At 42.0% G+C, this 71,412-nt stretch overlaps 5 protein-coding genes across 5 annotated transcripts; 1 reads left to right on the top strand and 4 right to left on the bottom strand.

Annotated features, from left to right (window-relative positions):
• Nucleotides 1-13,984: 13,984 nt before the first annotated feature.
• Nucleotides 13,985-15,464, bottom strand: lnc.lemp (lncRNA encoded micropeptide). Its single transcript, XM_079180482.1, has 2 exons — nt 15,226-15,464; nt 13,985-14,906 (listed from the first exon to the last, which is right to left on the bottom strand). The coding sequence occupies exon 1, from the start codon at nt 15,397-15,399 to the stop codon at nt 15,229-15,231; it is 171 nt and encodes a 56-aa protein (XP_079036608.1). The 5' UTR covers nt 15,400-15,464; the 3' UTR covers nt 13,985-14,906; nt 15,226-15,228.
• A 218-nt stretch (nt 15,465-15,682) lies between these two features.
• Nucleotides 15,683-26,425, bottom strand: scml4 (Scm polycomb group protein like 4). Its single transcript, XM_079180551.1, has 6 exons — nt 26,302-26,425; nt 21,997-22,199; nt 21,281-21,410; nt 19,220-19,432; nt 17,565-17,710; nt 15,683-17,449 (listed from the first exon to the last, which is right to left on the bottom strand). The coding sequence occupies exons 2-6, from the start codon at nt 22,192-22,194 to the stop codon at nt 17,324-17,326; spliced, it is 813 nt and encodes a 270-aa protein (XP_079036677.1). The 5' UTR covers nt 22,195-22,199; nt 26,302-26,425; the 3' UTR covers nt 15,683-17,323.
• Nucleotides 26,426-33,596: 7,171 nt separating this feature from the next.
• Nucleotides 33,597-43,384, bottom strand: sec63 (SEC63 homolog, protein translocation regulator). The gene is made up of 20 exons (XM_079179801.1): nt 43,164-43,384; nt 42,221-42,320; nt 41,022-41,136; nt 40,655-40,767; nt 40,261-40,322; nt 40,090-40,148; nt 39,913-39,963; nt 39,696-39,804; nt 39,453-39,547; nt 39,155-39,287; nt 38,602-38,694; nt 38,289-38,434; nt 38,053-38,200; nt 37,571-37,653; nt 37,302-37,370; nt 37,069-37,221; nt 36,671-36,973; nt 36,355-36,555; nt 34,950-35,054; nt 33,597-34,190 (listed from the first exon to the last, which is right to left on the bottom strand). The coding sequence occupies exons 1-20, from the start codon at nt 43,285-43,287 to the stop codon at nt 34,053-34,055; spliced, it is 2,400 nt and encodes a 799-aa protein (XP_079035927.1). The 5' UTR covers nt 43,288-43,384; the 3' UTR covers nt 33,597-34,052.
• A 716-nt stretch (nt 43,385-44,100) lies between these two features.
• iyd (iodotyrosine deiodinase) lies at nt 44,101-47,069 on the bottom strand. The gene is made up of 5 exons (XM_079179837.1): nt 46,729-47,069; nt 45,520-45,717; nt 45,209-45,368; nt 44,788-44,944; nt 44,101-44,632 (listed from the first exon to the last, which is right to left on the bottom strand). Exons 1-5 carry the CDS (start codon nt 46,928-46,930, stop codon nt 44,450-44,452), a joined length of 900 nt encoding a protein of 299 aa, XP_079035963.1. The 5' UTR covers nt 46,931-47,069; the 3' UTR covers nt 44,101-44,449.
• A 1,185-nt stretch (nt 47,070-48,254) lies between these two features.
• On the top strand, nt 48,255-69,329 carry ppp1r14c (protein phosphatase 1, regulatory (inhibitor) subunit 14C). Its single transcript, XM_079180474.1, has 4 exons — nt 48,255-48,575; nt 64,301-64,384; nt 65,011-65,043; nt 66,907-69,329. Exons 1-4 carry the CDS (start codon nt 48,339-48,341, stop codon nt 66,979-66,981), a joined length of 429 nt encoding a protein of 142 aa, XP_079036600.1. The 5' UTR covers nt 48,255-48,338; the 3' UTR covers nt 66,982-69,329.
• The last annotated feature ends 2,083 nt before the right edge of the window (nt 69,330-71,412 follow it).

Raw genomic sequence — 71,412 nt, 5'->3', positions numbered from 1 at the left:
CGGATCCTGAACCTGTTTCACTCAAACAGAAACAATTGGCACATTGTCAGAAAGAATAAAACAGTATAAACCCATCAGGAGCACTCCCTTATTAAAAGAAATTAAAACCTGGACCAACGTTTGCTCAACTATTTATCCATGATTTATTATTGTGAGTGAATTATTGGACCAGAAAGAAAACGCAATAGAGTCGCCAAACACAGTCACACCCAGACAGACACACATGCTTGAATATTCAAAAACAAGAATTTCTCTCTCGCTCTCTCGCTCTCTCTCCCCCTCCCCCCGCTGTCTATCTAACGCATTTGAGCAAAGTGCCTGATCCAAAGCAAATTAATTAGGCAAACAAAATGCATGCTGGGAAAATTAGACCTTCATTTCTGTGGTGCATTCGTCATTTTTGATTTTGGGTGCAGCTCCGCTGCTTGATGTTGCAGACGCCCCCCCTCCCACCTCCAGGGAGAAGAACAGTCAGCTGCGTGTTGGTGAATATTTTGTTCTGCTTCATCAGTACAGATTGTTTGTGGAAAGTTGAAAAGAGTCTGCTGAAATATTGGGTATTTTAGGAACAAAATAGTCTAAAAAGTGAAATGATTGTTTGGAACTGTCTGGCCTTTAACAGCTCCAGTCATTTCTGCATTTAAACATATTAAACTGCAAAACGGTTATTTTCAAATGGTTTTCATTCCCTGGCCCATCATTATTTCCTCCATCCTCAACGCACAAGAGCCCAGAAGGCCATAACATATGAATGTTTGTTGCTTGTCAGTGTTGATCAAATATGAAAGTGGCATGGTCAGATAAAGCTGTCGGGGCCCCAGGGCAAACATTTGTCCACCACCCTCTGTGGATTGTGAATGTATCCTGTCACTGCACGTTTCCATCAAATACCGAACACTACACTCAGTGGACTACTCGTGGCAGCTTCGTTGTACGCCCACTACTCCTGTGAAAGAAAAAAACAACCTGACCCCATGTTTCTATGTTTAGTTTGTGATAATCTGATTAAACACAACTTCATTAAGGAAGAGGCACCATTATGATAATGAAATATGATCCCATACGTGGATTATTGAACGGGCCTACCGGGCACAGGCCCAGGGGCCCAACGTGTCAGGGCCCCCCCCCCACTGGCCTTCACCTACAAGATGTCATTCAAAGAGACACAAAAAGACTACAACTAATTCACTAAGCTAAGCAATCAAGCTGCTTGCACTGTACAGAAATGACTGTTTTCATCAAACTATTGGCAAGAAGTAGTAAAAATTAATAAATGCATCTGATGTGACAGAACAAACAGCCTGCATGTGACCGCTGATAGAAGGCTATATTACAAGGGACGTACTGAGCCACGTAATTACAATGCATAACTCCACACAGCGAAATCCCGGTGGGCACTGGTATCGCATTTCAGCTCTGTGTGTGATATCCAAAACGGTGTCTCTTCATTCACTGAGCAGTTAGACCAGCTTTCTCAATAAGCCATCCACTATCTCAGAGCACAAATCAATACAAACAAACAACGTGAGGAAAGGCAAAAACAAGCCCTTCTTGGATTAAATAGATTACGTTGCAAATACCACAATTATATCATCATTGAAAAAAAAATAGATAAGAGATAAGGTAAGTAAAATGAACAGATCCTTGTCTTAGAAACTTACTGAACAGTTAGTTTATGAATTAGATGATAGATCCACTCCACTGTCCAGTAAATATGAAACTAACTCCGGCAGCTAGTTATCTTAAGTTAATTAAGGAGAACAGCTAGCTGGCTCAGTCTTAATACCTCGAAATTTACGAATTTAACAAACAAGATTCAAATAGTGAGCTTTGGAGAGGCTGGTCGACTTATTTTTCTTAACCTTTCGATAATCCCAAACTATCTATTGCCCCTTACTTTCATTCGTTCTGCTCAGTCGCCTGCTCTGGTTTTATAACAGAAACTCTAATGCACCATCACTTCTTAAGTAAGCCCATAATAAAGGCTTGAATCACACCCAAGATGTTTTCAAACTGTCTTGTTGTGACAGAAATGTCACCTCATGCAGTTTCACTAAAACTTTTATGGGAGCCCTTAAACCTAAAAAAAATAAGTCAACTGGCTTTCATATTGATTGCATCTCGTAAATTAATCCGCATGACTATTCTAAATGTACATGGAAATATATGATGGAGATCAGGAGTGTGTGAATTAGAGGCTCTCGAGTGTGTCCCATTAAAGTTATAGCACACTTACCAAAATTAGGGACATTAAAACAGAGTTCAATCATGGAAATATCCTAAGATATTTGAGTTGCTTCAAGTGTGTTTTTAAATGGATTCAGCTATTCCCTTTCCCCAGACACGAAAAAACTGAACTGAAAATAAATGCGCCACAGATGCAAACAAACTCTGTCTGTATAATATCCATGAGGATAGAAATTATGAAAGACTCATTGCAATCCAAAGGGCCCATGCTGCCATTCAGAATGATGAAAGTGGTGTCAGTTTCTAATTTCATATAAAATATAAAACCACCTAATTAATTTAGATAATGGCGACTGTGTGAGAACGGCAACAGATTACTGATGTGCTCAACATGAAGAGACATGATGCAATATTCCTTGAAGTGAAGAAAAAAAAAAAATCCAGCTGCGCTTATCTCACACTAACACCTTTAAGCTGCTCGAGTGAGGAGACAAACAAAATGTCTGTTGCTCAGTATTGATAAGCGTGCCTAAACCCAACTACTCCCTTCCGAAAGTCAGGACTGTAATAGCCGGCAGTATTAAACACGGTGATACAGCGTTGACTTTAGGGAGTTTTCCTGAAAGAATACGTTTGCAGAAGTTCTGGCGTATCATCTGTCTTCATTTGATTATCCAGGCAGCCAGAAAGACGCTCGTATTGTTGGGACATGAAAGGGCCAAGGCTTGCGGACTTTCAGGCAGTGTAACAGGAGGATGTGCCATTCACTTAAGTAATGCTGTGCCATATCAAAGCTGAAACATCAGGATGCTAATGCAATCCAAGTAACAAGCGGCCTTTGATTCCACAATTTGATGGCAGGCAAATGTTCTGCAGATGATATAGACTGCGCGTGTACAGTACTCGCGTGTCTACAATTTTTGACTAAAAGCCTTGCAGTTTCTTCCGTCTTTGTCTTCAGGTGTAAGTGCTGCAGCAGAGCAGGATCGGAAGAAATGAGTCAGAGATGTAAGATCAAGGGTAAGAGTAAAGAGGGACAGAAGATGAAAGAGGGCAATAAGGCCGGCTACAGTTGAAATGAGTGGGTTTCAGCATTGCCAACTTTTGGCTTTAGTGTCCCTCATCCGGCAGCAGAGCGGTGATGGCAATTATCAGACTTTTTGCAAAACACCGTTAAGTGTTCTGCTTTGTGCATCTATTACAAAGGCCAATGTGGGTGCAAAGTGTGTTCATCCCCCTGTCAAACACAGTACTGTCTGAGTGCGATTACACATTTGGTTAAACTGCAACTCTGAGGATAAATATGCTCGGGCTGATTATGTTCAACCTTTTATCTCCCCAAAATGGTTGCCCTCAAGGTCCAAGTTGAGATTGTTTTGCTTTAACAATTGCCTGAATTAAGGAAACCCTGTCAATGTCTGAACGTCGGCCAGGTAACCACACAAGGGATACAAAATGCTTTTGTAAGGATTTTAAAAGAATGACTGTTGTTCATCATTCGCTCAAATATTTTGTAGCTCAAAGTCATTTTTGTCTATAGCAGAGCTGAGATTGCTTCATTTTATTCTGATCTGGACAATCGGAAGGCTTAGTGAAGCTGTTTGGGAAGGAAAAATACCTTTTTTGAAGGTTGATTAAATCATTAAATGAAGAACTGATTAAACTGTCAGTACTGTGGTGAAAGAAAAAGAGGCAGCGAAATGCCAAAATCCATTTATTTAACTAGCAACTAATTCATTCTATTTTCCTCTTCCATATGGACCACCAACTCAACTAAACAGTGTTAAATAGTGGCAAAACAAAACAAGACCAGAGGACATAGAGGATAAATATATGCACTAAAATTAAAGGAGCAGAGAGCTGTGGTAAATTCCCAAGTTTATTATATCTATTTAGTTTGATGTACGGTGACTAACGGCATGTATCGGATTAACAAAAATTGCAGCATGGTGTAACAGACTTTATAAAAGGCATGATGGAGGTGCCGTTCGCTTTGCAAAAGATACGTGCTGGGCTTTTAAAAGACAGCAATCCCAAAGGTGTACGATGACAAGACCAGAACACAAAACATCTCATAACATTTGCTCTGTGGGAGGCGGACCGTGGGGGATGTACATGGGAGACATGTGTTCGTTCGGGGCCACATCTGGTGATTGCCAGTCCACAATACAATAGTTAACACTGTAATTCAATTATTGGACAACCAGTGTTGGATCACACAATGTATTGCACTCAGCCCTGTATAGGGGACAACAGCAGTAGGTCACATAGTGTAGCCATAGCTCACCATTGTGACGGTCCAGTTGGAAGTGGGATTACATCTACAGTTCCCAAAGATTCCAAAGAATGAATTTCAGTGCTGAAAACATTGATCATTCGTTGTTACTACTGTACGGACTGATAAGGACATGCAATTGCTGACACTGATATTAATCTAGGATCATTCATTAATCTGAAATATCGATGGAAATTGGTGCCTAATTAAAAAATCACAACCAAAGATCAAAAATGTAATATTCTCCAATGGAAATTCATCATTTAATTTAAAGCAAAGAATGTGTGTGTGTGTGCGTGTGTGTGTGTGTGTCATTGGCCTATCTAGAGAACCTTTCATCAGATCTACTTCACACTTGGCGGGTGTATTGACGGGGACCAAAGGACGGTCGATGTCAAAGTTGGTGCCACATTTGATAATATTAAACTTTGAATTAACAAGCGATAGCGCTCTGGGCTGAGTCGAGCATGCTGTCCACAGAGGGCCTTTACAGGCTGCGGCTCATTGGCTGTGATTCATTTTTCTTTTGGTGCTTGATATACTAACATGACATCCAAACTCTTCTTCACTTCCTTGGAGTCGACGTGCGATGAGCAGTTCTCAAGAACACTTCAAGCAGATCTTCCAGGAGCTCCCGTTTCAGTTACTGAGCCATGTTTTACTCTTGCTGTAAGCCTATAATATTTGTCAATGCCCATTACATTTGCATCTTATAAATGTCACCTTTTCAAGAACAATACGTGAGTCCAAGCTTGAAGTCACTGAGCTAATTTGTAGTAGCATGCTTCTGCTGTAGCATTTGCATGCCGTATCAAACAACGTCCATACGTCTACCTAAGCATTTGTCAGGATATTTACTGGCACCCTTTGCTAATAATAGTAAAATACGTCATTCTCCTAACATTGTCACCAATATATGACAGCAGCCAACAAGTTCTTCAAGCTAAACAGCAAAATACGTTGTTTTCTTTGCCTTGCGAAACGAGAAATATGAGACCCATGTCGGCAGAACACCATTTGTCAGTGTCGTCCAAAACCTTTACATACTATGACCATTTCAAAAATAGCTAACATGACTATTTTCCGATATGCCACCCGTAAGGTAAAAATCTAGTTATATCTCTCAGACAGTACCATACTTACAGCGAAATGACCCTCCTGTAGCAACAGCTACCCGCTGAATTGGTCTTTTGGGTTTATGAGAGTTTCATCTTATACATGGATGATTCTCCAACATCAATAGAGAACATACAACTCTTCGGTTATGAAAAGTTTGAGGTTATAAAGTTTAAGGCAGCAGTAATATGTGGCCCAGAGCTCTTCGCTGTTATATGTGGCTTGAGATTGGTTTCATGGTTAATAAATACTTAAACCACATGAAGGCTTTCTGTCCCTGTAAGGCTGAGATCACATATTGACAGGAACATTTTCTTCTAGGTCTCCTTCCCTCTTCTTACAGAATGAAAATAAAATGGCAACGGGGTCCCTTAAGTAATGATAATAATAACACAATACTTTATTGATCCGCGTTGGGAAATTCTCTTTTAGCTAACCCCTCGCCACGGGCCGTCCCCCAGCCTCGAGTGAAAGACGAGTTAAAGAGAAGAAGGAACATCTTCATCTCCTTTAAGGCCTTAGATGACACTAAGATGCTCAGCATTCATTCAAAGACATTTGACAGCTCTCAGTGCAGGGGAGAAAGGGAAATGTGGCTCTTTGATTAGCTGTTTGGGCGCTTGTGTGAAGCAAAGCGAGAAGTGACATAGATTATCTTTTGCAGCAAACGGAGCACAATTAGGGCACTCCGTGAAGTGGCATTATGAGGAATACTGCCTAGAAATGCTGTTTGTTCTTGCTGTAATTGCCGGGGTGTTTAATGTGATTGTAGCCATTTACTTTCAGGTTGCATACCAACAGGGTGGCCTCTGCGTGTCTGCATGTACATAAATTTGAGTGTGTTTGCACGTGTGTGTTAGTTTTATTTTGGGATATAATTAAGACGCACTTTAGATTCACTTCAGACACACAAATTGCTGCAAGGTGAGACTTGTGGGTCGCTTCAGTAAGTCAGACATGTAAACTCGTCCCATCTCTCAATTCACTTTGCTTTCACGAAGAGAATGGTGCAGAACTCAATAATGACAATATGCAAAAAGCCCCGGAATCTAATTTCTACTCTCTCCATCTGAATTACAATGACATCATTATTATTCCAATGTTGGAATTATACACTCGATCAGCTTGAATAAGCCGTCTCCACCAGCACACTGGCTTTGTGTGTGCATATTGCCCTTGTAGAAACTGTGTGTGTGTGTGAGTGTGTGTGTGTGTGTGTGTATGTGTGTGGCATGTTTATGAGGACAAAATACAAGCACGAGCTGTCGCACATACATGCGCACTTTATTAAATAAAAAGGTAAATTTTTCAGGCCTGCAGCAATTATAGTGAGGTTATTGGCTGTGTCAAAAATGCAACTTTCTCAAAAAGGGAGTAGCTGCCAAATTTGCAAAAATGTGTGATGTACAACGATTGCTGAATGGACTAAATGTGATGGATTTTCCTTTGGGAGAGACTGTGTGTGTGTCTAGATCCGACCACATTAATTTGCATTAAACCAAAGTTGGACACTCACTCAGATCGTTTCTGTTCTGGCCAGCTGTGCTTAAATAAGGACAGTCACTGCAACTGTCAGCCTTTCCTCATATCAGATTTGCATGCATAGTTACAAAGAAGACCGTGTCACAATTTCACAGAATCTATTCCATAAATTCATGAAACAGGAGGTGGCCTGACATTGCTAAAACAGGGACTAGCTCTGCAGCAAAACATGATGTTATAAAGTATCTATGTTGCTCATATTTTATTAAAGACAAATCTGTTTTTTGCAGACCACTTATGGTTTAATGTGTCATCTTGCTGCAGTGATGTACTGGTTCTTCAACAGGGATCGAAAGAGTACTAGAATATTGAACTTGAGCCAAAGTAGTTGTGTACGAATGTACTTACATAGTAGGTCATTTTATAATGTACTCTGAGTTACGGTTACATTTATTTTTATTTTTAAGGGTGGCCGCGTGATGTTGATATATGATACTACTGCATCGCAGAATCCTCCTCAATCTGCTGCTGATTCAACTTCTCTGCTCGTTCATTCTCAAGGCATAATATAACCAGTCCACTCATCCTCTCCGTCCCACTTCAACCGGTCCACTCGGTAATATAATTAGTCCACTCTGCCTCTCCATCCCACTGTGCGTTTCAAACTTTTCAAACGCTTTCTGCTGTCAAAAGCGGCAGAAAGTCCTCGAAACCCCTCACTGAAGGTAAAAGTTGCTCAGCGAACGCGGAAGTCACCTGGAGGATATTATAATATTATAATATAATATTCTGAGGTACAATAATGCTCATCATAACCACACCCCTCCATAAGGAAGAGATCCTTATATTTGTTGCATTGTTTTATCATTAATTGTACGTTTTTTGTACGGCCAGCCCAGTTCCAACCGTACCCCCGACACTCTGCCAGTGAACACAAATATTTACAGGCTGTTTGCTGTCGGTACCACCTCTCTGGACATGGAGGTTTCTGGAGCTCTGCCCTCCTGTGGCCGCAGACACACTGCACTATGTATTACCATGTTACTGTTCCTGTATCACTACTAACCTTTCAATCGCTGTGATTCAAAACACCTTGCTGCTCACTGTAGAATATGGATAATAACATAATCTCTTTTGTGGCGCCACTTTCAGGCCAATTGTTACATTTTTGCCCCTAGTGGTGTGGATTTAAGCAAAGAAAATGTGTCTCTGAGTTTTATCCATCCAGCAGTTTTATTGTCTGGTGTGAAACGAGCATTGGAGCCCCACGGGGCCAGCAGCTTGGCTACAGACCTTTTGGTCCATGTTTTTATTGATGTGCTTTCAAAAGCAGTTCCCAAATGAACAAAACTTGTTCTAGTTGTCAGTTTAAATTTACATGGCTCTTCTGAAGTTAACTTCAAAACTCTGAGATCGTCAAGCGAATCTTCAATCTTTCTCCAGAATGCATGGTTGTCAGATTTTTGTGAAACATCTAATATGTTTACCACAGTCTGTGTTTGCCTCGTGGCTTTCATATATGAAGATTTTTGTGCTCACAGTAAAATACTGTACAGCCTAAATCCAAGTTGTTAGACGTTAAAGAAAGAGTGTGTAACATTTAGTGTGATCAATTGGCAGAAATGGAATATAAAATACAAAACTATGTTTTCATTAGTGTCTAATGACCTGAAACTAAGACTCGTTATCTATTATTTAGCTTAGAAAAGGCCTTTTCTATCTATGTAGGGAGCAGGTCCTCTTCAACGGAGTCTGCCATGTTGCGACGTTATGTTTCTACAGCAGCTCAGAACGGACAAACACTAAAGAACACTGGCTCTAGCGAGATCCGTTCATGTGGGGTTTTTTGCATTAACTAGGGATGGCTAATGAAACTCTGGTGAAACTGGTGCTTTTATATTATTTTAATGTTTTGGTGGAATTTAATTTCACGCTGAAGTGAGCATTTCCACTGCCCTCTCTCTGTCTCAGAGAGGCTCCTCTTGTGAAGTGAACAAGGTGAAGGCAAGATTACTCGAGTTGACGGCAACTACGCTTGTTACTTTTACTGCAATAAAACATATGCGATTAAGAAGCCAATACTTTAGCAATACCTCTGTTCAACAAGCAGGAACATGTAAAAGAAAGTGAAACCTAAATCAATCGGCCTCTCTCGTCCACCGCCGCCATGTTTACACAAGCACAGCCCGCACGATTGGCTAAAAGCATTTTCTGTCTGAAGCTGTCTGTTTGTATTTGAACTGTTTTGCTGATTTTGTTCTTGTAAACTTCTCTGCGGGCTGAGACAAAGCAGGCAGGAGGACAGAAAGAATGACTAATACTACATGTATCTTTATTATCATTTGTTAACTTCAGTAATGAATGTTCATTTCTTTTTTGACATTTAAGATTTGTTTCCAGTGAAATATTAATTATTTTGTATAGTGTCTTTGGTGTTGTAGAAACAAAGATGAGTTATATCTAAATTATAAAAAAATTATTATCTTGTCCTGAATGAATTTGTTTGTTTTTTTAATTCTATACTACCATACTGTACTATGTTTTTAAAAGCAATCATTTAGTCATGAGGACCTGAGGTCCACCGTAGTTCCCCAACAGCTTGAAGAGGTGAGCGGAGGGTCATACTGTTGCTTGCAATCTGCAACCTCGCCACTAGATGCCACTAAACCTCGCACACTGTTCCTTTAAAGAGAGCTTGGCCTGAAATTCAGCTGAGGTTTGCATGTTAAAAGTCTTGGACATTAGGTCATCAATTAAGACAGTAATACAAATGTTTTTTCCAGGCAATGTTTAAGAATACAACACACATTTTATGTTTAACATAATGTAGTGGTTTGGCTTAGGAGCAATGTGTGTGATACTTTCACAGGTGGTGATGTTGGTGATGCGTTAAATTCTTTGAAGAACAGTGAAAGCATCTGGCCCTCAAAGTGTTTTTACCCCATGACTGAAGAGCATGGACAACAAACACTCCCTTGAGTCCGTCCAGATTGTTCATGTGTACTCAAAACTAAAAAGAGAGATGAAAGGATATAAGCGGGGCAGACAGCCTGTACCAGTGCTGTATATAGCTTAATGCCACATCTGTCATTCATTCGGTGCTTTTATCCAGAGCATCTTGAGCTCATCCATTTAGTTCCCAGTAGGAAATGAAACTTTAAACCTGCAGCGTTAGCCATGCCACACTCTGCCCATTATGCCACTAAACACACTCTCAAAACAGCAGGTTTGCAGGAAAGCAAAAAACCCACTCATTTTAGTAAAGTAAGTTTGGTGTGAATCATCCTGTAGGCGGAAAACCAGCTGAACCAAACAATTTATTGATCAGATTAATCACACCTCTGCATGAAATGTCTACAATCAAAAAGAGATTCAAATCAAATTTGGAACAAGAATAGAAATTTACATTAATACTTAAGTACATTTTACTCAATTGCACCCCCGTGGATTATTATGGAGGGATCCACGATTCTCTATTTTTAAAAGGGGGCCTGAGCAACAAAGTTTGAGAACCGCTTTACCTTTAATTTCTGTCTACTTTTTACATCAATTATTATATCATCCTTTCTATCTGACCACACCTTTCAAAGTTATAAGAGAAAAGGGACCAATACTAATGTAGCTTATTTGAGGTGTAACGAGTCCTCTTATTACTAGTTACTTCAACATTTCTTTGAGGCTTTATGCATCAATAATAAACTATTAAGAACCGAGGTAGGTTAAAAAAGACAAAACAAGGGCTGGTAGGATATACAGTACATAAGTTGGATTTTTGACAAACCAGATGTTATTAATGGCTTATTACTGATCTATAAAGCATGTCAAAGTGTCTTTAAGCAAGACATTGGCCTCAAAATTGTATCTTTGGACAAAAACATCTGCCAGATGTAAATAAATATTTACAGCTGATAAAGCCTCTGTAAAGAAAGCCTTAGATACAATACATTAGATTGATTAGCTAGTATATGACACTTCTTTCAGGGGTTGGAAGACTGACATGTTGATGAACTATCTGCATACTGGGATGTTTCTACTGTCAAACTGCACTCTCCTCTTCCCTAAAAAGACTGCTGGAAATGAAGTTACAAAAGAAGCCTCAATCAAATAAATAGAGACATGCTCACACCACCATTTAAATGGAACTCTTCACAGTCTCAGTATTTATCTGACACATGGTGTTAGTCATCTAGAAACATATATTTATATAAGTATAAAAAGCATTAGAAAAGGATATGTTTTGTAACCCGTGGGCCACCGGTGGAGCAGGCCTGCTGTTGACTCTTAGTCTTGTAATTTCTAGTATATTAATTATCAGCTCCCCCTATCTTCTACACTCTGTAAATGTAGACTTCTTTTCTCCTTTGTGCTCTTTTCTCTTCTTGCTTCCTCCTCCTCTCCCTGTTTTGCAGACACTCTCGCCAGAGGGCACAACCAGAAAGCCAATCAGGAAGCTTATTAAACGTGACACTCGGTGAGCACACTCAATGCAGGCGAAGGACATAGGCTCTGAGGTCTACGTGCCAATTAGGAAAATCAGATCAATCATTGCAGTCAATGTGAACTCTCCCTCACTCCTTCTCTGTTGTTCCTCCTCTCTTTTGCTGTCTCTTCTTTCGCCTCTGTCACACATTATCTCCTCTAGTCAACATCTCTCTTTCAAAATACTCCTCAGCTTTACGCACCACTGCGGTTGCACACGATCGCACACAGCGTTGTACAAAATAAACAGGGAACATTTGCCGTCTACGCATGCACACGCACAAACACACACCACACTCCAGCAAGCTATTCATCACAATTTAGCCACAGCATTAGACATTGAGGGACAATAACACCCTCTCTCGAATTTCCATCCAAAACACAAACAGCTACACACTTTGCCTTTCATGACACTCATTTTCCCCTGCATTTGTCAACACACTCCCACACTTTTTAATTCCCGCTAAGCTGTCTGTCATCTCTCTGTTTTTGCCTTAAAAACTAGGCTATGCCATTCAAGTGAGTTTAAAAAGACAGTCACTGAAACTGAAAAATGCCCAAGAACATTGTTTTCTAACTATAATCCTTGTATTATGTGACTAGATTATCAAATGTAGCTATATTCATTTGAGTATTTGATCTATCTATAAATTGAATGTGCTTTTTTGTATTTTTTCTGAAGTTATACATTGCTGATTAGCTTTGTTTATTGGTCTTTTTAAAGATACTTTTGATTTACACTGCTACTGCTTGGTAGCATAGAGCGACGTGTACACATACTGTTGTATATTTTCCACTGTTGCACTGATATCATGTTACATGCACTTTAGTGACTTGTGTGAGAGGTTACTGAGGTCAATTTTGTGGTGACAGTAATATTAGGGAAGGGAAATAATTATGTCTTATGCAGGTAAATACACTACTGAAGGAATTCTCTACAAAAAGAATCATTCCCTGTTGTTGTACTTTGTTTATTGCTTTATTGGACAAAAGTTCTCGCTGAGGAAACATCACTATGACACTTTTCTCCCCATTTACCTAACCTATGCACTGCGCGTGGTGAGTTTGCTATGTTACACAAACTCTCTTAGCCTTTTTTTGTCTAATAAATAAACAAAATAAACGCAAAAAATGTCAAGAAAGGAAGTAATCTTACACCTAAACAGAAAAATGCAACCGAACACCTTCTGAATTCATGTTTCTCTCTTTCATCGTATTAAGACTAATTAAATTGTCTTTTTAACTCCTCGTATGACACACTTCATTTTGGTTAGTTCACTGTTCCACCAATGAGCGACTCTAGTTTGGTCAAAATAAATACTTTATCCACAGGGTGAGATGTAAACATATGCTAGCTCTACACACTGTTTTTTCCACTGACCCGAGCTTATTAAGTAACATGAAATCAAATTTTAGTTTAATGAAATGACCATTAAGTTACTAATATTTGTTTTCCTCTTATTGTAGTATAAAGTAGGGGATCATCTCTTAAAATGTCTACAAATAAATATAATTTTTGTAGATTATGAGCACTGACCACCATCTGGCTGTTTTCTACTCCTCTATGAGACATGCAAATGAAATGTTCTTGGGCGAGATGGAGCTCAGTAAAGATGTTTTTTTTTGTATTTGTCTGTCATCTTAACTTCACATAATCCGTCTCCAGTACCTTCCCCAACTTCTTTCTCATCAAGCCCACTGATGGAGTGCTACAGCTAAAAGGACTTCTTAAGGTCTTTTCAAAAGCCCGTTGAGGTGGTAAAAGGCCGACTGGTGAGGATGAAAAAGAGAGATCTGCTCACAAGATTTAATTTCAAAGCCAGTGACTAGAATGCTGAAGGCAAATACTTGTTTTGTGTGCATAAAGAATTAAAGTGCACTAGCACCACCCATCGACAGGCTGAAGCCATTAATAATGTGAATAAACATCTACAGTATAACTATGTACGCATAACCTATAATTAAACCACTGGGATAAAATCACTTCCAATATTGGAAATGGAAGTTCAATATAGAATGCTATAAACATGTGAAAAGATTCATAGTTAAATATGCCAAAAACATACTAGTATAGTATGAAGGCAAAATGTAATGAAAAAGTAATATACATATACTATATATATGTATAGTAAGGCATTCACAAATTTGATTGAAAGGTCATTAGTATACTATTAAAAAAGATGAGACAAATTGTCTCATAAATGTGATTTGAAGTGAGATCATTGAGATCCACCTCTTCCCAAGTTCCTAGACACTCGGGAGCCCACTAAAACCCATATTAAGCCATAAATACATGTACAAAAATGCCAGTGTCAAAATCATCAAAAGTCATAGTATGCCTTAATGAGGTGTAGCAGCAATCCTCTCTGTCAGGTAATCCACATCACCACTACTGTTACATTCTGTGTAAAGACAAGAGACCCGGTGCAAAAATGAATCTTCAGAGGCATTCACTTTATTGAAAAAGTTACAATATTCACTCTTAAGTTGACAAACCAGTCGAAAAACTGCCTTGCTCCACACACGGATGTACCTTAATTAACTGAGGGCTGTTGGCTATGACGCAGTCAGGAGCATTTCAAGAAGTTTACTGCAAAGTTAGCAAACGCATGTTATGGCTCTTACAAAAGTACTAAAATGTCATAGTATAGTATGCAATAAAAATATCAGTCATAGTATAGTATGTCATTAGTAACTGGTTTGTTGCAAACCTTGTTTATGCGATCTTTGTTATCGCTCTAACTGGTGTCACCTCTAAGTTGTGATTCTCGCTTTCATTCAGCAGATGGAGCCACAACTCCAACGGTGGTGGAGCACAAATGCATGTTTGAGGCTGAAGTCATTTAGGTCATTTGAACTACCACCCAGACAGGTTCTGAATGAATATTACTTACATGATTTCATACATTAGAATTTATTATAATGTACGTGGAGAATCCAATAATTAAAAAAAGCCCCCACCCCAAAAAAAACAAATTTGAAAACCCATAACCTACAAAGCTGTAACCTAAATGTAAAATATCGGCTTTCAAGTTGAACAAAACCAACAGTTAGAGAAACATGAAAAACACCATAATTTATTTGAACAGGTATGACCCAAACACACCGGAACGGAGAACCACTGAAGCCAGATCACCTTCTTCCAGGTTAGTGGTGTGCAGGTAATTATAGTATTCCCATCAATAAACCATAGAATAGATCAAGTCCAGTCTTGATTTCTTTTTTAAAGTGTTGTAAAACATGTAGGCAGTGCAGAACACAAGTAGTTCATCTTGACATCACTTCTTCTCCACAGTGATAGAAGTGTAGCACATCCAGCAGCTTCACAGAGAAGACCAGCATTCAATTAGACCAGACAGCCCCACACCTGGAAAATACAGAATAATACAATAATGAATCACTGCTCTCGATGGAAATGATGTGAAGTACATACTGGTATTATATTTAAAGCAATGCAAAGACAAGACACAGGTTGTAACCTTTATGAGTTAGATTGTCTTGCATAACAGGGCCTCCTTATGGGGGTGAGAAACAGCTGTTAAACTCGGGTTAAAGTCTACTTTTTAAGTGGTTTTCTGGCCAATATGTGTTTGTTACCCTACCAATTTAGAAGCCGACTAGTCAAGTAACCACACGCCACAATTACACTCAAATGCACAATGTAGCAAAGACAAATGTCCCTTTACCATTCAAGCCAAATCGAGCTTCTTCTGAGTTTCTGACAGTTTGTCTTGCAGCCGCTTCTTCCTCCAGTCCAGAAACTTCCTCCTCATTCTGTTCGCCTGCCAGCCCGCCACAAAGCCGGCGGCGAAGGAGACCACGACGGCAACCTGCAGCGTCCTCTCCGAGATTTCAGCCATGTTCACCTCTGGCTGGCAAGCGCACACATTTGTGGAAGACGGAGCGGCGTGAAAATCGTGTTACACTCATACAGGAAGTGATTCGATGCAACTCTCGCGATAAAACAGCAACGTTAATCTCGCACGCTTCAAAATAAAGGTCTCGAGTTCTTGTCCTTCTTGTCCGGTATACAGTTAAAAATCAGGTTAAAATAAATACAATTTAATTGTTTTATATATTTTAACACTGAATGAAACGTATATACTACTACTAATAATAATAATAACAATAAGTTACACTTCATTGAACAAGAATGTTTATTTTTTCTGGAAAAGGTGTTTTTTTAAAAACATTATACTGAAGAGAAAAGAAAGGTCATTAGGGAGTCGAAATTGATATAATATGGGTTACAAGTCTGATCAAAGAAATTTGGAAAACATTTGTAAATTTCTAGTTTTGGGAAACGGCTCTTGTGCAACACATTACCCTCATTTCCAGCAAATCACTTAAATCAAGTTTACAGATTGGAAAATAAAATGTGAAGGTTTAATGCTTATAAAGCTCCCTCTGGCTCGAGAAAGTTATGAAGTACATAATTCATCCGTAGACATACATGCTGTATTCACAGAAGTGTTGCAGACGGATATTAAAAAATGTAAGCAAAACACACAGAACACAGACGATTAAAGTGAGTAACAAGTAGGCCACTGTACAGTTAGAAAAAAAACATATTTAACCAAAAGTTGTACAAGTTTGTCATATACGTGACTGATCATTCATGTGTATACAAGTTGTTTAATTCAATATGACAAAACTGTATTTGGTGGCTGCTGAAAATGTTGATATTAATGCTCAAGATATTTTACTTAATGGTTCGTCACTTTGTACAGTTTAGAGATGAAATACTGCATTATCAGTTGACGGCGCTAAACATGACTCGGATGCATTTATATTCAAAATGACTGAAGAGCTATTGCATGAGAAGAATGTAAACTATCTGCCTGGAAGTCACACAGCCATAGTGGTGAAGTGTAGGAGGAGAGTGATTCGATTGTTACGTGTTTTGTTTGGTTTGTAGTGGTTTCAGTGAGCACCAAGTTGTACTGTATGAGTTTGCTACAAGTTGCTTTCTCTCACAGCACTTCAATGTAACAGGATGTACAAATCATGAGAACATGGTAAACAACAATGTATATCTCTGTCTCCTTTCCATCCTGTCCTTATCAGCGCTGCATGATTATACGCACCTCCGATTGGTGCGACACTGTTGTACTGTGCTGTGGTTTGTGGCAAAAGAAATCATGTTTAGCAAATCTCTTTGTTACACTTGTTTCATACATCACTTGTCTGTAATGCAGTTTTTCATGTATCAGTATTTCAACATCACTCAAATGTTTCAATACTTGCTGAAGAGTTTAAGAGATTGGTAATAAGTTAAAGCTTGTGTCTAGGAGTGATACCTGGGTCAACATTATCAATTTACAACAAAACTAACTGACACAACTATTATTTCAAAAACGGCAGCAGCATTGTGCCTTGACACAAAGACTTCTTTAAGTTTAAGTATGATATCAAGGTAAAGCACCCTACATGTTTGTTAAGCTCCCCGTCTCTGTAGGTCTTCAGAAGTGTTGGTGCAGTGTCCATGATTAAGATTGAAGGAGGACAGGTCACGTTTCAATAGACAGTAGCTGCCATCTTCGTGGAGTTGAACTATTTACAATCTAAAGCCATTTAGATACCCAGTAAACAATGATGAAAATGAAAGAAATGTTTCAGCTGCAAATAGCCCTAATATGTACAGTCAACATGTCCATTTTGTCAACAAAATCAGCATCCAAAGGCATTCATGATGTATTGCTGATGGCTGAAAATGTTTCAGAGAATCAGCAGGGACGCAGTTTCAGTGAGAGGTGACCAAGGGTTTGGCTCCTCTGCGGCAAATCACAACCGGTTCTGTTTCAGCCTGTCGATGTGGTAACAGAGTTTCAGTGCAGGTCCCAGCTTCAGTCCCAGATACTTCATCATCATCTCACTTTTCAGCAAGAGCAGAGCGTCTCCGTCTATCTCCTGAAACAAATCACAGAGCCGTGTGACTGCAGCGCTCAGGCTGTTTGAGATCAAGATCAAGCTCTGTTACAATAGATTTAGCCAATGGCTACAATATATAGCAGTCTGGACTCACATGCTTCCTGAATGCATCAGCGTGGGGTCCCAGGGCTTGGGGGTCAGCGTCTTTGATGAACCAAACAACCTCCTCAACATTCCAGCTGGACGGGTCCTTACCAGCAGGACGCTTGCACTCTCCAGAGTCTGACATTGGACTGTAAGCTGGGGATCCAATTAAGCAAACAAACAAATAAAGAAAACACTGACATTCCAACATGACAAAACATTAAGTCTGCAGCATTGCATTTCAACTTAAAAAAGTGTGAAACATTTTGGAAAAATATATTTGTTCACTTTCTTGCTGAGAGTTAGATTAGAAGATCAATTCTCTCATAGTTAAGTTGCTCTCACCATTTAAATATGAAGCTACAGCCTGGAGACAGTTAGCTTAGCTTAGCATGAGGAGACAGCTAGCCTGTCTTTGTCTAAAGGGAACAAAATGCACCTACCAGCATCTCTAACACTAATTGGCACATTGTATCTTCCATGTTACATTTGTACAAAAACTCAAGTGTAAAAAGGACAATTTTTGTGGTATGTCCAAAAAAAAAGGTCAGAGTATGTTATGGATTTATTTTTGTATATGGTATAGCCCAGACAATTTATCCCTGTATTCCATGACATAGTATGCCATAAAAAATGTTATATTATAGTATGCCATGATTTATTTTTTTACAATAAAGTGTGTCCCAAAAGATGTCAAAGTATATTATGCCATAAAAGTTTCTTATTAAAATATAATTTAAAAGTCATAGTATAGTACGTCAAAGAAAAGGTATTAAAAAACCATAGTATGGTAAACCATAAAAATGTCACACTATTGTACGTCCCAAAAGAACAAGAAGGTCAAAGTATAGTATGCCATAAAAATATTATAATATAGTATGTGCTAAAATTGAGGTAGCATAGTACATCATCAAAAAAGTAATGTAAAGTCATAATATAGTATGCCATAAAACATCATTAAAATGTAGTATGTCATAGAAGATGTCATAGTATTCTATAAAATGTCTTAAAACAGTCATGAAAATAGTCTTAGTGTAGTGTGTCATGAACACATTTATACACATATCATGGTGTAGTATGTTTAGATAAATGTCCCAGTAGAGTATGTCATATTAAAAGTCATAGTGTAGTATGCTCTTCACAAGTCATCATATAGTACGTCATAAAAATATTAAGAACATCTTAATAGGCGATACTATGTCATAACAAGTTTCATAAAAGAACTCGTCGTAGGCTGGCATCCTGTTTCACAGCTCTTAGATCTACCTAACGTTTTATGTTGCATAATTACATTTTTGTTCATGGTGAATACAGAAGTCAAGAGTGCAGGTAATTATTAGGGGTTTCCCGGATTAAAGGTTCTGCACACCCACACAGGTGTTTTTAATTAACCTGACTGATTGGCTCCAGCTTTAGTCGGAAGAGGCTCTGTTGGATATGTAAGTTATCCCGCTTTAACAGGTGCAGCTAGAGAGAGAGAGAGATGTCAATCAAGCACTTTAGCTCATTAAATTGAAAGGAGGACCAATCAGGAAAATAAGTGAAAACACCTGTGCAGTTTGACAATGAGGGTGCAGGACCTTTAAGGAACGTTGTAAAAAGCTGTATAAAAGATGGTAAAAAGAGAAATACACTTCTAAGCAAAATGCCACAGCAAAGCCTCACCAGTCCTGTTTGCATCCTGGAAGCCTCCTGGGCTCGATGCTTGTCTGCACAGGCCCATTGGGGTAGAGCAACTGCTGCCACGGTAGCCATAGGAGCGCTTTGGTGGGTACTGGGATGTCATGACATTGAAGGCAGAGTCGCTGGGGTCAACGGCGTAGCGCTTGGAGTCCACTGGCGGGTCGCATAAGAAGTCATCAGGCATTGACGTCTCCGCTGGAAGAGGAAGGACAGGAAGTGGCATCATTCAAGCCAAGCCCATTTGGGAAATGTTGTCTTTTTTAGCGTGGCAACGTCGGTCTGTTTATATCGACGTCAAGGGTTTTAATATTTCTATCGCACCAATATAGCATCTGCAGCCCTATGTACATTAAACAGCAGTCACATTTTTCACGTCCTTTAAATACTGAGTAAAATAAACACAGTGTCAAAGCCCCCTTCAGCCTGTAACTGTACGGATGTGAAACTGCTGAAAGGTCAGTAATTCCTCTGATTGTGGTCCCCTTTGAGCCAAACGTTTTTTCAGCTCGTCAATAATGTAGATGCCTGCTGGTTATGCCAGGGCTGGGCGGTTATGGATTCGCCTGATGACAGATTTAGAAGATGGAAATAGTCCACTGAGATGATTCCGAATGGCCTCTACTTTGTGCTCACACAAAAGGTCAAACGTATTCTATTGTATTCTGAAAAATCAATTATGTGATAAGATCTGCGCATGTGAGTTTGGAGGCAAATACTTTGGCACACACACACACACACATTGCAGAACTGCCCTCATATCCTACAGTGCAAGCTTAAATGTGTCAACACTTGAGATACAGATGTATTCAATTGTCTTTTTTTTTATATAAACACTATTTCTATCCTTCAGGTTAAACATCAGGTTTTTTATATCTTTACAACCTCAGATATTCTTAAATAAACCATGTAAAAATGATAAAAGACAAAATAATGTATTTTTTTACATTAACTAACAAAGAAGACATAATGTGACAAAATGATCAGTATTTGAAAGGAAGTTTGCACGGCATAGATGGTATTCTACAACATATTCCTACAACACGGACTATTTTTGAAATGCTTCTCCATTTCACTAGAGAAATGATTTACATATCTGTGTGGATGGCACCACGGGGAGCACACTGGTTTGTAATGTGTGTGTGTGTGTGTGGGTGTATGTGTGTGCACTTCACTTTTGAATGTCTACAGTCTGACACCAAGCGCTTTTCACGATTTGCAAGAACAAAGAGCAAACCGCTGGTCCTTGACACATGAGATTCCCATTCCCACCTCAAATACACTAAAGGCAATCTTTCAATATTTGCTTATTCAGAGCAGGACAGACGGAGGGGAGAAAAGGAGAGAGAAAAAAATGAAAGAGAGAGAGAGAAAGATTGGCTGTATGAAACATATTCTTTTGTGGAAGAATGAAAAATAAAAGGATGATTTTCTCCAGAGCCAAAGAGAGAAAAGGAAAGCTAGACGAGAAGATTGAAAAGGAATGAGAAATAACATGTTTGGGTTAAGCGTGAAGGCGTGTATTTCTCATTTTAGGGCATGTAAACACACTCATTAAACCCATAGACACTTGGGCTGTTTCTGATTCAACATGCAGACATGCACAACAAAGTCATGTTTTACATCTGAAAGCATATCTCGACACAGAGAACAAGTCATCTGTGTATTTTAGAGAGCAAAGAACAAAAAGGCACCACGCTGACACGTGTGTATTTTAGAACTGAATTGAAGTCACAGTCAGAGCGGGGTAGCCAACCCATGGAAAAGATAAGAAACTAAAATAAAAAAAGAGGAAGGAAGGGTGCATTTCAAACCACAAAGTCACACACAAAGTGTAAAAATGTTAGGATCCGCTTCCTCATACTGAATGGCTCCAGGTCTCAAGGCTTTAAAAAATAATCATTGTAATAATCAACAAAAACCTTGCTTCTCTAATTCATATCCTGACTTGGATTTCACTCTGTACAGACCCATTATCATTGAACAGCACGCTACTGGATAGACAAGCTTGTAAAGGTTAAGATAGGAGTCTGTGTGTGCCGTCACCTGTTAGGACCTGTGGTGTGGCAGAGTGGGGGACAATAGCAGCATCCTGTGGGATGGAGCCCATCTCGGGTCCTGGTGTGCTGCTGGGAGGAGAGTTAGCTAGTGGAGACATCACCATCCTGGGCTTCAGCTACACACACACACACACACACACACACACACAAACACACACAGGCACACATTGGTAAACAAATCAATGAGATCTCTATATTGTATTCTCATTACACATGACTCATGTCATGCCCTTTCCCTCCCCATGATTAATGCCTATTTCAACACTGTAGGATAAGTGAAGGCAAAATGTCAAAAAAAGAATCTAGAGAAATACTGCTAAAACTACCATTAACAATACCAGTACCATTATCAATACCAATATTAATGACAAAAGGATATACTAAACTTTATACAGGTGACAGTGTCAATGGCAGCAATTATTAGAAGTACTTAGTTGAGTTTCTGACCACTAGCGGCACTATGGAGCAGTGTTTTGATGAGTGGGTCCCTCATTTGTTTATCTCCTGTTCTACTAGCATGTATGTGACGTTTGTGGTATCACTGACCACAAACCTAGCAAAGCACCAGCTAAAGGCAGGGAAGAAGAGGACTGCTTGCTATTTTAAAGGAAAACCTAACATGTTATCTTTAAAATGTAGCACTGTGTGTGTGTGTGTGTGTGTGTGTGTGTGTTACTACAGTTAAAAGGATGACTGACTGACCTTAAAGCCAGGTTTCCTGCCTCTCTTCTTCGGGACCTTGAGAGGCGACAGAGGCTCAACGTAGTGACTCTGGAACTCCAGCTTACGGATAGGAGGCCGTCCTCTCTTCCTGCCAGGTACCTTACCCTGGGGCCCCGCTGTGAACTGGGGGCCGAGAGCGGGAGTCTGCATCTCTGAGCCGACAGACAAGGTACTCATCAGACCTGAGGGAGGCAGAGAGATTAGTCAAGGTACTTTCAAAGCAACAGGAAGTGGCAGCTTCAAACTGCACGCACCGCTGCCTCAGCTCCGAACTGAAGCGGAAACTTAGATGTACATGTGAGACTAGCCCTTGCGCACACACACACACAAACACACACACACACACACACACACACACATATAAACTATAGGAAATAGTAGAAACAAAGCCACATACAGCTTTGTACTCCATCACACCCCTCCCCCTCTCCAACTGCAAAGATTGCAATAAATATCATTACTGCACAGAGAGACAAAGACACACACACACACACACACACACACACACACACACACACACACACACAGAGAGAGGAAGTGAAAGCAAAGCACATAAACCTACAACAGCCACATGATCAAACAATCAATCAAAGTGCACATTCTCACACTCTCTCCCACACACAGACACACACACGCAGCAGTGTTTCAAGTGTTTGTCTCTGTTCCACATGGCCATGACTTTCACAATACGTCCCTTTCTCCATCATTTCATTCATGCAACACAGTCGCTTACCTGAAATGGCCTTTGAATCTGAAGCTAAGGTGCTCTGTGCTGATTGCGCTTTTTACGGAGGCTGATACTAATTAGTAGTAATTAGCTGCCATGCTGTCGTACACCAATTAATATTTTATATCCGAGGGCTTGAATAATATTATACAGAACTGGCTTAAAATTCAGAGCAGCGAGACCGGCAACTGTCAAGAGAACAAAATCCTCTTTTTGGGGAATGACAAAGAATGTGTCATTGCAAAAAGAGCAAAAAAAACAGGAACAGAGACAGCATGTGAATATGCATGATGCCTCTCAGACCAAATCAGGAAAAAAAAAGAAAAATCTTCAAAATTAGCACAAAATGATCATTCTGAGGGTTTGCCTTACCATGCACTCAGCCGTCTGGTATTCACTGTCTGCGTGATGCTCCGCTCCAGCAGCAGGTCTGTGAATAATCCCCTGATGGCTCTCCGACAGCCTGCCTCTACTGTTCTCTGCCGCTACACACTGTCAAGACGCCGGCAACCCTCTCCCTCTCTCTCTCTCTCTCGCTCTCTCTCTCTCTCTCTCTCTGTTCTCAATCCCCAACCACCTTCCTCCGAAACAACCCCCTCCTCTCCTTCCCTTCTACCCTAACCCCCTTCCTCTGTGTCCCCTTTCAGTCGTCATAGCAACACGCCTCTAACATCCCGCGGCAGCCGGCAGACGTGCTGAGCTCAAAACGATGTCTGTGTCTCTCTCTCTCTCTCTCTCTGTGTGTGTGTGTGTGGGGGGGGGGGGACTGTAATGTAATTACAGTTGCCACAGCTCAGGGTTTTTCTTTTCCGTCTTCAAGAAAAGCTTAGAGCGGGTGACAAGGGATTCACGCTGCGCAGTGTTTTGTGCTACAAGCGCTCGGGTTACAAACTGTAATCCGTTCCTCAAATTGTTTCTGAAGAAATTCAAATGTCTGCACAGGAAACAATGTAGAATGTTTGTTTGTTTTTTGAAATCCTAATGAATTAAATCGTTTAATCACTCTTACATTGCTTGCACTTTTCTTATACAGTCCGACTTCCAGGTGAAGGGATCATTCTCTCAGTAAACATCAAAAGGCTCTCGCAGAAGCCCTTCAGGATTACTCTGCTGCTGTTGTTTGTGATGAAAGATCATATTGCTCTCAAAGCTCACAGCCTTCCTTTTATTTATAGACGTCCTCTGCCTTTGTGTCTTTGTGGCACGTATGAAGCTTTTTGTTTTCATCTATAATAAACAATCTGCACATGGACAGAAAAACGACCAGCCAAAGGCAAGTTTTATACCCACTGAGGTGCAGGTATTAAAAGAAAAAGCAGGCTCCAGAGAGCTTATTTGCTCTTACTGTCTACAAGTCTGGAGTACGACTCAGGTTTTTCACCCTTCAACACAACGTATCGATTAGTTACGCTCAGGCTGCTACGCCGATTCCCGTTCGCGGTCAAAGAAGCCACGCTGGTGGGTTTTTAATACTCAATGAAAATCAGGTTAACCTTCCACAGGGAGGATCAAACGCCGGCTTGGCCTCGCTCGCAAGCGGAGCCGCTGCTGGCGTGTAAAGAGACGTGTCAGGAGTCTGCCGTAAAGGGGCCGCTCACGAGCTGTGTTAACACTGAATGTGACAGGCCAGACAAATTGCAGTATTTCATTACTTGAAGCCCATACATGATAATAAAAAAAGGGGAAAATAAACAGCAAGGTCAGGACAATGGGGCTGTGATAGTGCTAGAACACAGTGACCATGATGGGAGGAGGCCCATGTGTGTGTTTGTGTGTGTGTGTGTGTGTGTGTGTGTGTGTGTGTGTGTGTGTGTGTGTGTGTGTGTGTGTGTGTGTGTGTGTGTGTGCATGTGAAGGAAGGGACCCATAAATCATATAAGTAATTACACAGGAAGATTAATCCTGATGTCCCTCCTCAATCAGTCCTGTCTCATTACAGCGCATCACATTACAGACAGAGACAGACGGAGAGAGAACAGATAATCATCTTTTACTTTAAAAGAATTGGATATGAGGAGGAGGAGGAGGAGGAGGGGGTAGCCCATTAACACTGGCTGACAATATGAGGCAGCAACACCAATTTTTGCCGGCGAGGGGAAAGATTTGCACCGCTGCATCCAAACGCGATACATTTGGGACCGCAGCCTCATTTGTTTACGGCTAATTAAGCAATTAAGAGATCGGTGAACCCCTACGCCCAATTTAATTTTCCTACTAAGGGATATTGTCTCCTTATTTTTTTGGGACGCTGAATGTCAGAGGACGGCATTCGAGAGCTGTTGGAGCCGACCGTTATGGCCTCAGTAATGCAGCAATGATCAGCAATGATTAACATAATGTAATCACCAGCTTCAGGGGACGGAGATTTGTATCTGTTTTCACTTATGCAGAGGGGAAACTGCAATGAAGTGAATTATGTTAATGCCTCACTAACCTGCACACCTACACAGATATAAACAAACAGTCTAAACACTGACACACACACACACACACATACCAAAATGCATACATAGAATAATTGCATTTTAACTAGCAACTAGCCTATATACCCTCGCCTGGTTGTCTTGAATAGATTAGTGTGTGTGTGTGTGTGTGTGTGTGTGTGTGTGTGTATGTGTGTGTGTGTGTGTGTGTGTGCTCTCTCTAATCAATGTAACAAACCCCTTGAATTTATTTACAGCTCAGACAGGGTGTCGCCATGGTAACAGACGGTGAAATCGGATCCTGCACCAAAGTCATGTGATAAAGTGGGAATAAATAAATGCATAAACAACAATGTGTGTATTAAATAAGGTACTCAAACACACATGCATGCACGCACACACACACACACACTGCCCCTCCTTATCTCCACTGAGCTCCTTCATAACATAACACTCTCCAGAAGAAAGGGAAGGTGGAGAGTACTGCACTTTTCATCAGCTATTGGTGGGAGGGGGATGAGAGAATTTAATAAATCATATCCAGGAATATTGAAATGCCCTCTTTACACACACACACACACACACACACACACACACACACACACACACATTTAAATAGACTGCACACGTCTGCAACGACTTCTTGAGTGGCTCTATTTCTATTTAATGATGTTCAACAGTGGTGGAAAGTAACTAAGTACATTTAGTCAGGTACTGTACTTCAGTTCATTGTTTTAGGTATTTCCACTTTCCACAATTTTATACTTCAAGTAAAGGAAAGTATATCTGTAATATTTACTCCACTGTATTTTTCAGCTGTAGTTACAGAATTGTATTTCATATACAACATATAAGAATAAGAATAGCATTACAAATATGAGGCATTGTTTTTAATAAAAATCCAAATTCAACACACTTTAACACATTAAAAATAACGATCCAGCTATAAAATTGAAAATGTAACATTTGGCCACCATAATGAGTATGTTTTACTAATAACTCTTACATAACTCTAGCGAAGATATATTTAATATTTGTATTATTTTATATTTCTTACACCTCTACCAGCAGTCTGGCAAAATCACCTCTTCAAAATAAAGTGCTGAGAATCCCTTTCTAAGAACCAACTCTTACTTTGAGCGCAGGCGTCGGGGCCCCGGGTCCTCAGCCTCCGCCCAACCGGCTCTGGCTCCGCCTCCAAGTCCACCAGCTGCCAGCAGCCCCGCCCACGGTCGTCACGTCGATCCAAGCGCAGACGAAGGCGTACACCCTTGCTGAGGACGCCAGGTAGCCAGGCCACAGGACTAGGAGGAGGAGGGGCCAGTTCCAGGTAGGTGTCAGGGTTGAAATCCCGCCCGCCTCGCAGCCTCATGCCCTCGCAGCCCGCCAGGGGAAGGTGAGATACATCACACTGGAGAAAGAGAGAAAACTGTCAAAAACAACAATATGCATCAAACGTTGGAAAGGTCCGTAGGCCGACTTGTCAAATGTGAATGTATTCACAGTTCATTTTCTATCAATCTGAAATTCTACTAATCACCCTGTGCTCATGAAAATGTGCTTCAACATTCCACTTCTCAACAGCTGTCGTCGATAATTTCATTTCAGACCTTTCAATCCACAACAATGAGAGTTGAAAAGGCAAACAGTAGGCAGCCTGAAGGAAAGATGGAGATGGAAATGAAGAGTCAGGGGGAGAGAAAAGAGCATTAAAGGAGAAAAACTGTGGAGGAGGGGGGGGGCAATGTGTAATTATACCAGTGTCAAGAGTCCAGAGGTCAAAGAAATAAACTGGTGGCTAATGGGAGAATATGACTTTGATAATGACAAAAGTATTGGGGACAATGTGTCTATTGTGGTGTAAAGTGGATGCAATTTGGCCTCCGGGGTGCTGGATTTACTGATTAACGTTAACTAAGTAAGCTTTCAGTCTCCTCTGTATTGGATGGAACAAAGGCAGGGGAAGAGCAGTAAGAGGAAAGCTGTGAGACTTTTGAAAGCTGATGGAAACGTTCACAATATCACCCATTACCCTACGCTGCAAGCAGATCTTATTTTCTTTGGGGGCTGTTAGTCCTGCAGTGTTTAAAGCTGGAGAGGATACCCACAGGGCTTTATTTACCACCATCAGGCTAAGCGCATTTAATGTGTGCAACTATATAGCCTTTCTTGCCTCCTCAGAGGTAAGATTTTGGGTTGCACCATTAGACACCAAGACTTCTAAAGCATTCTATCTCATCACAAAAATTAGGTATATAAAGAGCACATATATATATATATATATATATATATATATATATAGTTTAAACAAAGATTTCTTCATTCCAAAGATTGGTGGATTATCAACAAATATAATTTGAAAGGGATGGAAGGAGTGCAATAATATATTAAAACATGACCAAATGAATTTATCTTAACTGTAATCCGATATTATGTGATATTATATGCTCTGAACTAAATGCTAACATCAGCATGCTAACACGCTCACAGTGACAATGCTAACATACTGATGTTTAGCAGGTTTAATGTTTAACATGTTAGCCATTATAGCTTTTAGCGTGTCAACATTCAACATCTGAGGCTGATGGGAATGTCGTTAGTTTGCAGGTATTTGGTCATATACATCACTAAAATGTAAACCCCATGATGGCCCTAGATGAAAAGCCAGGGGATCATCAAAGTCGGTGGGATTCATCACCTGGGGACCATGAACGATACAAAGTATCCCTAAATTGTTAAAATATTTCCGTCTGGACCAAAGTGATGGAGCAACTGACCGATCAAATGTCAGATGGACCAAGAATACCATCCACAGAGCCACACCCATATCCAAACAGAGGAGGACAGAATGAGAGGATATAGGGAATAAGATGAGTTGATTAAGATGAGAAGAAAACTGGTAGGGAGAAAGAAAAGGGCAAAATATTTCCAACAGTACTTTTAGCATATCAACCAACCCGTAAACCAAAAGTCACTCCATCCATTGTAAGTTTAAATTAATTAAAATCAAAGGAGAAATATGAGAAAAGGACGTGCAGTGGAAAACAAAAGAACAGATAAAACATTCTTCAGGGCTGAACTGTCAGCTTCCATCAGGTTGAGGATGAAAAAAATCCCTCAACCCCAATATTTCATATTTACCAAATAAAAATCTGAAACATCAAACAGTCATCCTAAAAAACATGAAAGAAGATGGTTCTTCACACACACACACACACACACACACACACACACACACACACACACACACACACACACACACACACACACACACAGCTTCTATCTGGAGCACCGTGAAACAACTGAAATTAAAATAGTTAGGTTTGACGAAACAGACTGCAACACACACACACACACACACACTCTCTCTCTCACGCTCTCTCCTCTCTCTCTCTCTCTCTCTCACACACACACACACACACACACACACACACACACACACACACACACACACACACACACACACACACACACACACACACACACACACACACAGGGGAATGCTTCTGTTTCTATCTAAAGGCTCTGAGTCCAATGAGAGCAGAAAACTACTTTATCTTGCCACACTGCCAAAACACTTGTGGCTTGGAGCTTTGCCAGGAGTGTAGCTGTTGGAGAGATTTCTTTAACAAAATCAAAAATGAACGGACACACACACACAGAGCTGCTGATCATTCCCATAAGCTGTGGAATACACACGCAGTGATGGAGAAAATGCCTGAAAGGGATTGAGAGAAACTCAGTCGGGAATGACCTACATATTTCTAAGGTACAAGTCTTAGTGGGCTTTCATGTCAGCAACAAAGTGAATATTCTTTTGCAAAGTGCAAACGCCAATGACAATAACAACTGATTTGTAAATTGAATAGATTTACTGACGATTTCCAGGTCTACGTTTTTATTTGTCTACAAGCTGATAAGAGCCTCATTTGAATCAGAATGTGGAATAAACAAGTCAACAGTGCACATTCTCAAATCTAGCATCCGCAATGTGATTATTTTGTCAATTATGTCCTGATCATAGTGTACACTTGTTTAATAAATCATTAATAAGCTTACATTTTTGTTTTGTCCGATCTTCAGTTCAAAACCCAAAGATATTCCATTTATAAACATAGACTGAAACAACAACAACAACAACAAATGCTTCCATTTTAGGAAGCTGCAGGCAGTGAATTTATGGATTTTTTGTGTTAAAAAACGGTTACACTGAATGAAATTGCAGTCAGATAACTGTAGACGAAATGCCACCTCCTGTCAGCCAGAATCAATGCCATACTCGTTGAACAATTTATTTGGGGGGGGCTCAATAAGCAGAATTCTGTACACCTGCAGAAAATCAACCAGCATTCTGCTTTTACGCAGCTGTTTATGAGAGTGTATCGGCTTTCTCCTTGTGAACACTGACCTTCTTCTGCACAATGCTATGAATGTGTGTTAGGTGTAAAAACCTCTTCACCTAGATTCATCCAGTCACTGTGAAAGGACCAATAATGTACCACCCAACATATTTCCCTCTGCAATTCAGTGCTGCTGACCCTCTTTTCTTTATTAAAAAAGCTCTCTCAAACACTGCCTTGCAAAGAGGAACAAAGGCTCAAAGCAAAACTGTGCAACATCTGTAAGCTTCTCTGCAATTGTGTTCTGCAACAGTCGACAGAACTGCATTAGAAATAAGCAATTAAGTCAGTAGATTCAGTTAGACCCCACAGCTGCAGACGTGTGCAGCACAATCTGAAACAGAAACACAGCACAGAGTGCACTTGGTATTGCTGAAAAGATGGATTACAAACTTCCTCCGTGATATAACTTTAATCTCATACCTCCACCCAGTATTTCTTCATCCCTGGAACAAAAACATCACACCCACACCCACTGTGCAACGGTGTGCATGATGTCTGCATGCACTACTTCGTTGTGTGTAAATTAAGTCCTTCTGCAAAGTCAAATCATTTATTAAACTTATATATTTAGATACACTGCCCAGGCTTCTAACCTCGAAACAAAGCACATGTTCCTGCTGAGAAGAAAGAAGAGCTGCTGCAGCCTTCTTTACTATTTGCATACTGGCCGCGCAAACTACCACCCCTGCATGTTTGCATTGAGGCTTCAAGCAAATTGTGTCTGGTTTGAGGGAGAGGGTCAACGGTTAACTGTCTGAATCATACAATGTGAGCAGAGCACTGCAATCTTTTTTTAAAAAAAGCACTTGTATGCATAACCTCCTTTAGGCAAATGGGAATGTATCAAATGCATGCAGCACTGTAATTAACTTTTTGGGCGTGTCATGAGAAAGTAATGAATGTGGGCACGATGACAAGAAAAAAAAAAAAAGATCCCTAACAATATCACATAGGCCTATAAGTGCATGTGAAATCAAAGATCAGTATTTTATCATTTCTAATATAAATCGCTGTATTAGGTGTGAAGTAGCATCATGACATTAGCAAGCAGCAGATGGCATCTCTGTGTATCTCTATAGACTTCTGCAGGGACTGAGGTGAGTTTGGGATGACCTTGTTGTCGGTTAGACTTCTACAATGCAGTCTTATATCAATAGTCTGCGATCACATACGTGTCCAGCAATGTCAGGAGAAGCGATGCCTTAAAGTTCGGGGGTTTTTTTTTTGGGGGGGGGGTGGGTCGAGTCTGTGGTTCGTTACCTATATCTCCACGGGTCGATTCAACGGGGCGGGAGTCCATTTCTCCACGGCGGGCCGTGCGCGTGCAGACGCTGAGCCGGTGCATGGAGCAGCACGAGCGGCGGGAGCACCGGGGAACTCTCGGCATGGGTCGGTCCGGGTTCCACCCCTGCAGTTGCGGCGCGGGAAGCGAGCAAGCACCGGCGTCCGCGGCTTGACCTTCCCGACGGATTTTCTTTTGGCAGGAGTTGTAACGTCCTCGAGGGTGCAAGTTGAAAGGGGGGGGGGGGGACGCGTGACTGATTCGTTCCCGGGGCTGTCGGTGAGGAGGATTTCCCTGTGCGGCTTTAAGGCTGCATCTCATTTACCTGCCCTGGTTCAGAGAGAGAGAGGGAGCGACGGCACAGGAGCGCTCCAACTGAAGAGGTTCAGCCCCCTTCTGATAACCCAGAAACACTCCTTGATAGATGCGTTTGAGTTGAAGCAATTCATAGTACAGATGTTTACTATTATATTACCTTCTGTTAGCCTGTAAAATATTTTTTTGTATTTGATTCAGCCTCTTGTGTAACGGCATTAAGATATCTTGGGAGGGTTGTGGTCTAATCGTGATGTTATCTTGAGAAACTGACCCCAAATTTGCAAAACGTATACTGAACTCCCACACCTGTTCACGTGAAGAGGAAACTAGTCTGCATGGCCGTTGGGCTCCTATACTTACACAGGAATATGCACCACCTGAGCACAAAAAATAGAATAAATATAATAGAATAAAATATGCAAAGAATAGAGTTTGACAGCTTCACTCTAAAAGACAATGGAACAACAGTGGCAACCACCTACATGATTCAGTTCCCTAACAGGTGTGAAATTAATTCAATTACCCCCAAAAAAAGAAAACATGACAGGCATCCTCTCTGGATGTTACCATGACCGCCTGTAATAAGCCACCTATATGGGGGAAATAATGACACCATCTCATTTAAAAGTTTTTATTTGAAATGATTTTAAATACAAATAATATACTTTTTTCCATTTACAATGACAGTTCCTTTGTAAACAAAAGTGGCAGATAGATAGTCATTTGGGTAGTTTTGTCCAAACTGAGGCGGCCTGCTGGCCAGTCGCCTGGACAAGGTCTGCCATGGGAGAGATGGTGTCGTATTTAACCTCACTGCAGTTTATTGGTTGTTTTTTTTCTTCTTCCACACAGCGAATAAAATCACTGATGCTACATTCTATTGCAGAGCGATAAATACTCAGAGTACAATATTACCTGCTTTGAACGCAATTACAGGAGGGTGTATAGTGAGCGCATGTGTTTTTGTGAGTATGTGGTGTCGGGAGAGCGTGTCCACAGATATTCATACCGCTATCTGAATGAAGCAGACGAACAGTGAGAAACCCCAGAGCTGCAAGAGGAAGCTCCGATTTTCTTTTTGCACTGGAATATAAATGGATGAAGAAAAATATAGATTGGAACGAAACAAAACAAAGTGTTACATTTGTTTTAACAAAAAAAAAAAAGAAAAGCTTAAATGAAAGTGGATTCTTTTGGATAGCCAGAAATCTCAGGCAGAAAAACAAAGATCCTTGAGATGAGGTATACGGAGAAAAAAGCCTGACATGGCAGTCGTAATTACAAAATGAAGCTCGTTCTGCTTTATTGGCTACAGAAACAAGTTATGCTTAGTCTCACGCTAAAGTTACTTTACAACAGTTTGTTTTTGTTGGGGACACTTCAGAGTGCTGCGCCGGGTCAGCGATCCAGTAACACAGGGCCGATCACATGTCACGCACGACTGCCAATCCTCTTCAAAGACAGACGAAACTGTACTCAGAGGTTTTGTCACGGCGAGATGTATTCCAGGACTGTGGAGCGATAGTTTAGTATAAAGAGACTAACTCTAAATTGAACTAAAAGAAAAAAATACTGGTACAAAACACACACAAAAAAAACATTTCTTCTGCTCTCCCAAGAACCACTGGTGCATAGCACCCAAGGACTTGTATGTTGTGGTATTTCAGTTGTATTTATAAGGCCTTTTCGGACAATGAGTCTATACTGGAATGTGCTACAATTGTAAAAGGAAAAAAAAAAAGGATGAAGAGAAAGGGAGTCACTTCTCTGAAAAGCCACAAGGATGTATATCTATATATAGATATACATTTATATCAGTATCGGAGCCCGTTAGAAAGACTGAAACTCACAACTTGTATGTAGTATATGGACAAGAAGAGTACTCAATAATTAAAAAAAAATCAGAAAACTGCAAGTTATGCCGTTTCCCCCATTATACTTGAGGTCAATTCATTTCCAGAATCACCTGCTTTCAACCACCAGGCGTCTCTCTCTGGAAAACACAGATCACAGGGAACGAACGAGCATGATTAACGGAACCGAGCGGAGATCAGCAGACTTCTCCTTAAACATACAGTGAGTACAAGTACATACAAGTGACCTGCCGGTTTGACAAAGGACAGTAAAAAATAAACTGAAGAGACCAAACTGTGCTCCCGTGCGCTGAAAGGAGCAATCGGTCCCAATGGTTGACGTGATCCCCCGACAAATAGTGCCAAAGCTCACACTTCTGCAGTTTTTAATCGTACAATAGAAAGTATCATTGGTGTGGAAAACATCGGTGCCGAGTGATTCTTTAAATTAGGAGCGAGAGCCACGTCATGAAGTCCATACGGAGGTCATGGGGTTTTTGTTAAGTTTGCAAACGGAATTAGCTGTTGTACATCTCCCACTCCAAGGAGAAAAAGAGCCCAGACAATAGGTCCTCCAGTCCACAGTGTGTCAATCTTTCATTCCTTTACAAACACATACAGGGTTACAAACACACACACACACACCATCCACTCACACTCTTGCGTGCACACACCCCCACACACACACACGGGCCTGGGTAAGTATTCACAGAATTCTCTTCCGCCAGCAACGGAAAGTTAATGAACAAGTCTCTGTAGAAAAGGGGGGGAAAGGGGAGGGAGGGAGGGAGGGGCGGGGTCACAGCCCATGTAAAGATAAAATGGAAGAGAAGAAGGAGGGCTCTGTGTGTATAAACTGTCCCCGGTGATTCTGTGTGTGTGTGTGTGTGTGTGTGTGTGGTGGGCACAGCTTTGCTGCTCCTCGTTCGCTGCTCTTGGGTGTTGTTGTGGGGTCAGGAGTGGGTGGGTGGCCAGTCCATCAGGAGGGAGATGGGGGGGGTATGCGTGTGTGTGTGTGTATATATATATTCAGTCGTTGTCCTCTTCGTCATCCTCACTCTCCTCGATGCCGTCGCTGTCCTCCTGCTCCTCGTCCTCCTCCTCCGTGTCGGGGATGTCCCACTGCGGGTGGTTGTCCAGCATGGCCTTGGCCTCGTGGACCTCCAGCTAGGGCGGCACAAGATCGAGAAGTTGTTGTCAATTTACAGCGGCGCACACACACACACTCTCTCGTCACTAACCATTACAAAAGCAGAATTACATAGATCATTGATACATTGTTGACTGTTACATTCCATCACAGTAATGATGTTAGTAAATAAATGGGACAATGCACGGTGCGGCTTAGCGATTTCCCTGGAGTTTTGGTCTTGACCGGTCTAGAATAAAATCCAGAGTCCCGAGACCGAGACAAGAACAATGTTTAATACATTTTATTTACAGTAAAATTCTAATTTTAAACTGCAAACTGAATATGCAGCAGAGACCATGTAGAGTCACCGTGTCTTAATTAATTAACACGTAACTGATTACAAATTGCATTAAAGATAAAGCCTTTCTAGATAAATTGTCAGTATCACTGAAACTTATCATTTTCTGGAACAATCACATCGTAAGAGATTTCTATGTAAATGTCTATCAGGTGTTGGAATGAATAAATAAATAAATAAATAAAAGCACAATTCATGCTCGGTTTGGCTTGTAACAAATCCCCTTATTCACAACACCTTGGCAGCAATTAGCTCCATTGTTCAGCAAGCTGCTGCTACATTTTGGCTGTGGCCAGCGGGGTCTATTGTCCCAGCCGACTTCCCCAAAGCAATCTCTCTCTCTCTCACACAAACACACACACAAACACAAACACAAACACACACACACACACACACACAAATCTGCGCCCACACAGACACACAACATTCTTGTCACCTTGAGTGGTCTGATCTGGTCCAGTCCCAGGAAGGAATCAGAGCGAAGGATGATAGAATATTGGTAGTTGCCCGTCTTGGAGGGGGCCGGAAACTTCAGCTCCACCTGGGGGACAACACACACACACGAACACAGCTGTTAAATCTAATCACAGGAGCCCTCTAAGTGCAGTCACGAGACTACGCGACTGTGTGACTGTGTGAGTGATTGCTCGCTGTACTTAGTGTAGTGTTACAGTAAAGCATGTGGCGACGCTGCGTTGTGGCTCGATGGTCACTGCTGATGTCAAACTAAAATAGCCACCACATGAAGAAACAAGGCGACTTGTTGTCAAGAAGGTTCTGAATGAATATGACATGATAATGATGGGGTCCAACTGTAAATATTAGACCAGCAGTCCCTCAGGCTGTGATTACATATGGCAAACATCTAATTATCAGCACAATGAGGCTAATTGTTATTCAGCAGGACGAGCGGCGAATGAGCCGTGAATACGGTGTCCTCCCCGAAGAAAAAAACCTGCCCGTCAAACACGCAGCGTCAGAGCAGCCGCGCGGCACAAACGACAGCAGACGTGACGGACTAATCGATTGCTCGACAGGGAACCTCTCGTCGTTACATTCCTTCACAGCCGGTCGTGCAGACTCACACGGGGCCCCGTTAGGCCTCGACCTCAACGGTCATTGTTGCCGGAGAACGCCAGGATCACAGGTGCAAAAATACACACGCACACAAACACACACACACACAAACACACACACACACGCGCCTTCCTCTGAGGAAACAATAACGACAAAAGTGCAAAGGGTTGCCTAGCAACAGGATGTGTGAGGAGGCTACACACACACACACACACTTTAACTTATCAAGAACCTTCTACTCCAGACGGATTAAAGCATAAGCCACAATACAGCCGTGATGTATTTTAATACACTACACAACCATGACTTTTATAATACTATATACTTCAATAATCAATTAAAGCTTTAACTGATTTATTAAGAAGAAATGCTAAATGTTTGCAGCTTCTAGCTTCTCAAATGTGAGGATTTTGTGCATTTTATCTGTTTTGATATCATCGCACATTGAATATATTTGGGTATTCGTTTGAAAAGGTCACTATGGACCCTGTCAAGATTTTTTTATGTTTCTTAGTATATAAATAAATATATAAATATGCAATACAACAATTATTCTGTCTGTATATCTAATATTCTTTACTGTTTTATTATTTATTTATAATACTTGTTTGCACTGTACGCTGCTGTAATCCTGTACATTTCCCCGCTGTGGGACTAATAAAGGATTATCTCATCTTATCTTAAAGCTTCATATAAATATTTCCTCAGAGTCATACTGTAAAGGCATTAGCTGCGTGTTATCCAAACTCAAACGGCACACCCACCTCTTCCGTGTCCTTTAACGTGCACACGTGGTAGGGCATGGAGACGAGGGTCTGATCCCGGCGGTCGGCGATGTAGAGCCACCACCACTCGTGCTTCTCCTCGGGGAAGTAGAGGCTGTAGACGGGGTGCGTCACCTTCGACTTGGTCTCCAGCAGAGCCCGCTCCCGCCGCTGGATGCTTTGCTGCAACGCCTCCCACTCCTGACGGGTAAGAGTGGAGGATTAGGTTGGGTACACGTACAAGCACACATCACAAAACGAGATCTTTTCACCACATGCTCAAGCCTGGTCCCCCCTGATACTGAAGTTCTCTGACCTCTTCATCGTCGCCAGCCATCTCGTCCACCTCTGTGTCGCTCTGTTTGTCGCTGTCTTCGTCTCTCTCGCTGGGAGAGTCCTTGTTGGCTTCGGCTTCGGCCTCGTCCGACTCGCTGCCCTTGTCTGAGGCCTCCTCCTCTTCCTCCTTCACTACTACTGCTGTAGCTGTTGTTGTTGTTGTTGTTGTAGCTGCTGCTGCTGCTGTTGTTGCTGCTGCTGCTGCTGCTGCTGCTGTTGTTGTTGTCGTTGTCGTTGCTGCTGCTGCTGCTGCTGTTGTTGCTGCTGCTGCTGCTACGACTTCCTGGGACATCAACATTGACAACAGGGTTTTATGACGCACGCAGCATAGTTTTTAAAATCATATGGAAATGAATAGATAAGGGATTGGACATGTACATTTCCTGCCACGTTGCCGTTGGCCTGCTTGGCTTTAGCAGGTGCAGGAGTGGCCTTCTTCTTGGTTAATTTTTTCTTCTTTGACTTGGCTGTCTTTTTAGCAGCTTTATTCTTGTTCTGCCACACTTTTGTTTTGGTTTTACTCGAGTCTCCCTGGTTGACACATATAGAAAACATTGGTCAGGTACGCACGTACGCATGAAGGTGTGGTCTAAAGTGTGTGTTCTCCTTACTGCTTCCTCTGTGCCGGCGGCCTCCTCTGTTAGACACGGTGTGGAGTCCTGTTCCTTTTCAAACACCTCCTGCACACACAGTTCACACCACAGTTAATTCATGCTTTTCCACAATGCTTACAGTCCACAGCACCCTCTAGTGGTCATCCATGGAAAAGCATCTTAAAAGGCAACTAAATAATCCATTAGAGTCACAGATGTTGGTTTCTAGTGACTCCTTCATAAGTAGGACAAAGTCAGTGTTTGACCAAATGCAAACAAATCCTTACCGACATCCGTTTTCTTGTTAGGGTGACCGTTACTGTGACAATAGAGCCTGCTGTGATGTTATTGCTGTCTTCATCATCAAGGACTGCAAAGAAAAAAGAAATACATCTTTCAATAAGCAAAAGAATCTGCGTAGTTCTACAATACGATTGTGGAAAATGATTTAAAATCTCACTGATTAGTAGTTACAGTAAACTGGACTACGTCACACGTTTTCAAACTTAATGCAATAGTTTGTCTGAGTCATTTCCAGAGAAACTGTGCTCATACTTTATCGTGTGGCCCATAACTACTTCCCTACTTCTTTCATCCGTTACTGCTAAAGCATTGCTCAAAAGACCCTCTTATGTTAAAAACCTTTCTCTAATACTTAAGTGACGTCTTCAGTCATCGTGTAAAAGACTACGATTGTTACGGAAGACGTGTCACCGGTCGGCTGGTGGACAAACGGAGTCTGTTTGTAAGCGGGAGTGTTCGGACTGACCCTGCAGTTTGGTGTCCATGGTGATGTGAGGGAAGCTGCCCAGCACAGCAATGACCTCATCGTACTTCTCCTCCCCCAAGAAACGCAGCATGCTGCGTCTGTCGGAGTCCTTGAGACTCACCAGGTCCTGGAGGCTCCGAACTTTATACTGGAGAGGAGAAGGCAGAGCATACATTGACCCATTGCACGACCGAAACCTTTGTTTCTCTCTGCGTGTGCAGACACTCTGTAGTTACCTTCTTAGAGATGCAGTAGCGGAGGTGCTCCTCCTCGAAGTGGGGCAGCTGTAACAGTGGTGACTTTGACTCCTGCAGACCCTGCACTATCATCTGGGTCAGCTTCATACAGTTCTCTATGGTGACCAGTCGAGGAGCATGGAAACCTGGAGGCAAGGGGCCGAATTATCAAAGACGTTATGTGGGTTGAAGCTTGTGAGAATATTATTCAAAGTGATAACTTCTGCTCCCGTTAAACTGGACTAACGTGTGTATACATGTGTGTGTATGCGTGCGTGTGCGTGTGCGTGTGCGTGTGTGTGTGTGTGTGTACCTCCTCTGCTGTTGGCCATCATGGTAAGCTGACAGCCCACGTTGATCATTTCCTGCAGCAGAGCTGGACTCTTCCGCACCACAAACCTCTGATCTGGAACCCAAATATACATGCATCACACATTGTATCATGTTATTAGGAAACCTAGCGTTATTATGCAGATAATGCTTATTGTCCCCCACTTCAAAAAAAATCATTGAAACCTTTCCACTGTGTCACAGCTTGCCAAGACTGTGTTCTTTATGGTTCACAAACAGCTGGAAAAACTAGTGAAACTACTCTAAACGGCGTGTCCTTTTTGACTATTACCTCGGTGTAGAAGTTGTGTATTCATGAGGAAATCTTGTGACTTCACAACTCCAAACAGCTTGTGCGATCGTTTTTTTGGCCCATTTTTGGTAGAAAAAAAAGAACCACTTCCTTTCCACGTGGTGTTGCTTTGGAGAAGGCTGACGTGGAGCTATATAAGCTCACTCACTGTGTTGTTTTGTGACCATGTGAAATACAGCAGTGTTTCAACAGACATGGCCCTCTTAAGAGTAGCTTGTCCTACCTTCTTCCAACTCCTCCGATACGTCCATGCGTGCCAGGTGGGCAAGCACCAAGACCCTGGCCTTCAAACTGTAAGGATAGCAGAATGGAGGCTCCTTCTTCTTCACGTTGATATTTCCCAACTCACGGATCAACTGCAAGACAGAAAGGAGAGGTTGTTTATAGACACACACACACACTCTGCCCTTCTTATAGCGTTTCCCTTTGAATTCCTCACACGGATGCACATCTTTGCGAGCCCGAGGAAGTTGCTCTCACACACACATCATGTATCCACAAGCATTGACGTTTGTTATCACCTGTGGCACTTCGATGTTGTCCGTTGGTCGTATGGTGGCGTCTTTATTGCTGCGAGGGTCAAACTCAAACGCTGCTGTCAACACCATCGCCAACCCTGGAAGGAAGAATTGGTGAAAATCAGAACGAGTCAAAAAGAGAGATGACAGGACACGGAGACGAATAAACAGAAACCTGCTGCTTGTTAACTGTGGGTGCATCTGGTCAAAGTCTCGTTGTGTAATATGAGAAGAAGGGAGACTCACGCTTCATGTTCATGTTGGGCGTCTTGTACATGAAATGCATGAAGAGCTGAGTGGTGTTGATGAGAATCTGGTCTCCGCTATATCGGATGGAGCGGTACCACCATGTGCCCTACGGGATGGATGCACAAAGAAAGGAATAGAGAGTAAACGGTGAGAAATATGGAATAGAAAAGAAGAGAGGGCAACTGTTTGATACAATCTATTGCACACGACTTACCACAACCACAGGAAGGATGACCATAAAGGCTAGTCCATATACCAACAGCACCTACAGGAGAAAGCAAAATATAATGATTTATTGAGGACAGTGTCTCTCTGCTAGTATAAAACAAAACATTTCAAGCAAATCAAGTTGGGTTTATCTATTAAAATTACAGATTCAACAATAATATACCAGCATTGAGTTCTTCTGGTCAACAATCCAGGCCGGCAGGGCGATACCGAAGCTGGTTGCTGGAAGAAGAGACGGACATGAGAGGCAAAATCTCCTGCTGCAGTAAAGCAGAGATATCAAGGAAACACAATTATCTAATCTAAACTGATAACAATGGGCGGCTTCACTCACCTCCTGGACCATCTGGGTTACCGTATTGTTCCCAATTCTGTCGAGACTGTTCATTGGTCAGACTGTGGAAAAAGTAAATAACTAAATTACCTCGAAAATTCTGGCCATTCAATTGATAAATATGTGTGATTATGCAAATATTTATTAGAAAACTCTTCCAGTTTACCTCACATCTTCTCTCTCAACTACAGGACAATATTACGATTTTTGTAATTGTTTGTAATTCCTGTTTATTTTCATTTAGTTTCTGTTTTGCTGATTGTACTCTTGTGAATGTTTATTGTTCTCTCTCGGAAAAGACATCTTAATCTCAATGTGACGGATTAAATAAAGATAAAAAACAGATGTATTCTTGCTGTGTGGCATACAAAGCGAGGACCTAAAGGACACTTACGCAGCGTAGGCTTTGGCAATCCTCATGAACGTGGCCTCATCACCACCTTTGTCAGGATGGTACTTGAGGGACAGCACACGGTATTGCTTCTTGATTTCTGACAGCGATGCACCCTGGAGACAGAATTACACTTACAATTCATTACCACGCCACATATATACAGCGTGAGTAACAGATACAATACAGCGGTACCTCAAAAGAGATGGACGATGTTATTTTTATCTTGCGTTTTATCTTCAGAAGTTATGAGTCTAATATCGTGTGCGCAGAACATCAAGCGTGTCTTTGGGGACTTTAGAGGCTTTGTAGAACACAGCAGACTTTATGTTGTGTGTGTGTGTGTGTGTGTGTGTGTGTGTGTGTTTACCGGGTCCAGGTTGAGGACTTCATATGGATTGTACTCCTGGTACTCTCTGTCCAGCTTGGACACCTTGTAGGCTAGCAGCAGGAACACAGCCCAGCCGAACAGCAAGGCCGCTTTCCTGAAAATGGCAACACACAAACAGGAAAAGTATGTCACTCACACACACACACACACACACACGTCTGCGCTCCCTCGAGGAAAACATCAGGCCCGTCTCATTTTTACCAGACTGTTTGGAGTTAAGACGGGGAAGCAGAAGCAATCTGCGATGTCATCTAGCTTTCAGGATGTAAAGCCACGAACATTAGACTACTGCATACAAGCAGAGAGAGGGGGCAGGACATGTTCTGACATTGTTGTTGTTTAGTTATGCATTGAAGTTTAACTTGTTTCCATGACAATGGCAAAAACCCTATGGCCTAACTCTACAGCATCTGTTGCCATGACAACCGCTCCACTGGCCTGAGTTGTCTGGGCGTCAGATACATGATGATGGATTCCTGTAATAAACACCAGCGTTATGATACAGTGGTTAACAAGGGGGAAAACAGACATCAAGAGGCTGATTCATTCCACTTATATACTGATGTACATTGTACACTGATGCTGAACCTCACTTGAAAAACCCATCAACACACACACAAACACACTGAATAAACAACACTGAGAAAGCAGGTTCATGTGAAGAGAAATGTTAAACAGTGCAACGCGGTGTTTACACTCACTTAGAGGTTTACACACGAAAAACAACATCAGCCCAACTTGGGCCAAACACGAGCGCTTACACACACGCATACAAGCTTCGAGTCTGCCTACACTGTGGACAACGTGGTCCTTTTGCCTCTTCACACATACAACAGTAACAACATCTCTGTCCAGCTGCAGACACACACACCAGTAAGATATCAGGAAGAGCTCCGGATGGAAGGACGAGTGACGCCCAAACAACAGAGGCGATGGGACATTTGACAACAAAAGGAGAATGGGGCGAACTGGTTATTAAAGTGCCGATTAAATTATGGCCAATCATACGTCAAGACAATTAAATGAGACTGAAGCTGTACTTGGATTAGGTGTAACGTAGTGCCATAAATAACTACCAACAGTGAATAATTCACAAGAACAACCAACTCAAGACGTCTCGGGCCAGCTGTCATGACGAAGAGCGTAAGAATCCACCCTTCACAAATAATGGGACTCACTTTAGTGTTGGGACGATGCTCTGCTGCGACTTCATCAGCCTGAGCCGGTACCACAGACACCGGCCATGTACCCTCCTCAGGCTCTTCAGACGCAGTTGTTCTGGAAAGAGGATGGAGAGAGAGAGAGATTACAGACACACTAGTAGCATCATACCGGTCATAATCACCTCAATCAAGCACTGGTAATTTGGTGAGGATTACTGGTGCTTGAAGTTAAGAATGTAAAACGTGGGTGAGTGATATTTTCACGGACAATATATCATTATTGTGGACATGTAAGCCAAGATTGAAATAAGCTTGTTAACTAAGATTACCTGATTTATAATGCAATATTTAATCTTATATCAACAAAATCAATGGCAACTTGTCATGCAACTATTCCCAGTAGACCAGCTGAGTAAAGTGTGCTCGCATTGGTTAAATAACCCATGTTAGATATGCTCTGTTGTTGACAAACAGATAGCTGTAACGTGGCTGAGATAACAGTGTATTAAGATAAGGTCAATAAAGCTTCAAGCTCGAGAACAGAGAGAATGACGCTGGTTTTTGGGGGTTGAAGCTCTCGCATAACTAAGCTAGCACTTAACTCGTTTTTATCCACCGAAGAAGGCTAACGTTACAAATGTGACGTTAAAACAAATGGACGGTGATTGGAAACGTTAAAAGTTGGTGGAGGGAAACCGAGTTAACACTTGTACTTAACTCTGAACAGTGAAAGAGACGTGGGCATCACCTTTGTAGCGTCTGCTAGCTTACATTTACAAGTTAATGACACGTCGGGTTAGGTCACACAGCCTCTCCGCATCGAGTAGCATGCTAGCCAGATTAACAAGAGTGCCAGTTGGTGAGCCTTTACCGTCACAAGACAAGCTAACTTCACGTTACACTAGCTATGCTAATGAGTTAGCTGAGTTAGCACTGAGCCAGACATCTCGGGCCTTACCAGCATTCTGATCCCGGGGCCAGAGGTAATATGTAGCCGGGACCACAATAAGTCCGACGAAGGACGTGAGGAAGTAGAAAAAGGTATTGCCGCTGTCATCGTACTGGAACTGTTGCCCGGCCATTTCTTAGCGGCGCTTGAGTCGCCCTTCTTCTTCTCCACCCCTGCGCTTCTTCCCCCTTCTGGCCCAATGTGTGCGACTTGACAGACCGTTAGCTAGCCAGCTAGCATCTATCCAAGACAGCTCTTCATCATCGGTGTACGTGGTGTACGCCTGCGCAATGTTGCCTTTCTTCTTCTTCGTCTTGTTCACTGGTCGATTCAGCGCTGTTCCTGAGCGCTACTGACCCCCAGTGGTGGCAATGGAGGTACGCTAGAGTGTGATTTTTTCAAAGCTCACAAATAAAACAATTTCCAAGTGTGACTAATGGTGCGAATGGCTTTTTGAGCTCGATTAAACCAGTCAATTGAATACGATGTTAGGCAAAACATACTTGATGACTTCATTAAGAATAACAAGGGACTTTATAATAGCCAACTCTTTCACTTGTGAACACCTTGTTCAATAATTTTTGGGTGTAAAGAGAGGAAATTCTAGCTGAGAGGTCCCACAAAAATCCCAACATGAGTACTTTTCGGGGGGCACCAGTGCAATGTTCTTTCAGGGCTGGGTTGGTTGGTTCTGGGTCATGATTTTGCAGAATGATCTATTGAATATACGCTAAAAGAATAAAGATGTCAAACCATACCCCACTCATCAAGAACTCATTGAGAGGTGTTGTTCCCCCTCTGAAAACATGTAGTGACACTCATATTGAAACAAATAACGCTATGAGACAAACATGTAACTCAAACTTAAAAAATGTAATGCCCAAGGACATTACATTTCAGCTCAGTTAAAGGTGCAAATACAAATTACACAAGCAATCCCAGAGAGAACAACTGAAAACAGATTGTATCGTATTCTTGGCAGCAGTGCTGGAAACCATTTATCTTTGTTTGGTAGGAGCGCAAGTTGACCTTGTTCTTGTTTGAATGATTTAACATTTGTATTAGTGGCCACTATATTGCTGTGACATCTCCTCCGATATATTAATGTACAAGGTTATACACCTGTTTCTGTAACCATAACGGTGAATGATTAGGATAATGAGCAAAAATGGATGGTAAAATATGATTTTATGATTATTTAAAAACATTTTCTAATCACATTAGGTATATATCTTCTTGATTGTTCAGCTGCGGGCAAAAGAAGAGAAGACTGTTTCCCCCACAGACTGATTCTGTTATATGTGGACCACAATATCATCCAGAGGCTTGCGTTTCAAGTCAGGCACTGTGGCCTCACAAGCAGGGTAACCTACAGGAAGTAACATCAACAGCTTCTCATTGGCTGGCCGTTTGAGGAGGAGCCTGAGCTGGGGGCCACAGTTTAGGGGCGTCGATGTGACGGTGACAAGTCCCACGTTCTGATAAGAACATGGACAGAGAGAACAGATGTTCATTTATTGGTAATTGCATGCATTTTCAAGATCCACATAGTTCTACTTGTTTAAACGGCATTCATGACCAAGAAACCAGGGATTGGCTGATTTATATTTCAGAGGGTGATGTTATTCCTTACCTGTAATGCAGCCAACAGGAGGCCACACGATATGGAGACACTGATTTCATTGTAGTAATGTGTCCTTTTCTTGCCATTTGGTAGGATCCCATAGATCTGTTTGAAGACGAGGATCAGATACGGCGCAACATCCAAGTACTCCTTGATCCAGTTTGTCCTGCATGAGGAAGGAAGTTGGGAGAAAAAAGGGGAAGACGTGCGTGTCATTTTGTTATTATTGTATGTTCTGTTTGTGCTCCACACCATGTGATCATGTTCCTAATCCATATAACAAATAAGAATAAGAATGAAATTAGTTATACACTACATTGGTCCATGATGACTGATAATCATTGAGTAAGTCAACGCAGTACGGTTACTAGTTCTAGTACAAATATATTAATTTTTAATGTGTGAGTGTAGAGTAATTATTGGTGCTCACCTAAATCTGGCCAAATCCTGGACCCACTTGTCCCCCATCCTCTGACGGTAGTTGACCTCCTCCTCTTCTTCCACAATCAGTCTGATCTGGTGCTTGGTCTCTGGGTCTGACACCACAACAAACGTCCAGGGCTCTGTGTGGGCTCCACTAGGGGCCGTACCTGTCCAAAAGAAGAAGGGGTGGAGGGGTGAGCAGTCAGAAAAGAATGAAAAAAAAACAAAACATCAGTTGCTCTCTGCCATTTTTCTTTATTATTTTGGTTTATGGCGGATTGAAAGTGGTCCATTTGTCCTCTTTAAATTTGCACATGCCTGCAGTGCGGATGGCATTATTGATGACTTCTCGTGGGACTGGCTCTGGACTGATGAATCGGATACTCCTCCGCTGGTTCATCAGAGTGTAAAAATCCTTGGATCTCTCCAGCATCGTTTCCTCTGGGTAACCTGGTGGCGAGTAGGGCACTTGTAGAATGTCTTCCTCCTCATTGCTGTCCACCCAATCACCATCCTCTAAAAGAATGAGAGGCACAAAAGCAGGACCATGGAGCAGCTTCACATGTGAAACGTCTTGTTGGATGTGAAATAAGGACATTGGGGAATTCAATACTCTTGGAGAGTTCAAGTCATCTTTAAATCATAATGATAATTCATCAGAAAACATTTTTGATTCATATGATTAATCAGAAACATATATTGTAATATGCATCATGTGAGTATACTTTTTATAATGTGCTCTAGTGAAAATAGTCAAATATTTTGTCTTAGTAAAAGAATACGGTTACAAGTAAAGACAATTTTTTGATAAAAGAGCTAGCATCAAAAATAATTAAAATACCAAAAGTAAAAGTACTCATTATGCAGAATAGCCCACTTTAGAATAATGTAATTAGATTATTGAATTCTAATTATTGATGCATTAGGGTGTGCATCACGTTAATGTTGCAGCTATTAAGGAGCATTATTTTAATTACTTTATTTACTGCTGGGAAGCGTGCAAATTTCCAAGAGGAATAAAGTATATTTATTTATTAGTTGATATTTGTATTTTTAATCTGAATCAGCAAAGTAAAAATCAATTGAATTCATCATATACATGTAGTAAAAAGCACAAAAGATAGCTCAAACATTGCACTTATTTACTGTCCACCACTCATGTCTCATAATCTAAGAAAGCTTAGAAAAATGTCAACGTTTTGGAAACCAGGTACAAAAGGTCAAAATATTCATTTCGTGCAGTTTTTCATAAATTGCATGATATTAAATGGAAATGGAGAAAAGTCCCTCGCTCTCCCTGTGTCTACTGTATACAGGCTATTGATTAACCAAGCATTGGAATGAATGTGTCGAATACAGCAGACATTGAGCCCACTTGTTGATAAAGGGTTTTCACATTCCAAATATGTTCATATTGTGTTGAGAGATGGTGGTTGTGGGCTATATACATATACTTTGTAAAAAAAAAAGTATAGGTTTAAAAGTTAAACCCCGTCGAAAACAACCCGAACTCTGTTCAGCTCTTACCGTCCTCTTTTCCTTTGGTTTCTGTACCGTCCTGTAGGTCCTGGTCCACCCACGGTCTAAAGTCCGCTTTTGGTGGCCCTTCAGTTTTTCCAGGCGAGGTCGGGGAGGTGGTCTCTGTCTCCCGTGACCTCACCAGCATGAAGCCTATCACGACGCACAGGACCACCGCCAGGACAGGCGTGAGGACCGACAGGAGAGCCATGACAGCCGGAGGGGAGAGAAGATCATACGGGTACACAAAAGAGTGCAAACCGGATGTCCAGAAACCCTGTTAATGTTTCCTTTTTTTATATTTTGGAAATTAGGTTTTTATGCTGAGTCAGAGCTAGAAAGGCCCCTTCAACTTGCAGCTCTGCCCAACTGTGACTGGCTGTACCGCTCTTTAAAAAAAGAAAAAGAAAATCTCCACCTCTTTCATGAGTTGAGCGCCCAATAGGTTGTTAAACTATGTCTAAAGTTCACATTCAAAGCCCTATATGTAATATAGTATAAGGATTAAAGCCCAGCCATGTTTTTTCATTTCTTTTATATGTCTATTTTATTTAAATGGGTTGTAATTTACTGCATAATTTTTTGATTTGATTGGGTGTTGAGATCTTCTCCGAAACCGAAGCTAGTGAAATGTAGGCTTCTCCAAAAGGGTGAGAGTCTACCTTATCACACGCATCTCTGGAAATTATGATCAGAATGTCACCAAGTTCGGACTGGATGTTCACAGAAAATACCTTTGACAATCTTCAAACATCTATAACACACAATAAATTAAATAGATCGAAAATCAAAAAGGTATGTATGTCTTTCGTTATTAAAGTAAGGAAACCAATCACCAAAGACTGTTATCTTATCATAAAAGTATCTGACTATTCACTTTATACCTCTGATGTCAGCAGCCCTCAACAGGTAACTAGTGCAGACAAACCGACTCATGGGTATGTATGTGTAAATCCAGCAGGTGTCGCAAAGAACTCTTCCCATGCCAGGCTGAAATCTTTGGGACACTGAATGGTCTCATTTAAAAATAAAAAAAGCATGCTGGTGATCCAGTTTCACATCAGCCTTTTCTACTTGTAAATCACACACACATAAACACACGATAGAAGTAATTCAATCAATGAATGATAATAGAAGGGGAAAGAAAAGCTTGGCTAGAATTGGGGAAAGACCCTCTGCTGACGCTTTCGAGCATCTGCTCGCTCTCCAGTGCGCGCTGGTGCTCACACAAGCACCATTGAGGGAATTTGGCAAGCACACTCCAAAAAAAAAAATACCCACCTTAAGAAATGATTTTGTCACTCTTTAAAATATGTTTTTACTTTCTAAAACTAGCTTCAGAAACTGCTGATGTCATCTTTCGAAGTAATGTCAAATGCTTTTTTTAAGGGAAATATATCTCATTTTTAACACGAGACAAGCGCCCCAAATGCTCATTTCTTGCAGCGGACGCTCCGCCTTCTCGGCTGTCTCCGGCGCTGCGCTTTAAATAGCAGCTGTTTAAAAGCTCCCCACCATTCTCCTGTCTGCTGTGTAGCTCGCAGTCTCCCTTCAGCACAGCGGTCCCCTCATTTCAGTCACACGTTTCCTAAAATAATAAGCCCGAAAAACATCCCGCAATGTCGGCCGCCAGCACTGAGACCAGCACCCCGCTGCCGACCGCCGGCAGCCGCGTCTTCTTCCAAGGTGCGCCCGGAGTTGGCTGCGTGGGGTCCGGCCCCATCACCACCGGCGACGACCCGGTCCAGAGGAAACAGGGCAAAGTGACGGTGAAGTACGACAGGAAGGAGCTGCGGAAAAGACTCGTCCTGGAGGAGTGGATCATCGAGCAGCTCAGCGAGTTGTATGACTGTGAGGTGAGCGGATCATACATCTTAAATCACATAAGGTTAGTTAGTAGGCGCACTTGTCACCGACACCTTCAAAATCATATGGACGTCTCGGGAGACAGGTGGACAGAATGACACACGGGGACAATGGTCCTAAAATGGCTTAAACTCAACCTTATATCAAATGTAAACTCACTTAATATATTTCATTTGTGAATACCCGCGAGTTTACACGTGCTGTATATTTTGAGTCCCATTATCTGGATCAGTTAAAACTGCAGCTCATCTGTGATGTTTTCGATGCTCCGTCCTTGTCTTTGCAAAGGCGTCAGTAACATGCCCCCATATTTTACAGCGAACCCCATCATCCTCCATTAAACAGTCCGTGTCTCTGGCTTTATTGATGTCTCTTTGTCCTCTGCAACGCTGATACCTGCTGGCTCGTGGCTGAGGCGAGAATAACAGGGGCGTCAAAAGCGACACAAAATCTGTCTGGTTTAATAATGTTGCTCTTCACACTCCGACTTCGACACAATGCATTTACACGCCTCTCATCCCCTCTGTCGTTGAGGGAGAGAGACAGTGATGGCAGGTTTCACTAAATCGAGAATGAGAAGAGAGAAACCGCACGGTTGCGCCTTTTACGCACCATGTCGCCTCGATCTTTTTGGAATGTGTCCATATTCCACATTACGTTCGAGGTGCAGATTGAGCAACTGAATTCTGCAGTCATTTTATAAGCACTGCCGCTGGTATTCACTTCTAAATGGGGTAGTCCTCGAGAGCAAAAGGCATGTTAAGAGGCTGTCGTGTTTCAGGTTCCCTGTTTGTGTGAAGCGACGCTTGGAATTAATTCCTCAGTCGTTTCTGAGGCAGAATTCTGACCTTTTCAACCCATTTCACCTTTCGAGGGATGATCTGCCGCCAGAAGATATTGACAGCCTCATTATTCTGCGCCCTCTTTAACATTTAAGAAGAGGGGGGGGGGGGGGGGGGGGGGGGTTTAGAGAGAGGGGGGAGGGAAATGGGGGTGCAGAGAGAGATTCTATAGGTGATGTGTAAGTGCATGTGTGTTCTCCCCACAGTATGCTAGCAGGGAGGGGGGAAGGGGGAGGATGGGGGAGAAGAAGGGCAGTGGGTTAAGAATGTGCTGATGCTGTGACTCTCCTCACCAGCCAATCACCTCCTCTGGCTCTGACCCCCTTCCTCGCAACAGAGGGTCCGCCAGGCGCACGCATACTGTATGCACACACGCACACCGCCGGCATACAGTGAAGTCTGTCACCTCAGACTCAGCCAATCAGAGAGGAAAGAGGCGGCGTGCGCGTGCGTCCACACGTGCCTGCGCGCATGAAAATGCCAGACTATGCTGTGACTGATGCGTTCCATTTAAATACGAAGCAGAGGGCGCGTGTGGTTTTTCATTACGGCAACACGTCTCCGACTATCACTAAGATTGATTGCAGTGTGTGCGCATGTGCAGAAGGGAAACACCTGCACAAATCTCAGCAGGACACTGAATGTCAACATCAAAGCAGTATTGTCTGTCTCAGTAGTTTGTCTGCTGACAAGAGTATTGCAATGCAAATGATCTCCCCATGCCGAAGGCAAATAGGCTGTCCGCGTGTGTGCAAAGCCATTACGATTTCCCGCAGCTCCAAACTGCTTCCACCTACCTAAACATCACCAAAGGTTCATTTTTTTGCAGCCATCTGTAACCCGAAGCTGCTGTTTTTACAGCAGTGTTTGCAAGCGTCCTCCTCTCTTCAAAGCCCTGCCGTGGTTTTCACTTAAGTTGCAAAGAGCTGCATAGCCCGTCTTGAGTGTGGACGGGTTTACATTTCAAAGCCGGATGAGCTCTTGGCTGCGTGTCAGTCTGCCGTCAGCAGGTGCGCTTGATCTACAAGTCGTACGATGCTTCCCCGCGTGGATCGACTGATCTATTTGATGTTTTCGATGAGCGTATACAGCGCGCATCTCAGTCGAGCAATAGTCGCTTTTCTCTTCCAATGACTGGTAGCTTGTGATATGTTTAAAGCAAATGCACACACATAGCTCAGTAGTCCAAAACACTGCAACAATTCAGTGTTTTGTTAGAGTTCTGCAGTCAGTGTCTGATGTGATTTCTGGATGAAAATCAAACTTATACTTCACTATTGTGGCTTTACTGTTGAAAAAGACTCCTCTCTTGTCTGCACATGTCCCTTTTCCCCCGGACTTCAATCTAGATCAGTCAGTAGATATTAACAGCAGCATGACACCTCCTCATATGTCTTTCACACAGCAAATGGGATAATATCACCTGATAATCCCCTGGCTCTCTGGAATTGTTGCCAGTCTGATATCATTGCTGGCTGCTGCAATAAGCACAGTGCTGACTGGTGGTAGAGAGACATGGAAGCTGGCAGCATTTCAGAGGACAGAAGGGAATGAAACCGGTACATCATTATTTTTGACATGTTGTCACTGTCGTGGTGCATTGTTGAGGCTTGCTTTAATCTGTTCGTCCATGAATAGATACATGACGGCAGCGTTCGAGCAGCTGGACTTTACGGCTTTGCTCATGATGTTTGGTCACGTGACTGTAAACAGGAAGTCACACTCCCTTCACGCCTGTTAACACCTCTATGTACAGACCAAAATTAGATATGGGTGTGTATTTTATTTGTGTTGACTATGTGGTGTGTGATAGAGAGAGGGGGAGACTGCTGGTTTGGCATAAAGGTCAGCGTCTGTATCAATTTCATAAGAAAACCTGATATGAGAGAGCGTCTGTGTGTGTGTGTGCGGAGGGGCTGATGCTGAAGGTGATGGAGTGCAGTAAGGGTTAACTCAAATTAAATTGGATTTTGTTTTCATTAACAGGTATAGGAGAGATTTTGTCCTGTCCAAAATATGTCTCAGGTCGTAGGTCAGGTAAAGCAAAGACCTAAAGTGCTCTCACACAAGAACGGCAAGTCCAAGAAAAGCCAGCTGATTTAAAGCATCTGAGCTAAAGTTCTTTCCAAGACTTGATACCACTTTCATGTCTGTGTGCTGAATATTGAGCTACAGCCAGTAGCCGTTAGCTTAGCTTAGCATAAAGACTGGCAAAGGGACGGCTGCTCTGTCTAAAGGTAACTAAATCTGCTTTGCAAACAAAATCCTGCACACTGTCTAACTTGCAAACGTACATTTGTATGCGTTGTATCGGAACTAGATCTTAAATAGGTATCGGCTGCAACCAATCACCCATTTCATACCTGACATGCAAAAGCAAAGGTATAAATATCAAACTCTATGGCAATCACTAATATCATATGGAGCTATAAAACACTGTTTAGTAGCAATCACAAATATGGCCAGAGAAAGCTTACATTAAATGGTCAGATCCCAATAAAAATGAAAGAAATCTGCATTTGTAAATAAATACAAATCTACAGCAAGGCATCACAAAATGCCAACCGGCAAACACTTCATCAATGAATAGATATTTGATAATAATCAAATTTGCCTTTACCCTATCAAGACCACATGCATAAAATAAAGTAGGTCCCTATAAATAGATCCTACAAGCCCCAAGAGGCAATTGCAGACATATTTAGCAGATTACATCAGTGGATGAAATTGATAATACATGTATGCCTACCAGCATCTCTAAAGCTCACTAATCAACACGGTATATGCTTTTTGTTTAATTCATACGAAGACTTAAGTGCCGAGCCAGAGCTAACCCCAGGTTTCCAGTCTTTATGCTAAGCTAAGCTAACCCGCTGCTCGACTTAGCTTCATATGACAGGTATGACGGCGGTATCAAGCTTCACACTGAAATCTCTGCAAGAAAGACAGTTTCACAAAATGTCAAACTATAACTTTAACCTTGAAATATTGCTGCTGAATGTGACATTTACTTAACAAACTCATTACTTCCTCTTTTATTGAAATCTTTTTTGTCCGACTTTGGTTTTAATTTGCCTTGAGCCTCTCTCCCTTCCCTCCCCTCCTCCTCCTCCTCCTCCTCCTCCTCCTCCTCCTCCTCCTCCTCCTCTCCTCTCCTCTCCTCTCCTCTCCTCTCTGGGTGATAGGATAACAGAAGGTGAGTTCTGTCAGAGATGGATCCCCTCTGCTCTCCTGGGATATGTTGCCTCTGTTCATTTGGCTGTTCAAAGGACAGAGAGGAGAGAGGAGAGAGAAATGCCACAGACTCGAGTGCTCCCAGTACAGCTCTTAATACAGCGCAGCCCTGGAATACAGCATCTTATTATTATCTCCTTCTCATCTTCTGCTCGGCTGTTGTCTGACAAAGCCACACTTCAAATATGGTGCTGCAGTGCTTTCTCCCTCGAACTCCTTCACAGTCAGTACTTCTCCCCACTTGTTATGTTTTTGTCCATAAATGATAATTTAATTTAGTAATAATCATGAACACTTTTGTGTAAATAAATAGCCGTTTGGCTACTGTCCATCATTGATGTTACACAGCAGTGAATCGACCTATATCTCGATAAGAGCAGATTATTTTTGGTACTTGTTAATTATTCATTAATGACGGTCTAAGAATGTAGAAGAAAAAAGTGCAACGTGCCTTTTATAGATCTCCTAAAGCTTCAAGGGATGTCATCTAATTATCCAACCAAACCAAAATGATCACACAATAAAAAGAAAAGCAGCAAATCCTCATATTGGAGAGCCTGGAACCACAGGATGTTTGGCATTTCTGTTTAAAATCAATATCTATTTCAAACGATTTGTCTCGGGTCTAATCTTGAAACCAAAAAATCCTTTAAGCTTCTAGCCCTTGTTCTTTGAAGCATGTGTTGACAAAAAGATAGCCCAGTCACCCTGTCAGTAGCCCACTGTGAGAGACTGTATTGAAGGGCCGATTAATGCTCAGGTCAAGTCTTGTTGATTAAAAGGCCGATTGGTCACCACGGTGATGTCCGTCTGAGAGCACCTCAACACAATCAATGGAGGCTGTTGAGAAAACGACTTTACTCTGCGTGTGTGTGTGAGAGAGAGAGAGAGAGAGAGAGAGAGAGAGAGAGAGAGAGAGAGAGAGAGAGAGAGAGAGTAACAGAGCGGTACATCTGACTCTGCAGTTTCATGTGTGTGCTGTTGGGGTGCATGCTGCAGAATGAGGGACTCTGTAATGCCCTACTTTCTCATGGCTCTGCATCAATAGAGCCCCACTCAATGAAGCGCTTATTCATGTGTGCGAGATACAGACGACATGCAGCGCTCTGCTCCTCGGGCTGTGTGTGTGTGTGTGTGTGTGTGCGTGTGTGTTTGTGTCTATGGGTTTCTATCGACGCGTGTATTAGGGGCCCTACATGCTTTTTTTGGGTTGATGATATTCCGCTGCTCTTTGGCAGATATGGGGGTGGTGATCGGTCATGAATGGATGAGCACGAGCCCTTGTATTCAATTGTAACACACACACACACACACACACACACACTCACACACATAGGTCAATGTGCATATTTGGACCAAATGGAGCACGAGGAACTAAGAGATGGAGCATCTTCTCCTGGATAATACTAAGTTATGTCTGCTGCTCTCTTTCTCTAGATCATCACCTCAATAGGGGGGGGGTCGGTTAGTTTCCACACTGTTTTGTGTAGGAGGGATGTCTCAAGGCGGTGTGTTTCTGTGTGCACGATGCGGACAAAGGAATGTGCGTTTGGTTGCTGACATCTCGGTTGAAAACCCCCCGAAACATCTTCCATCTCTTTCTGTCTGTATCGTTATCCACTCCCCCCCCCCCCCCCCCCCCAGCTTCTCCTGTGACCTTGTCAATAACATTACACTTTACTCGCCTTTCACGTTCGTCTTGCTGGGAAGGAGGACGGCGGTGTATCATGTGAACCTCATCGGGCAGCAGAGGAGGAGTAAACGGTGCAATTCAAGCCAAGTCATTAGCAGTGTTCAATAAGTTTAGGAAAAGCACACCGGGGATAAACACACACATAGACACACAAAGGCATTGCGTTACCGTTGAAGTTACTGTATTGTACACAGACTGTAGACATAGATGTGTAGCCAGACACTACTTTATGATCTAGGCTACTGTTAAGCTGCAGGTTTATGGGGTGTCGTCATTATTTCCCCCTTCATTAGCCCATTAAAATGTGCATCCGTCACCTCTGATACTTGATGGATGTGATTTAATTCAGTGACCAATTGAATACATCTCACTGGACGAAGCTTGATTGCCTCATTATTTTTGAAAGTGGTAGCTTCCCGTTACAGTTAATCAAAATTGTATTAAAAGAGAACGGGGCGAGGGGAATGAGCAATGAGAAAGTGTGGGAATAAAACAAAAAAAGAGGAAGAAACATGCATGTGTGCGTGATAAACTTGGATCCAGAATGACCACCATTAATTTAATTACAGCCAGGCTGACGGATCCACCCACTGGGAGATTTAGTCACTTTCGATGTTTGTTTTAATGAGTGACCCTGATGTGTTTATGGATCTGGCGCAGAAGGTCATTGTTGAGTTTGTTATCTGTGCTAGGGAGGGCAGACATTTACCTCCCCGCCATCTAAACTGCACGGACAAAAATAGACGCTCGCTTAGCGTCTGTGTCCGAGCATGTGTTGACACGTCTCACGTAGCACCTGCAGCTTCATGAATCTGCTGCTAAACAAATCAGAGGTGTTGACAAGACGACCTTTTAGCAAGCAGATAGCCACCAGCTGTTGTAAACAGCAGAAAGGTGTCAAATATCTATTACAAAGGTTACAATGTGTCTGTTCCCCTTTCTTCTTCTTCAAACGTGCTTCATCCCGCTGACGTTCTCTACCGTTCTCCTCCTCTCTTGTTTCAACTTCCGACCCACCGGGACACCCACCCACCTGTTTTCCTTCCTCCTCCTCCTCCTCCTCCTCCTCCTCCTCTCAGTGGTTCTCCCTTGAGCGTTTTGTTCTGCTGTCATCCTGGTGGCTTTCACATACATGTATATTAGCCATTTTATGTCTGTAGTTGACACCGTTAATCACATATGGCTTCTAAGTGTACGAAAAGGTTTAATTGCTACATCGAGTGTGATGACCTCACCACAGAATAGAGTACCGAACGTCATCCCAAAATGTAATAAAATTATGATAAAATATTGAAATGAGCAAGTTTTCGTCATATTTTTTGCCGTCAGCCTACACCTTTCTTGTTCCATTTCCTCCCTGTCCTTCATGGTTTCCCACTCTATTAACCCTGTATGCTGTTTTTATGGGCTAAGCTGTGATACTACAATGCTGTCATAGTGGTTTGAGATGTTTCTACAAACCCCAGGGAGGCATATCAGTCTGCCAGCTGCATAGAAGAGAACATAAAGATAGAAAGGGGGGGAAATAAAATGATCTGGGAAGAGCGAAATGTCTGCAGGTTATTAACTTGAACTATGGGTCGTGCAAATATAGCCATCGAGTCCCGAGACATAGCGGTACGGCAAAAAAATGAATAATCTGAAAGTGGCAAGTGTGATTGGCAATCATAGTCGAGTGACATGCCAGATGCAAATTGTGCAACCAGAGTTGCAAAAAAGGAGATGTTGAATTTTCACACCCACACATTGACTTTCTTGTCCTTCTATGACATGCCCTCCCATCCCAAGATGATCCAGTTAATCACTGGTTTCATTGTCAGCAGGCCGACACAATTTATAAACTGGCTGCGCACAAACACTGACTCACTCTCTGTGGTTGGCACGGTGAAAAGATGCAAAAACACTGTCGTCATTCACACGTGTCGGTGAGAGGGAGACTGAGGGAAAGACGGAGCGGAGGAAGATTATTGTTTTGACTTTCAAAGCCAACGGGTGTGTTCATGTCGGTGTGTTGTTTACTTGCACGTCTACTTTTGCATGTGCTGAACGACTTTGCACACTCGGCAAGGAAGAACCCGTATCTATTAAATGTGTACAAAGTAACTAAGTTCAAGTTGGTTTATCGCTTCTAAAGCCCTGCTTCCACTCTATGGCCTCCCAACAAAGGGTTTTTCCCTAATTGCCGATGAATTTGAATAAATCCATTCATTTGACTGGCTGACAGTGTATGACCCTGGTGCTATTGACGTTTTAAGTCCAGTTTGGCTGGAAGCTTCGCTTTGCACCGAGAGCAAAGGTCCAAATTGGCCCCAGCTGTCAATGCATTAGCCTCGGGGAGGAGCTGTGTGCCTGGTAAACACAGTCAAATGAATCACAAATCACAAAACTGTGAAATAGTGTCACAAGACGGATGCTGGCAGTTTCATGGTCGAATCCACAACAATACTTTGTCCGGGCTTTAAATCAGGACGAGGTGAGGATGAGGTGATTTTGACCTTGTGCAGCAGTAGCATAACACAGCATGTGTGCGTCAGCAGCTGCTAAAGAATTGCTAGAGGTGGATGTGGGTGCCAATAAAGAGGCCTCAAATCTTCTGTTTACGCATTTCAAGCCGCTTCTGAAGTCTGGGAGAGTCCTCAGGTTAGAGACACTTAGTGGCATCTCTTCTGTGTGCGGACGATGTAGCACTAAAGTTCATGACCCAAAAGCATCCGACAAGCACTTCTGAGGAAGCGCGTAGCTCACCGTCACTCTACATCACAAAGTAAAATGAATGGTAACACAGTTGCTCTGGGGTATACAATTAAAGCACAATTACATTCTGCTCACGTATAACGCATGACATCCAACGCTTACTGTGACTGTGAATCAGTACTACGCTATAGTTATCCACAGTGGGACTGCCTTTGACCCCTGGCTCTATGAGTCTGAGTGTGTGGCTCTCTCCCCAGGAAGTGATTGGGGGTGCAAAACGATGGTTGGGTACCAACACCTAGCAGAGCTTGTTGATTGAATGACATCAGGACTACAACCCTTTTGTGGAGCACACAGAGCAGTGAATGAAGGATTAAGACATTTACATCACGATTAGCTTCCAAATTTCAGCGTGCAGAATCATTGTTATTTTCCACTGGGATTCTCCTTTGAGGATTAATTCCTCCCTCCCAACCCTCTTTTTCTACCGGTTCCCCCTCTCCGATATACAATGTCCTCCAGAGTACAGCTGAATCAGCGTGGGAAAGAGCTTTTGCTGCAGCAGCTAACTTTATCCAGTGAAGTCACATCATCCGTGCTGTATGGTTTCAGCAAATTGCATCGCCGGAGGGGGAGGGGGGAGGTGCTCGAAGACGAGGGTGGGAGCACGGGATAAATAGCTGCACAGTCGGAAACAACGTCTTTCAACCATTGCACATTCTGTCGTTACGGTTCCACGTAGGGGTATCGCGATATACTATAGTCGATAGAATCTACTATAATACATACTTTGTTAGACATGGAAAACTTTGTCCTCTTGTATACCTTGATTTTACTCGTCCCATCCATCACTCTCCATTAACCGACATGCAGTAGTTCCTCTCTCTCCTTCCGCTCACACGGGTGCTCCTCGGATGAATTCATCCCTTTGATGTGACACAGAAAGCTGAGCCGTGAGCTTTTACTGTGTTGCACAATCCTCCTCTGCCTCATCATCGCAGTGACCACCTCGTCTGTGCACTCCCCATCTACCTGCATCTTAATTTCTCCTCTTATGTATTCTAATTACTACTCTCATACATAGCCGTCTCCATTTCTCTTCACTTCCCCTTTTGCGGTCTTGCATACCTCTCTAATAGGCCTAATCTCATCTCTGCATATATAGTCTCTAACAGAGCTGTGACTAAAGATGCCGTGGGTGTTATTATTTTATTTACCTCTATTTGAAACCCCTTTCAGATGACGTGTCTGTTTACACAAACACACTTACACACACACACACAGACACACACACTCACTGAAAATGCCCTGAGAGAAAATAACAACAGACAGACAGCAGTGTCGACTGCTAAGCCTCCATTTTCAGCATCTGTACCTGACAGCTGCCATGATTGTCCCGACAAAGTCTTCGAGCTGCAGTAGCACCCGACTCTGCAACCGCCTGGACCGCACGGGTGCTAAAGTGCTGAAATAATAAATGATATAATCTCTCTCTTTATAATGCAGTCTTCAAACCTAGCATTAGCACTAGCAAGCTAATCTACTAGCATGTTTACTTCCAGCTCAGCAAACTAATATTACAGTGTTATGTTATATGGACTACTGTGGGTTTGATTACTTTGTTTGATGTGTTTTAATGTAATCATATATTTCCTTAGAAAATAATTGTTACGTTTTACTGCAGCTCAGTTTCTGCCTCTGTAATTTTTGAATTTTCTATTCAATTTTCAAAATTGAATATTTCGATGGCATAGTAATGTCTAAAAGTCAAATTTGGCAGATATGAGACTAAATACCACCTTTGATTTTGGATATTGTACTATCATAATATAGCATAAGTGTCTTTTCCTGGTTTTAGAGGTTAAATCACAGTAAAGTTATGTAATTGTCTTACCAGACTGTAAGCTGTTGTATTATTTGCCTTAAAGCCTTAAATTAGCCTTTTTATCAAAAATGTAATGGTGTAAATATTTTGCAATAGTCAACCCAACAATCCCAATATCAATATTGTGATATTTGATTTTCTCCACATCACTCAGACCTAGTATATGCTGTATTTTTAAGGAGGTTGACTTTCCCATAATTGTTTTTACATTTTTGCATTGATTACAGTCGAAACTCTGCTTTGTCAAAAATAGATAGAGGTTGAAAAATAACGTTGCAGGTCAGTTAACTTATTCTTGTTTTTTCCCTTTGCCGTAGAGATTTTCAGGGACAGTTGTGTTGTGTGAATTTCCTTTGATGAATTTCTTGAGAGGCTAGCTAGGCTACAAACTGACTTTATTTTGACTACTTTGATACTTCGATCACAAGTTAGCAGCTAGCCACCCAGCCATTATCTGATCATTATTGGTAGATTGTGGACCTCTGTGCGTGCATGAAAAAAAATAACATAAATATCTTTCTGTATAACTGGCCTTCGCAATTATCTATTCAGTCTTAGCCACGACAACTGGTAGTTCCAGTTCATGTAAGTCGGCCATGAATAGGAATAATCATGAATCACTCGACCGAGTGAAGTGATTCCCATGTCACACGGGGTTTGACTGTTCATGGAGAGTGATTGAATAGAGTCTGAATAGAGTTTGAGGTGAGTCACGGGGTTGGGCCGCTTGCATTTACTTAGATTCACCTCATTGCAGACGAACCAGACTGAAAACGCTGCCGGCTGCTTAGCTGTTGGTGAAAACAAGTCTGACACACATGCACACACTTTCTGTGCACAAACAGAAAAACAAACACACTGGCGGGCCTGTCTCGCTCTCTTTTGCTCGCTGGCTCTCACACAAAATCGACTCAGAGTTGCCTTCATTGCAACACACACTTTGCTCCTTGTTATCTCTCGTGCACACACACACACACACTATCGTCTACACGTAAGATACACACTGACTCTTTTCCTGTTTTCATCACTATGTCTTTCTTCTATATGCAAACACACATTTGCTCTCATTGGCCACAAATTATGCTTTTAGTCTTCTGTAATACATTCACACACACACACACACACACACACACACACACACACACACACACACACACACACACACACACACACACACACACACACACACACACACACACACACACACACACACACACACACACACACACACACACACACATTCTAAATCCCATGCCCAATTTCACACGATCACGTTGTAAACTAAACATAATGTTTCCAGTGCCCGCTTTTGGCACTTAATACAGAGATCACACTTTTCTACTAACAAGTATATAATATGCACAGAGAGGAAACAATTTCTAATATTATAACTTCACTCACAACCGGCAAATAAAATGTTTTTCATGCTTTTGTTTACATTGTTTTCTACCTGTGAAAACCCTCAACGCCACACTCAGGAACAAAGTCATTTTTCAACATATATTCCATCATATTTGTTGTTTGGCGTGTGAATGTCCAACGTACTCAAAACACAGGAAGAAGATCTGCGCAAAATCGGATGTTGTTTTGGCACTACGTTTCAGTATTCCTGTGAGTGTGTGTGTGTGTGTATGTGTGCGTCTTGCCTGTCCCTTTATGTCTCCTGGCCTTGTGAGCTGTCATTTTGTCACCCTTCCACTGCTGGCAAGACGGAAAATAATGTTCCCCCCGTGGGCAGTGGGTGTGACCTCAACTATTTCAGACTCTCAATCACCAGCAGAACAGCGACAACTTCAGTGTTCATCTACATGTTAAGAGTGCGAGAGTTTCCATTCTTGCATGCAGTGTACTAAGTACACACTCAGGGACTTTCTCACAAGCTCCACAGAGAGACAAAGCCCTGTGGTGAGCACTTCTCTGATGGATGGTGGCAAAGACTTTTGTGTGTGTGTGTGAAGATTTTCATGTCGTTGGCGATTGCCTGCAGTCATGCCTCACACACACACACACACACACACACACACACACACACACACACACACACACACACACACAGGCCATGCTTGACCTGGTCATCACCAATCACAGTGACAGAGGGTGACAGACTGCCTGCTGACAAGTGGAATATTCAGACAAACACACACACACACACACACACACACACACACACACACACACACACACACACACACACACACACACACACACACACAGCTGTCAGACTGAGTGATAACCACCTTACTATAGATAGATAGATTCACTTATTCCTCTCTATTATTATGTTAAGTCTTTTCTCTAGCCTATAGAAACCAGCAAACCACAGTATGCAGGCAGGAGACCACTCACTGTTCTTTCTTTTGGGGGGGGGGTTTATCCCTCGTATCTTGTTTTTGGCATTCATGACCGAGGTCGTTATCTCAGTGCCCTGCTCACATTTTAGAACTGGCAGGTAGCTGCTGACAGGTGTAAACAAGCTGACCTTTTGAAGAAGGAGCATCCGTCTGTAAGGGTTCGTTTTTGAAATTCTAGTTTGGATCTCTAATGGGTATCATCCGTCCTCAGGGAATGGAACTCGCTCATCTTTGTCTGTGAATGTTTTTAAGGCCTACATTAAGAACGCTGTTGCTTGGCCTTTTTTGAGTTTTTCTAATGAGCCACCCAAATGACGGGGGATTTTCTCCACCCATACTGCCATAGAGCAGTAAAGCAGTGTAGGGGAAAGGGTTTGAAGGCTCTGTACATAAAACCTAAAACAATGTAGATGCTGCACTCTGTACAATCTAAAGCGTACAACTCAAAGGCAGTATCTACAGACAACACGTTTTTGTTTCTTTAGCTTTCTTGCATGAGCTAGTGTAATAAACGTATCTTTAATTGCCTATATTTAATATGTCATTTAATGGTACCAGTAGTTTACCGCATCAAATCATGTCAATTTCAGTCGAGGCGGCAATTACTGCTTCTCGGCAAAGCTACCATTTAGCAGGACTAGTTTATCTGGTGTTACATTTTTTTTTCCACAATAATTCCATAATAATTCAAATTTGCTACTTTGTTATTTATGCGGTATAGCAGACTCAATCACGAAGATGTTCGCGCATCAAAAATGATTCTTCAAATACAGAAGAGATAATTTTATATGGTATTGAATTAATCTTGAATAATTAAGTAGCTATGGACTTTGGATTTCTAGGACAGTATAGAAGATCACATTGACGTGAAAATAAAAAACACAAGACAAAACCTTAATATGGTACTTTTAAATGGCAACATAATCCATCCATTTAATCTCTCTTCTCAGATTGAAATAACTCCTCTGATGCTTTCTCATTTGCATATGACCTCAGTCCTCTGCTTCCACAGCACACACTTCTATAGATGACAGGCTTTGATATGTTCTGCCACATTCCCTCATTTCTCCGCCTTCCTGCTCTGTTTCCTTAACGAGGGGGGGGGTTTCAGAGCGAGACCCTCTCGCTAAGACGCTGCGAGTGATTTCAGAGGAAGAGGTCAAAGGGGACGCTCGTCTGTAGAGAGACTGAGATGCTTAAAATGCAGGTTGCGTAAATGCCTCTTAGCGGCTCAGAGGCGAAGGATGAAGGTGGGGTAGCCTTCTGTGCAAAGTGTATGTATGATGCTCAAGTGTGTGCGTGAACAAATGCAAATGAGATATGTGCAAAAACAAGGTTTGAGTTTACTGATGTCAAGTGGATTCTTTGAGATTAGGGATCTGTGAAGCATGTACACCGTTGTTTCATAGTCATCCTCGCAGTTAATGTTAAAAAACTCGCAATTAGTTATTTCATTTGCAGTCGTGCTGTCAAACATGGAGCACATAATGTACCACACTTACCACTTGTTTTGCATTTGGTATTGTAATTTCAAAAAGGTATAATAGTGAGCTAATTCCATTCTGTGCACATCAACCCACACTCGCAAACAGGGAAATCACAGTGACTGATCATTAAGGCTGAGAGCTACAAATCAAATCGTCCTTCCATCCTCTCTGTTCCCGAGTCTGAATACCAGTGCACGCTCCAGGCAAAAGCATAAAGGAGTCCTCTGAGAGCACAAAACACACATGCAGACACACACACACACACACACACATACACACGGCATGATTTAAACCTAGAAGCAGTTTTAGTGTTGTGGCCTGTGCAAAGGGAACCAGGGACCATCCACCATGCAGCAAAGAAGTTATTACATTCTTACTTACCGCCCAACAATCTAAAATAGCACATGTTCTTTTTTTGTCTAGGTTACAGCAAACCATTTTAGATCAATTTTTGATCATCAAGGAAGTGAGAAACGTTCAAACACACCAACGGCAACAAAACCTTAATATATGATCGCCTTATCATCAGCCAGTTATTTACTGTCTACTGTATTTGAACAGCCAAATCAATAAGCTCAGAGAGATGAATGATGATTTTTTAAGTTCTTGCTTAACGATTAGGTATGGTTAAGAAAGGTCGTGGTTACGGGTAATAAAAAGATACATAAACATAATTGCAGGTCTGCAAAGTGACGCAAATGGCAGTCTACGGCATGAAAGTCTCATTTGCTACACGCCTGTTCACCCTCACCTCCCACCTCCTTCAATAAAGGGTATACCACTTCCTGCATTGACAATGAATGTTGGCACTGGACGTAAATTGTGAGGTGCGGAATCATTTATTATGGACGTATTTTCTATGTGATATTGGGGCGAGATAGCATCGAGTCCATTTTGCTGCAATCATGCAGTATGTTGTTGCTGAGCAGTTGGTAAACGCCACCACTCGGACAGAGAAGCTGCACTTGCAGATGTTTTTTTTTTTTTTTTGGGCTTTAATTCCCAGAAGGGAAAGTTTTGAAGATATATTAAATGGTAGCTGGGAGGAAAGGGTTGATCCTCCCTGTGTGCCTCTTTTGCACAAGCCTTTTGAAGTGGTGTTGAGCAGAATACAGCCTCTAACCACCGAGCCACTAAACGGGCCGGCCCCGGCAGCGCGGCGTAGCACAATGACATTTCCATATGATGTCTGCTCCTAATAGGCAAATATGTGTTGGAGCTGTTTGGAGCTTGGAGTGCAGAAATGTGTAAACAGTGTTTTGAATACAGAGGTGAAATGAAGGAACTAGACATGAGAGAAGTTGTAATTGGGGTTGGTTTTGGTCTGGGGTTAGTGTCTAAAAACAGAAAAAGGATGTAAAAACATGACAAGCCATTGCGTCAGTGTTTTGTGAACATCATTCCAACACAAAGATTCTTTAGTTTTCCATTTTAATTTCCTGTTTGCCTCCTCTCTCGTGTCTGTTGTTGTCTTCTTGAGGGAAATCTGTTTCAGCAGCTCACTAACCAAGAGTGTTTTTGTGTTTCAGGAGGAAGAGATGCCAGAGGTAGAGATAGACATCGATGACCTGTTGGAGGTCAACAGTGACGATGACAGAGCCAGCAAACTACAGGTATACCTACACATCATCTGAACACACCTTAAAAGATCATTTCTGCATTTGTCAACCCAGACCCTGTATTCCCATCTGTTTTTAAATTGGTCCAGTATTGAGGGATTACGCTGCAGCCGCTAGCGATGTACATCCACTGAACACAAATACAATGTTTTTCTTTAACTTTGGCAAAAACAAGCCCTTTAGTGGACTTTAGTGGACGTTGAGGAGTTGCAGTGATTACATTACAGCCTGTTAGTTGCCGTCTGCAGTGTTCTCCCATAATACTGGACCAATTAAAAGAAAATGGCACTTGAATACAAAAACATGGGAAAATAGGGTCCAAGTTGATAAATACCAAAGTTACCCTTTAAGAGCGCGACAGCATGTTTTCTAGATGAGATGAAGCTAAATCCTCGCTTTTCAGACTCGTGTTGTGACTGCTTTGCATGCTGGTCAGACTGTTACCATAGCCTGACATCATGCTCACTAACCAATGACAGAGCGCGTGGAATTGTACATACATTTTACCGTTTATCTTGGTGAATAAATGAAAAATCCAAAACCTGTGAAGATAAAGTTTGAAAACATCTAATCCCTCAACATCTGACTCAGTTCTTCCATTTCTGCTTGTTTTTCCACAGGAATCATTAATAGACTGTTACAAACCAACAGAGGTGAGTATGTTTAGTGTGTGTGTGTAAAACAATAAAACGCTCCACATCATCGACCCAGCAGCTTGTGTGTGTAGATAGACATTATTGATGCTCACGTGTCGATCTGCAGTGTATAGACTGCATGTTCACGCATTGTGTCCTACATGTGTACGTGTGGTTAATTAATGTCTTGTGACACTTACACACATCCATTATCCGTTGCCAATGTCATCCTGACCTAAACACAACGAAGGGTTAAAAGCACTAAAAGCCATACACCCACACTAACACGCAAAAGGCGCTGTTTGACACTGTTAGCAAAATAACACACTCAATTTGTATTTATTAGTGTTTGGGTTCGGGTGAGTGGAGGTTAAGCTATTTTGGTGATTACAGGTAGTGCAGACCAACCACATTACCTCTACATACGGCGATCTCATCCAGTCTGGACTCCCCATCTGTCATCTGCAAGTGTGTGTGTGTGTGTGTGTGTGTGTGTGTGGCATTAGGTCAGACTGTGACAACCACCTCAAGGTCATTGGTATCCAAAGCTACACAAGTGTTCAGCCAGGTTGACAGCCGCTGATACGTGTCACACCTACACACACCTACACACACACACACACGCACACACACGCACACACACACTGTAATCCCTTGGGAATGGAGTAGAACAGATGCCGTTTTGAAGACAATCCTTCAGAGAAGGCATCAGTTGGGGGATGACAGTGAAAGACAGAAGCAATGGAGAGAAATGTGACAAAGGCATGGAGTGATGGAGGGAGGATGAAAGAAAGAACGAGAGCACTGTTAGGAAAAAGGTACACTGGGAAAAATAACAGGAGATGAAGTGAGGGACAGAAGCTATCACAAAGAGAAGGCAACAGAGGGATGCGGAGGAATATATGAAAAGACAGCTCGAGGCAGAAAGACAGACAACAGTGTAGGGGAGGGAGGAGGAGAGGTACAGAGGGAGAGAGAGAGAGCAGGGGGAGGCATCAGTAACTGGGTCATAAGCAGACTCACCCCTGATACAATAAGGGGGATGATATTCCAACATATTCGCCACCATAGTTACACCATTGTGGACCTCTATACAACCTCTGGCTTAAACCCAAGGTTCTCTTTGTCCTCCTTCCTTACTGACTTAGTTTCTCCCTGATCAGCATTTTCTCATTGTCATTTAAAGGGCAATGCCAGCATGATAGGAGTTTGTTGCTGTTTATTTTCTCTTAATAGAATAGCAATAGGCTGACATTTTGGGAAATACACTTATACTCTTTCTTGCCGAAAGATTGATACCACGCACATGTCTGCATGCTAAATTTGAGGCGCAAACCAGCAGTCGGGTTGGCTTAGTTTAGCATAAAGACTGGAAAACCTGGGAAATAGCTTGTCTTGTTTTGTCTATTTCATATAGCATGTCAATTAGTTAGCGTGAGAGTTACCTTCAGACAGTGCCATAATGGGTGTTTCCCCCCCGTTTCTGTTTTTTATGCTAAGCTAAGCTAACTGTCTGCTAGTTGTCGTTTTAGCTTTTGCGTAGAAATACGAGAGTGGTCTCAAACTTTTCGTCTAACTCTCGGCAAGAAAGCCAAGACGTGTATTTTCAGCAATGTCAAACTATTCTTTTAAAAGGGAACCAAATTATGTTCTCAACAGTTATGTAGCTGACTTCTGTCGATCACGTCCCAATAAAACCGTTACACGAATAAAAAGCAGGACACTTTTCCAGATGTATTCTGCAAAATCTAATAGAAACAGAAAATAAATTGTAGGAATCTGAAGATTTAAATTATGGCCTTCTTCTTATAAATATAAATATTGCGACTGTGTGTCTGTGTGCACCTGTCTTCCTAACTATTTTTTCTCTCTTCCTTGCAGAACTTCGTCCGTGACTTGCTGGGCAGGATAAGGGGAATGAGAAAACTCAGTGCGCCAACTAAGAAGGGCCTATAATAGCTGTGATGTCAACCATCAGTCAGCCATAAACTACGTCATCTCAGCTCCACCTACTTAACCCATTCAACATGGACTGTCATCACACAGAATACCTTATGTAAACAGCATTAGTAACTATTTCGCAAAACCTGCAAAACAGGCACCATAAACTCCATGCATATAGTCATTCATTTCCCGATCACGTAGAATAACAAGGTGTATTATTATATTTGACTGTTGAAAAAGGTACAGGAGCAAACGGCCACAATAAAATGTCAAGCCCTGGAAACATGCCAGAACTGCAACTGTGCTTTAACGTGAATACCACCTAATTCCACCTTTCAGAGCCATGTTACAAGCTGACGCTGTAATCCACACAGCCATACAGACGACGTGGTAATAAAATGTTTGTACTGCAGTAATTGTGAAATTAGCTGTAGCACTATGTAAACACAGTGCTTCATGATTTTGTCATTTTTTTTTTACTGAGGTGTTTTGCTGTTACTTCTTTTAAAAAAATGTACTGTATGTTGCCATTTATTGTTCATGTGATTGAAATGTTTAAAGTCACCCTGCTTATCCTTACTCCGTCAGTGCTTGCAAATGTAAGGGAGCTCTCTAGTTTTATTTTAAGCACAAGGCGTTAATACATCAATTCTGTCCTTTGGTGACGTGTAAACTCTGGAAAGAGTGGGGACATTTTAGCAAGCGAGGCTAAAATAGTGTGAAGATTTTTTAGCTTTTCCCCCCCACTGCTCTAGTATACTTTTCACCACAGCAAGGCATGATGGGTGTTGCAGTTCTCTGTGTGAGGCTACAAAACCTGTATGATTGGCAGCCTTTCACCTATAATGTTATGCGGTGTCGTCCGTTGTTCTCCCTCATCAGAATACATATCGGCTGTTTAGGTTTAAGCACAAAGCCCATTCATTGTAGTTGTTACGCTCACTCTGGTCCAGGTAACTGCTTGCCTTTATAGGACATTCAGGATCAGTTCCCCATTTTTCTCAGCACTGAACCTTAACTACTGACAACCTTAATTAAAGGCAGATATGGTTGAGTCAGAACCTGAGGACAACTTGAAACCTTGACACTTGAAACCTGTCAGGTCCTGTAAGGGAAGGTGTGCCAAAACTGGGAGTATTACATCTTAAATGTCATAAGTCACGGCAGCATTAGTGTGACACAGCATTTCCACAGAGATTGTTTGTAGAAGATTTTAAAACATCTTAGAATGGGCGCAGAATTTTAAAGATAATATGTTGTAATTGCATAATCCCAGGTTTAAGAGATGGATTTAGTTGTTTATTGTTGTCTATGTGCACCAACACACTTAAAAACCTGTAAGCTCTGGTACAATCATGACTCTGTTATAGGGTTGGGCCCAGTTTCACTTCCGAGCAGTCAATCGTGTACCGACCGGAATGGAGCAGACTTAAATCTGCCATATGATATACCCTCAGCTGCCAAAGACAAAAGCAGGGCAATGTTTCATTTTAACATCACACTTGCAAAGCACCCATCTTGCATGCTAACAACGGAGAAAAAAAACACTGATAAAGAGTATAGATATTATGAACTTATAATCGAGCAAAAAATACATTTTTGACTTAGCTACCATGTCCGACTTTGTAGAACTTTTTTGTGTTGAAACAACGTGACGGTCACGTTGGAGAGAATCCAGGAAAATTTTAAAATGGTGCTGTTTTTGATGTTCTTCCCAGGTTTTTGTTGTATAAAACACATTTTCACTGTTAATTGATGCCAGAGAAATGTGTCTGAAGAACCGTGTCTGTCTTTATTGATGGGGTGCATACAGTCTTAAGTGACGTCCTCTTTGCATTTCCTTTCCTCAATCTGGACTGGGCACGCTCGGCTAGCAGTGGTTGATTTGGTTGAAAAAGATCATGTGTTTTCTGGATCAGTGACTTGGAAGGAAAAGTTGCAGAGGAAGCCATTATAGGCAAATGAGATGCATCCAGGGCTCATGCCGAGGTACTCCATAGGATTTTCTCTTTTCAAGAAACTGTTCAGGGGTAATAGGCTGATATTTTATAATTTATGGGATCTCATGTGCAGAGTATTTTGAAAGTGTCCATACTAGAACGCTTTACGTTTGCATGTATTTTTAAAGTCGCATGTTGAGGGGAACATTTTGTTGGCCCAAAGCTTTTTATTTCACAAAATAATACACTTTCCTTTTTATACCTTTATTATTATTAAGACTAAAATATTCAGTTTTGCAGCTGCAGTTTAGTTTTTTCTGTACATCCACAATAAGCGTTCTTGTTTTTAAAATGTAATGTGGTGTGTGGTTTGTTTTTGCTGATAATAAAAATGCAGAAGGACTCTGTACTGTTTAAACAGATGCCTTCCCTGTGTGATTTTATTTGTTTTAATGGGTAAAGAATGTGTCTCTTTGTGTTTTATTTAAAGCAATAGTTTGACACTGAAAACAGCTAGCCTGGCTCCGTTCAAAGGTAACAGAATCTCACCAATTAACACAATACATGTTCCTTGTTTAATTTGTACAAAAACTAAAGTCTATAAATGACAAGTTTCTGTTTCCAGTCTTAGTCTTAGTGCGTGTGTGTGTGTGCGTGTGTGGTCCTTGTCATTTGTGCTTTTGTGTGTGTGTGTGTGTGTGAGTTTCTGCACAAGGGGCATATTAGAGCTTCATGGTTGCCAATGTGTTCCTTCTCAGTGCCACACAATGTGGCAGTAGTTTAGTAGGACAACCCTGTCTGATTCCGTAAAGAGCTCATCAGGGTATGACATTATTGCTCAATGTGCGCATGAGTAGCCTTTCTCTGCAGCATGTCTAGTCCCATATGGACTACCCTACTGTACATTGTTGCTAGGTAGAAAGTGATCTGAAATTTGAGGAGAGTGCTAAGAAAGGGGACAAAAAAATCACAATGAAGCTTTAAGTTGCATGGTCACCAATCTGTCAGGGAACAAGTCAATCTCCCTGCAAATCAAAGCTCATGTATTTTTATTTCTAAAAAGGAAGTCATGTGGAAGAATATGGGCCAGTTTAGAGAAGAGACAGACAGCGAGCGAGAGAGAGAGAGAGAGAGAGAGAGAGACACTTGGTGAATGTGCCACAGCTTTTATTCCCGCAGAGAACGTGAATGTCTTCTGATTCACTGACACACATATTCCCAAACAGCCTCGTGGATTTCAATGCAGGAGACAGAATTGCACACACGCACTGCGTGTTGGGAGGAACAGAAAGCCTGAGCGCGGCGGTGCAGTGCAACAAGGCTGCGTGTGCCTTTAAATTCCATGACCCACTTTTCACAGCTGGGGCTGGCTGGCAGGGAGCGCTCGTGCACGCTGCCTTGAATAATTGGGACTGCAAGGTGAATGTGAGGAGAATAGCTAAGGACGGGAGCATCCCCCCCCCCACCACCCCCCCTTCCCCGACAGCCAGCGTGCCCGGTTCAGTCAGCTGGCTGCACACCAGCAGATCTCACACCAGCACAGTCCTGGAGTGGCTGTCGGTCATGCCGTTTCAGACTATTAAAACTGATGTGAATGGAGACAGTTGTTTGTCAGAAGAAAGGGGAAATTGTACGGACGTATGAAATGTGATTGGCAAGAGTGAGGAAATGCAAATTACACGAGCTGTTATTTGTTTACACTGTTGAAGCCACAGTGAATTTTCAAGGAATACAATAGAAAAAAAACATGTCATAATGTGAAATGGCCAAGTAAACCCCACTGTAAATGTTATACCTTCCCATCCCCCTCCTCATTTTGTCGTTCTCTCTTTTGATTCTATACATTTCTTTCCGCCCCCCTTACTCTCTTCTTCTTCTTTTTTTTCCCCTTTCCCTTGTGGATTCAGTGATCCATCATGCCAATACTTCAGAGAGACAGAAAGAGAGAGAAAGAGGGGGGATGGATGGATTGAGAATAGAAAAAAAAGACAGGCAGACACTGAATATGACCAGGGCGGTAGAAGGAGAGATGAGAGATGGCCTTGACACCAGCAGCCTCCCCCCCCCCCCCCCCCGTCCAGTTCCCTTCTGCTGGATGATGGATCCCATCTCGTCTCGTGCTGCTGTGGAACCCAACTACAGCATCAGACAAATGCTGGGCCGACGTGTCACGCTGTTATGGTCTGCTCATTCATTCACATGACAGGCGATTCAGCCATACAGCATCACTTATTACCCAGACAGAGAGATAGAGAAGTGGGGGTAAATTCCTCTGTTCACCCTGCACACTAGACCTGCTCCATCAGAACTCTGTCCTTACCATCCCTGTTGTAACCCGCAAGTGATCTTAGGACGACGGGAACGTTACTAGAGACAAAGAAAGTGCTTTGCAAAGTGGGCCAGACGAGGTTACGCCAAATTAAGTAATTTCCAGCTGGATTGTGTGTCTTTGACATCTACTGATGAATATTTGATTCTACTTCAACTTTAAGTACAACCGAAT

This window comes from Pholis gunnellus (genome assembly GCF_910591455.1).
Source record: "Pholis gunnellus genome assembly, chromosome: 19".
In the NCBI taxonomy this organism is placed as follows: Eukaryota; Metazoa; Chordata; class Actinopteri; order Perciformes; family Pholidae; genus Pholis; species Pholis gunnellus.
This window is presented reverse-complemented; position numbering and strand designations above follow the sequence as displayed.

What these genes read in the sequence shown, in the direction of transcription:
- scml4 (XM_079180551.1), bottom strand. Translation starts at nt 22,194, where the DNA reads ATGAGTACCTTGTCTGTCGGCTCAGAGATGCAGACTCCCGCTCTCGGC. An exon ending in CACACCACAGGTCCTAACAG is followed by an intron (nt 19,433 to 21,280) that starts GTGACGGCACAC and finishes TTCCTCTTCCAG; the next exon opens with CGGAGACGTCAATGCCTGAT. An exon ending in CTGATGCATTCAGGAAGCAT is followed by an intron (nt 17,450 to 17,564) that starts GTGAGTCCAGAC and finishes GATTTGTTTCAG; the next exon opens with GAGATAGACGGAGACGCTCT.
- ppp1r14c (XM_079180474.1), top strand. Translation starts at nt 48,339, where the DNA reads ATGTCGGCCGCCAGCACTGAGACCAGCACCCCGCTGCCGACCGCCGGC. An exon ending in GCGAGTTGTATGACTGTGAG is followed by an intron (nt 48,576 to 64,300) that starts GTGAGCGGATCA and finishes TTTGTGTTTCAG; the next exon opens with GAGGAAGAGATGCCAGAGGT. An exon ending in ACAGAGCCAGCAAACTACAG is followed by an intron (nt 64,385 to 65,010) that starts GTATACCTACAC and finishes GTTTTTCCACAG; the next exon opens with GAATCATTAATAGACTGTTA.
- lnc.lemp (XM_079180482.1), bottom strand. Translation starts at nt 15,399, where the DNA reads ATGGCTGAAATCTCGGAGAGGACGCTGCAGGTTGCCGTCGTGGTCTCC.
- sec63 (XM_079179801.1), bottom strand. Translation starts at nt 43,287, where the DNA reads ATGGCCGGGCAACAGTTCCAGTACGATGACAGCGGCAATACCTTTTTC. An exon ending in GATGGCCAACAGCAGAGGAG is followed by an intron (nt 38,435 to 38,601) that starts GTACACACACAC and finishes CCTTGCCTCCAG; the next exon opens with GTTTCCATGCTCCTCGACTG. An exon ending in CATGGACACCAAACTGCAGG is followed by an intron (nt 37,654 to 38,052) that starts GTCAGTCCGAAC and finishes TTTTCTTTGCAG; the next exon opens with TCCTTGATGATGAAGACAGC.
- iyd (XM_079179837.1), bottom strand. Translation starts at nt 46,930, where the DNA reads ATGGCTCTCCTGTCGGTCCTCACGCCTGTCCTGGCGGTGGTCCTGTGC. An exon ending in AACCAAAGGAAAAGAGGACG is followed by an intron (nt 45,718 to 46,728) that starts GTAAGAGCTGAA and finishes TCATTCTTTTAG; the next exon opens with AGGATGGTGATTGGGTGGAC. An exon ending in TCCTGTTGGCTGCATTACAG is followed by an intron (nt 44,633 to 44,787) that starts GTAAGGAATAAC and finishes TGTTCTTATCAG; the next exon opens with AACGTGGGACTTGTCACCGT.